The sequence below is a fragment of the Solea solea genome, chromosome 20, assembly GCF_958295425.1.
Source record: "Solea solea chromosome 20, fSolSol10.1, whole genome shotgun sequence".
Classification (NCBI taxonomy): Eukaryota; Metazoa; Chordata; class Actinopteri; order Pleuronectiformes; family Soleidae; genus Solea; species Solea solea.
Genome location: NC_081153.1, coordinates 6940555 through 7012643, shown reverse-complemented (window position 1 = coordinate 7012643; position 72089 = coordinate 6940555). Strand labels below are relative to the sequence as shown.

Sequence of the window (72089 nt, the reverse complement as noted above, 5' to 3'; positions counted from 1 at the left end):
TGTCAAAAAAAGATTTGAACACACAAACCATGATGATCTGGATACATTACAGACTAAAATAATTTCAATATTAGGCACATTACAGAATTAAACAATATCACCTAGGGCCTCAACTAACAATTATTTGCATAATTGATTAATCTGTCGTTATTTTTCTCAATTAATCAAGTGCTTGTTTGGTCAGGAAATGTTCAAAAAATGTTCAGCGTTCCTCAACCTGGAAATGATGATGTTCTCAAATGTCTTGTCCACAAACCAAAATGATTCACTTTGAATGATTTATTTGAAACATGGAGCAAAGAAACTTAATCGATCACTAACTATTTTGATAATATAATCAGAAAATAATGGCCAGTTGCAGCTCTACTACTTAAGTATGGTAGAAATGTCTGATTTAAAATTCAACTTTGAACAACATTGCTGAACACGGTGGACTGCTTAAATACATTTGTACAGGTGTAAATACAAACTAGAGGACTTAGTATTAACTGTCATTTAACGTAAACGGAGTTTAACGTATTTTAACTCTTTAAAAAAGCCTGCTGAACTCGAGTATTTGTTATTGATTCGCTGTGAGGCTAGAATCCAAAACGAAGGCATTCATTATGACCTGTTTCTATATAAAAAATACATACACACACACACGTAAATATGATTAATAGTAAAGAGCAGTTCAATTAAAAATATCAACGTTTTCAAAACAGGCCTCTCATCAACCGGCGCCGCCTTGCTAACGTTGTTAGCCGTGAGCTAAGATTACATGTGACCGAGATACTACGCGATTAAATGTTGTCGCGGGTTTAAGAGAACGGTTTCGTGTATAAACCGTCGTTATCTGACACCACGTTAAGGAAAAAGCTGGAAACTAATGATAAAAAACATTGCTTTTCAGGAAAATTTACCTTCAAGTTTTCACACACTCCTCACGCTTTTGTCGATGTCTTTTTTCTTTTCTTTTTTTTAAGGCAGAGGAAACTCCAAAGCGCATACAAGCTGACAGTGGAGCGAACAGCGCCCCCCGCCGAACTGGAGGACTGCAGCCAGTGGTAAATCGTATTCATTTAGTTTTTTCTGAGATATTAGTTTTCTACAGGTGAAAAACTGAAAACTGATTTTACATTAAATGTACTTGTGCAATAATCTTAGGACACTTATGTTAAGTATTTTTTTTTAAATGATATTATTTATTTTATCTTTATACATTATACATTTTATTTTACTACTTTTTTACATGTTCTCATAATCCTGAGGCTATATGTTATTTCCTTTGAACAAATTACTGTTCATCATAAATAGAATTAAAAAATGTGTGTATACATTTAGGTAATTTACTCCACAAATGAACAACCTACAAGTCACTATATACAAATGAGGGATATTTGAGTTGAGGATATTTCATTTTACACATTTATATTTATGTTTTTTAAAATATTTTCATGACCTTACTTTACTTGTCTTTATACTTTTAGGTGAAACAAAACAAAAACAAGAATCCTAAAAAGTAAGAATAATCTATCGTCAGAACACTTAAACTATTGTCTGCTGAGGTTTACATGTGAATTTATAAAGCTGTACATCTTTTTAATGCAAAGAGAACAAACACAAAGTGAACACAGTTTCATCACTTTATTACATTAAATGAGTCCATAATCGTACACACGCACACACAGAGCAGAGACAGACAGGTTTGTGTTCCTTTCTCTCTCTTTTCTCCATTAACTGACACATGAGTTCACCGAGGTCAACAGCATCAGAGTACAAAAAAGAATTCAAATAAAAATGACATAAAGAGGTGCAGCGATGACGTCCTTCAGTTACACAATAACGTGAACGTACAAATGAGCTCACGGAGGATTTAAAAACAAAGTCCAATTTATGACACTTGAAACATGAAACACACACACACATTCACACACACACACCTGCGTTCACAGTGCATTTGATTCTGCATGTCACAAACATTACATGACTGACATCACTCAGGTCAAAGGTCACGCTCAATCTGAGGACACCAGTGACCTCTGCAGCTGAGTGACAATGACAACAGCAACAACAACAAAGATTTTTGTTTCTAAAACAACTACCTGCTGCTGTGATTCATGTGAACACACACACATACACCTGCAGCTTTGGCCTTGAACTTCAAGTCTCACATGCACCACCTAGAGGCAGAAAAGAGCTACTACTCATAGAAACAGGGGAAGTGAAATGATCTTTAAAAAAGTATAAAGGTACAAGGGAAAAGAGAAATAAATATTCTGCTAAACGTCTTTGATCCTAATCATGTTTTAAATACCTAATGTTACAAGATGCCAGATTCAAACACAGTTTTGTGGATGAATCCATAAATTCTTAAACTTCATAAAAACTTAAAATACACAGTGATTTGACTGTTTTGTGTGGTTAATTGTGTTATCTAGCCAATTGTAATGTGTCTATTTGTATTCATGTGATTCATTGTGTGACATTGCCAGTGGAGCTGCTTTGGCAAAATGACTCCAGAGAAATCTTTTAGATATTTGTTAGTTAATACAGGTTTAAGATTTTAAGTCTGCCCAACAGTCTCTATTTTAAAGTTCAGATTACTCTTCTTATGATTCTCTCTTCTGATAACTGTGAGAGGATGGAGGAAAGTGTTTTTAAGCCAAAGAAAACAGCAGGAAATTACAAATGATGCAGGTTTGTGTGTGTGTGTCTCATACGGGCCGAACAGCTCTCTCTAGTGGAGAAGTTTAATTTAAGTGTGACTGCAGACCCAACTTGGATTAAATTTAAACATTGGGGGTTTTCAAGGGAGGAAAAAAAGAGAGATAACAAAACTTCTCTGTTGTTGTTGTTCCTTCATATGTCAGTTTGTGCTCAGATTAACAGCAGATGTAAACAGATGGATTAAAGGCCAGATCAAAACCCAATAGGCTGCAGTGACACGCCTTAATCTTTCAGATTTATATGGACTGTATTGGATTATATATATTTACAACATTCACTCAACAGTCAGGAGGTTGTGACAGCATGAGGAGCTGAGGAATGACAAAGGAGAAAGAGAGAGAAAGATCATCAATAAGCATTTTGTTTACCACACTTCTTTTTACCCACTCCCTCCCCTTTGCAGTATTTACATTTCTGATCGTGAAAAAAGAAACTTATTTACAAAAATGCACAAAAATTATTGACGGCTTTGTAGAGAAAATGAGGAAAATAAGATATAAACAACTCTGTAATAAAAAGTAAAAAGAGGAAAATTAAACATTAGTGTTATTTTACATTTGCGATGAGATGCAGGAGTTAAGTCAAAGAGAGAGGATTTTTTTTTTTAACCCCACCACACTTTTTCATAGCCAAAGAAAGTCTGACGGCTCTAAATGTGTGGCGCCCTCTGCAGTGTCATCCCAACGAGGCGGTTGGTCTTTGTACATTGAGAGGAGAGAACGTGTGGGGAGATGTTTGTGAGTTTGAAACCCAGAAGCAGCTGTGAGGAAAAGGAAAGAAAAGAGCTCTCCAAACATTCTCCTCATGATAAATTCAAAAAAAAGTCTGGTGGAGATACATTTTTAACACTTTTTAAGTGTGGTCTGTTTACTTGTTTAATAACACTCTGTATTAACTGCTCTATTAGTTAAACAGCGGCTGTTTCAGAGAGCAGCTGTAGATATTTTCTCACTTTCTCTATCCAACTGTTCCAAATAAATTAATCCCAGTGGGGCTGATACAAGTTATTTTTAACAAATCTCCCTTGAATTTCTTCTTAAAAAAAATGTTAGTGGTAATTATTGTTTCTACATAGCTTCTTTTGTACTGCGACATCATTTCAACATCATCGTTATTCAAACGTTTTCATTAAAGTACGACCATAAAAGCACTCGTAAGTTTCTCTGCTGCGTTTAATGAACACGAGAGGCCGACTGTCATTTTCACTTCTATACACCACGAAGCGTCTTCACACTAAAGGGGGATTCCACCAAAAGTGAGTTTTTTTTGTCGTCGGATGGTATTTGTATTTTCAACTTTTGAACACATTTATAAACACATTTTAAGATTAAAAACAAAAGATTAAAACTAGGAAATCATTTCCTGTATTCTGTAAGTAAAAAGGAAAATTGATACTTTATTTTTAAAAGTTTACATTAAATCTTAAAACACAAAACTGCAGCCACTTTTAGTGGAAAGCTCCTCTGAGACATGTGTAAGATCACAGTCAAACCTTAACTTTCTAACACAGAGACACATATGAAACCAGCGAAGGTCATTTTCTGTACGAGTAGAATTAAGGAACAATAATAAAACAGAGCTTTTTTTTCTTTTTGGATGATTAAAAGTTTGGAAGTTTAATGTTACATGTCTTTCAGCAGTTAAATTGCACAAAAACTCTTTCTTTCTTCAGGAGGCATCAGCGCGATGTGATGTCATCTAATAGCTTCAGTTTTCATGTCCTATTTAAAATTACATGGAGCCTGCATGGTTGTATTTTTTATTGCTGCAATATCATCGATATCTAAAAAAAAAAAGAATCCACTGAAAACAACAAATGATTTTGGCTGTTCAGAGAACAAACAGCGGCGTTTTTGTTGACCTCACTTATTTGACCACTGACACTTACAGCTCAAATGATATTGTCTATTATCGACCAACACCTGTGCCTTAATCTACAGATAATAATAATAATAATAATAACCTTTAAAAAGACTCACCAATATAGTCTCACCAATTTGATTTGACTCGTTAAGTGTAAATGCAGTGAAAATTAAAAATTCCTGTGATTGTTGGGTACATTTTACATCTGTGGACGTCCGAGTCTCCTCTTAAATCACAAAAAGAACAAAAGACTAAAAAACAAAAAGAACTTGTTGGATTCAGACAAAAACAGACACAGCAGTTGATTTCTAGTCCTGTTTAAAAAAACCCACAGCTACTGAACATGATTCACGTCAAATACAAGTGACCTCCAAACAATGCTAAATGCTACCTGGTGCTGCCATTTAAGCCTGTAAATGAGATTTAATGTGAACTATATATATATATATATATATATATATATAGTGAATAATGTGGCTGGAAAATGTTACAAATTCATCTGTTCTCCTGTCCTGAGATAAATAAAAAGTTCTTTACCCTGGTGACCTGCTTGAGGCTAAAGTTAGTCTTGGTCAGGGGGGGCAGTGCGCAGTTTAATAAACAGATTTAAAAACATGAAGGACAAAAAAAACCCAAAAACTGTGGTATGATCACATGATGCTTTCAAATAAATAAACATAAAGAAAAAAAAAAAAAGAAGAAGAAAATAACAAAAAGTTGATTAAAATAAAGGTTGTATAACAGAGGACCAGCCCCCACTATTGAACCTTCACATACCACCTGAGCAGCAGCAAGATGACGACTCTGTGTGTGTGTGTGTGCGTGTGTGTGAGTGTGTGAGTGTGTGTGTGTAACAATCTCCTGCTGTAGTTTCAACCCCGGCAGCTAAAGAACTAAAAGTTTTTTTTCAGTGTACGAACTGAACAAAATGGATAATTTAAGAGGAGCGAGAGGAAGAGAGAGAGCAAGCAGCACAGAGGAAAGCTGTAAAGAGAGGGAGAGAAATGTGTGTGTGTGTGTGTGTGTGAGAGAAAGAGACAGTAAAGGGTGAGGCTGGCAGACAGGGAGGTGAGGCGCTGCTTCAAATGCTGTTAAGTGATCCTGGTACTGAACTGTGCTGAGACGACTCTGAACCGGTGCCATCTGAGGGAGAAGAGGAGAGAAATGCAGAGAAACGTGTGAATTTATGCAAAACAGAAGATGTGACCTGAAACAAGGTTCAAACTAATGTGTTCCAAAAACGACGACTTTAGTCTCTTTCACACCTGAAGGCCTGTACATAATAACATAATCGCCCTTGTTCTTGGAGTTCATCAGGGCAGAACTTTTTTTCCTACTACTATTGTGTGATTGGCCAGAAATTTGAAGTGGGCGTGCTTTATGGCAGAAATGTGGTCATTCCCTATGAGGAATTCTGCAGAGGAGTTCCTCGTGAAGTATGCAATGTCCTGACCAGAATTAACTCCAGAAAAATAACACATTTATCTGTTCTTGTGGAGTATGTAAAGGCCTTAAAGCAGGGGCGTCAAACTCAAATGACCTGGGGGCCAATGAGCATCTAGTCTGGTCAAGCGGGAGCCGACAGAGAAGAAAAGTGGGAAAAAACAACTATTAAGTAGCCAGTGGGCAATATAAGATACTGCAAAGTAAAAGTGCTTGTTTTGATATAAAATGATTCACAATAAAGACATATTTAGGATCCACAAAAACGGAGAATGAAATAGAAAATTTAGCAAATAATGACGAGGATAACTGTGATTAAAACAGCTTAAATATAGTAATTTCAGGTTGAGTGTAATACATTTAATAAAGCAATGATTACAACCGAATGCCTTATTACTGTTATAAAAATATTGCTGGCAAATACATTTAGTCAAATACATGTGGCCCCCGGGCCGCCAGTCTGACACCCCTGCCTTAAAGGGTGGTTTCACCCATTTTCTTTTTCCATTTGGTAAAATGAAGAATAAACTTAAAATCATTATGACACTGCTGTGTTTGTTTAATTCACATTCTATGACAGAGTCCAATTATTTAGTTGATTGTTTTCAGATCTTTTACTCATAAAATTTGACAGAAACACAGTAAAGAGCAGTGTAGGGCTTTTATTCTCTTTGAATGAAGTGTCTTTGACATCAACCTCTTTGTCAATTTGATTTATTTTTTTCAATCCCAACTTCCTCTGTTGTTGTGGGAATGAGACTTTCATCTCAGATTCACTGTATGATGATCGAATAACACATTTATCTCCAGAAATTAGTAAAAAAAACAACTTTATATTTCTGGGTGTTTTTTTCCCACACCTGTGTGTGAATTTTCACATCACAAATCTGTAAAAAAACAACACCCTGGAGCTCAGTGATGACTCCACTTATCTAAATCCATGGTTCTCAAACTGTGTGTACCACCAGTGTTACGCAAGCTTCCTCTGGTGGTACTTGCCTCCTGTGGAAAGTCCATAGCTGACTATGCTCGACCTATTTACACCACTGTATTTTAACGTTGGTGATAATGGTTACTGAGAGAGAGCTCAATATTTTCTCAGGTGGTAACTTATGGTGGTAAAAATTTGAGAACCACCGGCACTCTAAATGATGAAATAATATCTGCCCAAGCTAGACAAAGCAAGATTCACTACAAATACACATGGTTATTTACACCCGAACGGCCTGAAGATGACTGTGTGTCATAGTGTTATCTAAAATAATGTGCATCTCTGCCAAAAATAAAGCAGGAGAAGAAACTAGCGCATTTAATTCGAGGTTTTGATAAAAATCCACACGTATAACAGAGTCACTTGTCCTGAGAGTTAATGCTGAATAACACATTACCAGTTTTGTTTTCTGAACCAGTGGAAATGAGGTATTGAGACATATTTAAATGAAAATAAACTGTATAAAAGTGTATCAACATACACTAATAAAACAATTAAAATCACTGTATTTCAACTAAAAATAATGCTAATTATGACCAATAAAACTAATCAAAATGCTGCAAAAAGGAAACAAAAGAGCATGAGCACTCTCCTCCAGATGAACTTGTGACCTTCTACTGTTTATATGAAAGTGCTGGTCATGCTCTTATCCTACAGCAGCAGTGGACCGACACAATGTAGCGGAAACTCTGCAGATAAACATGAGTGAACACATCAACCTATGTCGTCTTATTTGCATTTGATGGAAGTCAACAAGGTGTCACGTACGTCCACAACGTGTGCATTACAGAGCTGATAGTCTTCATAATTGTGTTCATTTACTTATTTTTAAAAACAAAAACGCAGCAGCATCGACGAAGCCCGAGAGTCTGAGAGTAGATGTGAAAAACGCTGTGTCTGCAGAACAGACTGTATCATAAATATTAAATATCACCATTCAAGAATAGAAAGAAAGATTATGTGTCCAAGCGTTTGCTTGTAACAGCACAAAGAAAACACTTACAGTATTTCTACTGGGCAGGAAATGTAAGCTGTAAATTAGTTTGTTAATAGAATTTAAAAGAGTATTATGCCCCGACTCATTTTTATGACTGTGTCTCATGCATAGCATATTTCCTGTCAAAGCAAGTATGATTAATTTAATTTCTACCTTATCAAAAACTTCTGAGACCTTCACCTCAGACGTCTGGCGTTTTTTTTTTTGCTTTTTGCACCAAACTTCTTTTGTCAGTTCACACAAAACCATTGATATTAAGAGAATAGAATAATAAAAAATAAAAAGTTTCGCACCGTGGGCGGAAGCAGCTGTATGAGAGCGAGCGTGAGGAGGAATGAGAGTTGAGTTCAGCTGGGGTTGGATTGACAGCTCTGCGGAGGATAAGAGAGGAGTTTTTATTTAATGGTGAGTCACGTAACGAGAGGATTGTGTCATTGAACAAAGAACAGTGTGTGTGTGTGTGTGTTTGTGCGTTAAGTCGACTGCACCTCCTCAAGGGTCACAGCTTGACCCTGGACCAAACAAGAAACATTGTGTTTTTAGCTGAGCAGATGGTGCCGACTTTAACACAGTGGAACAGTTATTTAACCAAAAGATAGAAATCTGAAAACAAGATGAAGCAATTAACACAGCAGATCAACTGTGTCATCCCTGAATTGTGACTGAATTCAATTCTGGATGATGATCTTTATCCGCGTTCTCGTACCTGTGGTGCTGAAGTTGAAGAGCATCGGCAGTTCTCGGCCGCTGGGCAGTCGCGTGTTGGGCTGACGCAGCTCGTCAAAGAAGGCGTGTGAACAGGCCTCTAGTGGAGAGAAACGCGAGGCCGGCGTGTACTCCAGCAGACGAGAACAGAGCGCGATCGCCTCTGGAGGAGTGCGAGGTTTAAACACCTGAAGGGACGGAAACTGCTTTAGTACAAATCCAACTATACACTTGATAGCTTTTATATGAACTACTCAGTAAATTATTATTACATTCTAAAAATTGCATCAGGTTTTGTGTGATATGAAGCAACCAAGGAAGAATATTTGTCAAAAAAAGTGGCAGATTTGCATTTGTAGAATCTCAAAAACAAAGAAAAACACAAACTCACTATTAAAGTAACTTCTTTAAATAGTGGTGGACATAAAAACTCAGTGTTGTGTAGCTCCAGAGGTAAAAAATATCCATTCTATTCTCAATGCTCAGGAGCTACTTTTCTTGGTTTTACGTGTAGGTGTCCGAATGAATCGACTTTTAGTAGGTTGTTTTAGAACTTCAGGTTTTAACATTTATGTGGGCAACAACAACAACTCCTCTACAGGTTTAGTTTCCGTTATTCAAAAATATGACATGTGTCATGAACTGTGTTTTTTCCCTCCTACACTTTCAAGATTAGTTTTGTTTTGGAACACATTAAATCACATAGATCAGTGCAGTGGGGGCAGAGATTCTGTTTTTGAATGCTTTAGAACAACGTAAATGAAGGTTATATTTGATCTACTTTTGTTTATAAAATATCAGAAAGTATAAACACAAGGTAGACCAGTGGTTCCCAAAGACTGGGCAGGCAGGAGATTTATTTCGGGTCCCCAAACATATTAGCAGATTTTTCCCAACCTTTTAGTTCAGACTTATGAGCATTTGTTTCATTTATCTCTTCGAAGTGATTTAAAATGAAGGTGTTACTGAAATGAGTCGCTACATTCGGCACAAATTTGCTCTTGTAAGGAGTTACATAGTGATCTGGGTCAGGATAGTTTGCCATCATTAAAAACGTAGGTATCCAAAATGTCAGTATGAACAGTATAAACAGAAAGTTTGGGGAAAAACTGATCCAGACAATAATTGGAAATTAACTTGTGATGAAAAGGAATGAACACAAAGAAAATAGGGTACATCTCAAAGTCAAAGGATCCTTCCTAAGAAGGGCGGATCCTTCCATGTAGGGTCCTACAGAGATACTAAAGCATGGGATCATGTAAATAGAAGAGGGTATTAATTGATCAATTGAAGGCCAATTGCTCTTGAAACATCAGCTTGGTAGAAATTATAGGTGGACATTGATGCCATGCGGTGTGCAGTGTTTTCTTTATTTTATAGTAGCCTTTGTTGATGCTAACTAGCGACGTCAGCTAATAAATCTCAGCTTAAGTTAGCTGTTTTAAGCAGAGTCTGGCATGTTCGCATTTTTCTATAATTCAATAGCAAAATGTGAACAGTTATGACATTATACATTTACAGTTATGACAAGACTTTGAAAATCCTGACAAAACGTGTGTGCTCAAGGATTGTGGGTACATCTCAACTTTGAGAAACACCAATCAAATCTGTTTCTGTTCCTCTGAACAGGTGTATATGTCCTCAGGTTTACCTTGGTCCATGGATGAGCTTTGATCTGAGGGAATTTGAATTCTGTGTAGTTTGGGTTCATCTCTCGGATCTGTTCCCGTGTTGGTGTTCCCAGCACCTGAAAAAAAGAAAGACAGAAAAAAGGCGTTGGGCATGAATCTGGAGACACAAACAATCTACACTCACACATCAGTCACTCACAACTCACCTTGATAATCTCTACAAGCTGGTCCACCCCACTGTCCCCAGGGAATATGGGCTGTCCGAGCAGCAGCTCAGCTAGAACGCAGCCCGCTGACCAGATGTCGATGTTTGCCGTGTAGTCTGTGGCACCAAAAATTAACTCTGGGGCGCGATAATACCGTGAGCAGATATACGACACGTTGGGTTCCCCACGGATCAGCTGCTTGGCGCTGGGGAAAAATACAATAAAGTAAAATAAAATACAAAAATACCTACATACATTTTTAAAGCTCTTGTTTATTTCAGTAAAATCCTCTAATTATCCGTGTGGAGGTGGAATCTCAATTACTCACCTGCCAAAGTCACACAGTTTAAGGATGGCAGTTTCTGGGTCGACGAGCAGGTTCTGGGGCTTGATGTCTCGGTGACACACACCCTGGGAATGGATATAAGCCAGACTGCGGAATAACTGGTACATGTACACCTGCGGAGGAAACGCAGCCAAATACAAAGATTACAGGACGACGACAACGTGATGACTCTTTGTGTTAATGTGGCAGATCTGAATTTGCGTATGTAACGACGTACTCGTGTGTGATGTTTAGAAACAACTCTATCCAAAACAAATGTATGTATTTGTATTTTGATGCCTAAAAAATCCACAAGTATTTGTAAATGGTTCAGTTCAACAAGTAAATAAATGTACCTTGTGAGTATTTACACTGTCCAAACCCTTTATTAGATAATTTAAGACTTTGAATGAGGCATGTTTATAATTTTCAGACAGACAGGTCTGAGTAAACTGTCGGTCTGCTGGTATTTTCACGTACAACCCTCTCTCGTGTTCACAGAGAACGGTCCAAAAAAAGCGAAAGTACCCAGAGAGAAGCAGTCTCTGGGACCAAAAGGCCTTGTCGATGTCAGAGGATAAGAACCAAACTGGTTTTAGATGACAAAAAGGCAACAATAACTTAAATAACCACTTGTTACGACCCAAGTGTGCCACTTTATGAGGTTTCTTATGTACCTAATCAAGTGGCCAGTGAGTGTATCCACCTCCCTTACGCCCTTATTCATAACAAACTAAGTCAAAAAACAAAACAAAAGAGTGAATTCATGCAGTGCGAGGTGAAAGTTACCTTCACATATATGATAGGAATGATGCTCTTGGCCTTGTTAAAATGCCTGGCAACCCTGTAGACCGTCTCAGGGACAAAGTCCAGCACCAGGTTGAGGTACACCTCATCTTTCTGCACAGCATTAAATAAAGAGGGACACACACACACACCACATATAAAATTATTTAAAACAAGGAACATGTACATATACCTAAACTGTTTCCAGTAATTTTACTTCTGCAATGTAATAGTTTGAGACATTTATAAATTTGTATTATATGTATACATTTTTTATAAAACTAAAAATGATTGCTTCCCTTTTTTCAGGTTGCGGTATTTCTATTTACACTGCATATGAGTAATATATACACTGTATATACACATTTCCTCTTTTTACTGTAATCTCCAGGCGACAGTGAAACCGTGAGATCAGCAAAAGTCCAAATGATCGGAAATTTCTATTATTACTACTTTGAGTGTGGATGTAGATTTTTCTTCCGTTAAATCTTTAATTTCTTAAAAACACAAAGAGTTGAAATACCTTCTCGCCGCTGGAGTAGAAGAAGTAACGTAATCGAACAATGTTGCAGTGGTCCAGCTTCCTCATGATCTGTAGTTCTCGATTCTGCAAGCGAGGAAAACAGTGTCAGTGACAGAAAATCTTTACATACACTACCTGCGCCACTTCATTCGCTACAAGAGCTCACCTTGAACCTCTTATCCTGCAGAACCTTCTTGATGGCCACCATCTCTTGGCTGTCGATGAGCCGAGCTTGGTAAACCACACCAAACGACCCATTACCAATCACCTGTGAGTTTCGTGAGAGAGAGGAGACTTTTTGTGAGAGGTTACAACTACTACAGACACTACTACATTTTATAATCCTTTTATTTTTTGTTTTTAAATCCCTTAATTGCCCCGCCCTGCCTCTGTGAGGTGTTACAGCCTCACATACCTTCCCACTCACTTAGGTCAGTTGACGTTCCCATGGTTTGTCCACAAAACAAGATTATTCAGTTGCAATAACTTCTTCGTTATATGGAGTGATCAGAAAATATTCACATTTAAAAAGCTTGTTTTACACCAACACTTTCATGGTGTGAATTGGTATACAGACTCTCAAATTTCCTTCCAGGGACAAATAACTTTGTAGTTTTTTTAAGCAAAAAATGCCAAACCATTTCAGAAACTGCAGCTTTTCCTTCCAGACGATTTTCTATTATTATTAATGATTATTTTAATATTTTCAAATAGATAGATAAAGTAACAACTGGACAGAAACAAATAATTACAATGGGAGTCTTACAAAGATGATCCACCGTGCTTCATCAGTCAAGACAAGTCAATTGACTGGAGTTAAAGCCAGTGAGTGTGATAAATATGTTTATTACACACACTCTTCCATCGCTCATCTCTTGTCAATTCATTCACGGTTAACTGACGCACCTTTCAGACCAGAGACGGACAAGATGGCTGACACAGAGAGCAGGATATAAAAAAATCTTTCTGGCAATGATCACCATCCTTATCAACTCCAGCCAAATACACTACAGTCATTTTGTGCAATGTCATGATAAAAGCCTTGGTTACACCAGTAGCTGAGGGTAATAACAACAATAAACAGTAGCACTTCTGCACTCACTGTTTTCACCAATTTTTATTTTGTTTTGATATTATCTTTATATTTCATTATTATGTCAGTCATCATCTACCGCTTTATCCTCTGCTAGAGGGTCGCGGGGGGTGCTGTGCCAATCTCAGCTACATCGGGCGATAGGCGGGGTACACCCTGGACAGTTCGCCAGTCCATCGCAGGGCCACACACAGATAGAGACAAACAACCATTCACTCTCACACTCACTCCTATGGTCAATTTAGAGTGTCCAATTTACCTATCCCCACATTGCATGTTTTTGGACTGTGGGAGGAAGCCGGAGAACCCGGAGAGAACCCACGCACACACAGGAAGAACATGCAAACTCCATGCAGAAAGGCCCTTGTTCCAACCGGGGCTCGAACCCGGGTCTTCTTGCTGCAAGGCGAGAGTGCTAACCACTACACCACTGTGTGGCCCTATTTCATTATTATGTTTTAAGCTATATAAATAAATTTTATTATTGTTATCATTATTATAATTATTATTGTTGTTGTTGCTATTGCTCACCTTGATGTCAGTGTACGAGACTTCCTGAGGGCGGTCCGGTCCCTGACCTGGCGTGGCCACAACCGTCGTCACCTTCCCGCTGTCTCCTAGGAAACAGGCAAGGAAAGGTTAAAATAGGGTCAAGGAAATAAAATTTTATTTACACTTGTTTTATAACCGGTTAACTGTAAAGTCCTGCAATGTATTAAAACTTGTTATAGTTATAGGAAGGGTAAAAATTTGCTGCGGCCCCACATGACATGACATGGATCATAACCACAATATTCCCTTGACCTTTAACCCTGGGAAACCTGCAGCACACACCTTCACATCTGAGCCGACACTCTGCTGGGCACTCAAATATCTAGGTTAATGACAGCCTAGCGAGCGGACATTAACTTTACAGAAGCTTCCGAGGAAGGAGAAGGAAACGACAAGGGTTCATATTTAATACACTGTGACTAATTAAACTGGGAATGGATCCTAAAATAGGCCGACTACTTTCTTTGTCCTGATAAACTGTTTTAAGTAATGACAGGCTTCCATGCACGTCTTTTTGTAATATCATCCAGCAGTAATATAATGCAGTGGTGAATATGCGCAAGTGAACTTTTATAAAGTTGTAAAAAGTGAAATTTTTGTGTTACATACACAAAATATGTGGTAAAAAAAACAAGGCTTTGGTGTAATAAAATAAATAAAATAAAAATAAGCTTTCATATACAAGACAGGAAAACAGTTGTTTGTTCAGTAGTAGAGCAGCAGCAATTATCCAATTAATAAATTAGCATAGAAGTCGACAGATATGGGTTATTTTCTGTGACTGATGATTTTTAGAAATCAGGGCAGCCTTTGGCCATAACTGACGCTGATTTTTTTCGGCCCGCATACTTAGCCCATTTTTTTTTTTCCTTCATCTGATAAAATATAACCATTTAATGATATCAAACACTTAAGTCACCAGCTATTGAACAACACTAATGGTGAGAGCTTAAAAGATTTTTTTCTGTGTTGTTTTAAGGTGATTACATGAAAAAGTTAGAAACAGAAGAATAAAAGAGTTGAAACATTTGATCCATATATATATACACATATAGATATATATATATATATATACACACACACACACACACACACACACACACACACACACACACATAGTATATACTTGTGGAATTTCACACTGACTCACGTTCTTAATTCCTTTGACTAGAATGGTTAATGATGGAAATTTAATTTTCCTTTGCTCATCTGCGGTGTTTAAATAATTATGGAGTTAGCCCTTCGTAGTTGTCATTGTGGTGTATCACTGTCACACATGATACACATACACACACACACACACACAAACACTGCTTTGTTTACCAGACGATAAAAAACAATGCACTTATTGATATAACCCTCTTACAGCAAGAACTACATGTCCTGGTGCCTGTGTGTGACCATATCAACACAAACACACACAGGTCTGTGCAGCCATTCTTCTTAGGACACTGCATTGACAAAACAAAAGTGTTATCACTAAACTTAACCATGACAAGGTTATGCTTAATCCTAACCTTAACCTACCCACTATTCCGATCTCCTCAGAAATGAGGTTCTGTTTCATTGGGACTAAATTATCAACGAGGACAACTGCTCCTGACAAGGTCAGTGTTTTAGCCAGAAAAGAGGCCCTGAAGAGGTAACAAATACAAGCACACAAACACACACAGCTGATACAGTCTCTCTTACAGCTAAAACAATGTAACATGTTGAGTGACTCAACTTACTCAACTGTGACAACACAAAAGTTCTTAGTGCTAGTTTTGTTTAGCTAAGAAATTACAAAAAAATTAACTGTTGTTTTCAACATTTTTTTCGATTAAAATCATGTTGTAGGAGAGGAGGGGGGAACTAAAGCTGTCACAGAGTCGAGACCTGTCGGAGATCAATAATCTACCTTTGTAAAAATGAGGCCCCACTCCAGGCTCAGATAGAGTTTCTGATTTATCATCCCTTCATCGTGTCTGACCTCATATCGGCGCTGCTTTCTGCTTCCTGTCATTTACCTCACATTCACACCAGGAAACTCAAGTCTCCAGGAGGAAATCATGACAATATTCAAACCTTATCACACCAAAATCTTTTTTTTGGTTCTTACACTCAAAAAGGTGCAGATATCCAGTCTAGTTATTAAATCTATATTTGAAAACATTTAAAGGCATGCACGCTATTCTGTTTAACCAGCAGATTTTTATGTTAATGTTTCATTTTCATACACACAAACACACTGAACTGAAATGAACTCCACATTCCTAAAGCCTTGAAGTTTCAAGAGAATGAAGTTTAATTTATCTAATTAATATGCAGTTTAATGCTGCAAGATCTTACCAAATTTAAGCAGGTCATGTACTCTGCAGGGAGAACTGCTGGTGCAAGAGTGAGGTTTCAAACAAGGATCTATTGTCTCAAAGTTGTTGGGACGATTTACCATTTACCATAGAAACACAGTCAACAACACGATGTTTATTTCCCACGAGACCATAATTGAGTTATGTTTTTTTTATATGTAACGCATGTAATGTTTTCATGCTTTCAGAAAATGTGCACAAAAACACAAATAAAAAAAACACCTTTTTCTTACCAAAATGCCAGGTGGATTTAAAGCTAATTTCTGCAGTTATTGTGACAATTGCAATGATTTTGGTAAGGACACTAAGGGGTGTCTGTAGATCCACTTCCCTTTAGAAGCAATATTGTAAAATTATACAGAAACTCCATAAGCTCCCTGATTCACTCAGGTCATGATATCTTTAAAGTGATGAGGTGATACTTTAAATGCTGATTTGAAGTAAACGGGACTGGCAGCAAGTACATTGTGGCACAATAAAATGCAAAGGGAAAATATTTAACTGTAAAATGAGCAAAACTGCTGCCACAGAGGAATTTTCCATTTTCATTTTCCTTCTTTCGCTGACAAGAATGTAACAGAGTATGCGAGTTCATTCATAGGACATTCACATCAGCTGCTTTAAATACAGGCAAGTGTCAGATACTTATTATATCTGCCCATTGTGACCTACTTACTCCTAAATCCACCAACAACTCTAACCGATAAGGGTGGCTTTTGTGTAGTTTTACACACAGAAAAGGTATATATTAAAGGAAAGATAATGTTTGATCTTTATAAATCACTTTAAACTACAGGATACAACATTACTGAGCAGAAACTGAACTTTGGACGAATTCAAACCCTTCAGAAAAGTGGTTGGCATGGCAATGGCAGCACATCACCCTTAATCTTTCATCACCATTGTTTTATTTTACCACTATTTCCCAATGACCTTTCAGATCACAAATATTAGCCTAAATAGGTCAGACCTGCCTCTTGAAACAGCCTTGAAGCCTTCCAAACTTGACAGTGTATCCATCAATCAAGCAAAAGAGAATCTGTAACAGCTAAAAGGTGACATATGAGCTCAACAGACCCTCAGGCAGTGAGTGTTAACTGGCTGCTACTACTGTTGCTGCTGCTGAGGGAGTCAACGAAAATACGGGTCATTCTGGTTTGAACTGGAGATAACCCTGCATTCAGACTCCAGTATTAAAGCCACGCACCACCGCCGCCTGCTCGTGGATGATAAGGTTTGGATTATCGCACATGCATAGAGATAGAGAAAGGGAAACTTCTGTCATTTAGAGATGGGATGACGGTAACAATATTATCAAGCATCACAATAAAAAGCACCCACAAAAAGTTGATCATGATAACTGTTAACATAACAACCATCAATATTGCCTAGCTCTCCAAAGTACAGACATAGTGAGGATTTTTGTGCTGTGATAATGAGCCAGACTTTTTGCAGGCATTCCAGGACGTCATGTTGTATAGCTATTTATTTAGGCTTCTTGTTTTGCACTGAAACAAATTACAGGTTTCCATCAGTTCATCAGGTCAATATTTGCTATTTTTGGCCAAACTGGACTTTTTCATATCCAATATACTAGTCCAATTAAGTTTTATTTTAAATCTCTTTAACGACTAAACTGTCAACAACACATTTGTGCTAATGTATTGTCACCTAACCACAATGAACTTTTTAAAAAACAACTCCAACTGTATTTCCAACTGCAAAAAGTATTTATGTATTCTTTGGGTTTTTTCCTTTCCCTTATATCTGATCTGCAATGTGTATCAGTATCAGACAAATACTGATTCTGAGTATCTCTAATCATTAACGGCAATGTTTTGGTTGTGATGTCCATGACGGGAAATTTCCATGTCCTCACACACCTACATGTTTTGGTCCCATGCTTACTGGATTTTCAGACAGAGGCGTGATCTTCTGGAAGGGACATGTAATTGGAAGAGTTGCCAGTTCAAATCTTGGGACAGGCTGCCGAGCAAGGCACCCCAATCCCTACTGCTCCTTGAATGCAGATGTGTGCTGCTCTAGCACTGGGGTTAATATGTAATAAGGCTTGATTAAAGTGACATGTACAAATCACTAATATACGAAATTCTAATTGGAATTTAAATTATTTGCATTCCAGCAGACCGAGCATCAAATCGCTTGTTTCCTCGGCCACCTGCTGCTGAGCCTTTGCCCCACAGGTGACCTTGGTGACAAGGCAACTTTTCCATTTTGACCCGTCTCTCCAGGACATGCCTGACGGATGACTGACGATTACACACTCCCAACGACAAACACAACAGAGGAAAAGCGAATGATGCAGCAGAAGTTTAGACGTTTCAGTGTTGTTTATGCTTGAACAACGACAGAGCCCATTAAACAGCTCACTAACATTGACCACACTGTCATGAGACAAACTGATACGCTTATTTCATGAACTATATTATTCAGACTTTGGATGAAAATGACTGATTTTTCAGGGGGTTAAATGGAAGACGGGTGAGCTAGTTAGCCACCATTGTGGTTATATACATCCTTCAGTAGAACGGGAATCTGATTACATGCAAAACAAGTGGCTGACGTTAGCGTGTTAGCTAGTTAGCATGCTAGCAAGTTGGTTAGCTTCAACACGGGAGCAAAAACGTCTTTCCGCTGGGTAATGACACAAACACGAACAGGCATATTTAGAAATATTAGCACTTTGATGGTCAGAAAGACTCGAATGGAGAACATGTAGCTGGTAAAAAAAATAAAATAAACTTACTGCCAAGCTTGAGGTTCGAACATCCCGACGAGCTGGTGCCGGAGGCCTGAGGGACCCCGGACTTTCCTGTGCTGCTCCCCACGGCAGCGGCTGATCCGGAGGACGCAGCAGCAGCAGCAGCAGCAGCGGCGGCTCCTAGAACACCTGGCGGCTCAGCAAACGAGCTGGTCCTTGGCCGCCCGCTGCCGCTCATATCTCTGTGCAGGGGTCAGGGTTGTTTGTTTATCACTATATTCAACCAACCGACTATTAATTATGGATACCAAGACAGCGACTAGTCACGGGAAAGCACACCGACAAACACCGATCGCGTTGCCGCCGGCTGTCTGGGCTGATAGCTGTTGCTAGACACCTAGAAACAGACCGCTCGCAATGCCACCTGGGAAATGAAGTTCAATGTAGCTGTTGCTCAGATTTGCTACTTTGACGTTCATAAATCAAAACAACTACACATTTAAAATTACTTCACAGTGGATGTAGGCCACAGAAAGAACATAATTATGTCAATCAATGAAACAGCATAAAAAGGTTTAAAAATACAAAATCAACATTATATTACAGGTTATTGCAGAACTTGGTAACCTTATTTTTTTTTAACATTCTGTTTACCTATAGGTGCTTGTAAAATAAAAAATAAATCAGATAAATTCACCAGTGTCACCAAACAAGAAAATGAGAATGTCTTTTATCTTTTCATCTTGGGATTTTTATTACTTTTATTACATCAACTGGTGCAAATGTCCTGTTGTATCCGCACTAATTATTAATTTCCATCATCATAATCATCATATTTCCCCTTTTCTTTCACTTACTCTTTGAGCACACTTTTAAGGGCCTTTGCCAAGCAGGAAAACTCACCAAACTCAATCAGGACCTGCGGAACTTGCAATCTCACCGAGTTCTATGGTGATTCATTTGGAGAATTTGTAGGAATTACAGTTAAAAAAACATATTTTCACTTTTTATGTTCGCACTAGCCATGCAGCAGGCGCCACCATCACCTTCCTTTGATCTGTATGTGGGTTACCATGGCAACCATAGTATGCTAGTGGCCAAAAGTTGGTTAGTTGCAGATTTGTTTTTTTAACAGAAGAATATTTTTGGTTTATTTTTAATAAGGCTGTTTTTACAGTGCGATTATGAAGAATTAGGAATGGAATTAGTTGGGAATGCCAAGTCAGCATTTTAAATAATTCTTTCCCACTTTCTTTATTTTTATTATTATATTATTGTTTTCCGCAGGTGTTTGGCCATCTCCAACATTTTGTAGCTAATTTTAACAGTTCATACATGAGAATGTTTGAATTCAGGACGTTCTCATGAATATTTTGATTTTTACTTTTTAAGATATAAAATTAATTCAGCATTTTTTTCTCCTATTGGAAATCAATTGAATGAACAGATCATAGGGCAGAGTTATGGAAGGCGAGAGTGGCCAGGGATGCTGGTATATTATTTCATAAAAAAACCCAAAACAATATATAAAACACTGGAGACATTCAAGACTATGAAATAAACAAACTTGACATCAGGTATTGTGTTAGATCTTTAATATTTTTCAATATTTAGTTTTTTTTGTCATTGTTGTTTAGAAATATTGCACATGGTCAACATGCCTGCTTATGAGATAACACTCACCTCGCTCATCCTAAAATTTCCTTCTCCAAAGTAAGGACAGTTTATGTTTAAGCACAATCATACAGTGTACACACATACGTGTGTGTGTGTGTGTGTGTGTATGCACATAAGTCTGTGTATATGGGTGTGTGCGCGTGTGTGCATGTGATTGCACATGCATGCAGAGGGACACTTTTACAGCCCTGACCCCATGTGAATCCATAAGTCTTACACTACATCATTAACCTGTGTGATTTATACATTTAATATGTATGCACATCTATCTATCTATATATATATGTATATATATATATATATATATATATATATATAGATGGATATATATGTCATTTATATATATCCTGGATCCAGTGAGTTTGATAACAGTCATGATGACGGACAAAATAGTCGTGGTGACTATAAAAATACTGTCTCTAGAGTAGAATATAGACTGTGGAATACAATGAAAAATATACTATTGATAACGTTGCTGCTGTGAGGTGAAAGGAAAACAAAGAGGTTGGTGTGTGTTCACGTGCTACCTGCATGTGCCAAAAACATACACACTCACACACAAACACAGACCTAAATGCACATTTATATAGAAATACCTGTATATATTTATATATTTCTTTTTCACACATCCAACTGTATACAGAGAAATAAAAGAGATACCCATCATCATCATCATCATCGTCATAATAATAATAATGATCATTATATCTACCCCGACTCTTCACCGAGGAAGCAAAGAGCCAAAAAGTGCTATTTAAAAAGTTTTCTTTCACTTTTAGTAAGTTATACTCTACTATATCTCTTCAACGATAATTGTGTGATTCATTTTTTTTTCTTTTGTTTCGATTTATACCATAGTTAAAGATAGTATAACAACAGCTCTTTCATGTCACTGACTCCATTTAATATCTATGGCACAGAGGCCCCCCCCCCCCAAAAAAGCAGAATATCCCACCAGTTTCCAAAAAAAATGAAAAAAAAATAAAAATAAACGTCCTATTGCACCATTTGATGGGAAAGGATAAAGTGTCAAGAGGAGAGGGCAGAGGGAGGGCTTCAGAGAGACTGCCCTCCAGTGCTGGTCTAGGATCTGCTTTCCCTGAACTAACCCTAACCAGAACCATCCTGAGCTACATAGCGCTTGACCCGGGACCAGTGCTTAAGGGCACTTTCTAACAACACTTTGAGGGAGATGGGTGAGGAGGAAAAAGCAAGGGAAGGAAAGAGGTTTTTTTTGTGTGTTTTTTCTTTTTTTGATAACATACGGAACAAGGTTATTATTTTTTTTTCTACTAAAACAATCTCTAAAAACAATACTTTCCTGATTTAACTTACGGCCGTCCCCGGACGAGAAGGGCCGCACATATTGTGCAAACACCTGATTTCAACGTTTTACAAAACGACAAACAACGCCCCCCCCAGAACCCCCTCCCCACACACACACACACACACACACTTCCTCCTCTGGTGAGAAACAGTGGGGGGAGGTGGACCATTCAAAGTGAGGGAAGGAGGTCACAGACTGATTTTTGTCCCCTTCTTTTTTTTTTTTTTTGTATTTTTTAAACGATTATTATCTTTTTTTTTATGCTGGAGAAGAAACACAATAGAGCCACAAGAGAGGAAAAACAGGCCACGGTAAAACTGGTTATTTCCACGGCAACGATAACAAGAGAAAGCAACATAATATTATCCATGGGGAGTTTGAGAGCAGTTTGGTTAAAATTCTTCTTCTTTCCTCTGTTGTTAATCTTTGTCTCATTGTTGTTGACGATGATTATCTGCCTTCCTGTTTGTTGGAATACGAATCATCCGTGCATTGAACGTCGTCCAGTTTCTTCTTCTTCTTCTGCATTCTTTTCTCTGTGGGACTCTGTCGGGAGCCAGTCAGTGTCGAACTTAAACGTTGATTCTTCAAAAAGCCTCACAACCACTAGTCTCTTTACATAATCTCTTTACGGTGCCTGGTCACACAGGTTTGTGGGGAGAGGACGACTCTTCCTCTTCCTCCTCCTCCTCCTCTCCCCAACAGATATACAGACATTTATAATCAGCTCCTGCAAACGAGGACTCAGTCTTTCAACATGGCAACAACTGAAGGTGCAAAGATTGGTCACACTACGTCACAGCTCCTGTCGTCTCTTCGGGAGCAAACAGATTTCATGCTTTCAGTTTCTCTTCTCACTACAATCACTAAAAACTGTGCAGGCCAATGGCTTGGTCAGACCAGGGGGTGAAGGTGTGTGTGTGTGTGTGTACGAGCACCTACACTGCACTGCTCTGTGTGTGTGTTCTGTTCATATATGTGTATGTGTGTGTGCTGTCTGTCTTGCAGCATTGAGGGGCTGTGGAATAGCAGTGGAGGTCGTTGGGGTTGTGTATGCATCCCGACCACTGTGCTGAGGAGTGGAAGGAGCGAGAAGGAGGTCGAGTCAATGGCATCTGAGGGCTGGTTGGCTGGCAACAGCAAACTGCATCTGCACAATAATAAGTGACAAAGTGCCTTTGTGTGTCGATGATCCTGGGGATCGTCCACCAAGAGTAACAGTCTGATTTGGTAAGGGTGTGTGTGTGTGTGTGTGTGTGTGTGTGTGTGTGTGTGTGTTTGTGTGTGCGTGCTGGAGATTATCATGGTTTGTGTGTGTGCACCAGGGAGTTTGTGTGTCAAACTACAAACTAATGTACAAATGTGCTGAGAGCAGACCTGGGCTATTTGAGAGAAAAGAAAGGGGGGGCAAAACGAGGATATGACAAGAAGAACTTGACTCATCAGGACATTTACGTGATTTTGCCCAGTTTTGAGGCGTTGTTTTTTTTTTTGTCTGATTTGTCAAATCACCGCACCTCGAGTCACTTGAATGTTTAATGTTTGTGACGATATTCAAATATGTTTCTGCCCAGGTCTGGTGGAGATTAGTAGAAGAGGTCGTGCTGGAGTCAGTCATCCTTCAAACTGCTTCAACACATACAGGAACATTCTGAGGGAATGACACACTCCTCTTTCTCTCTGGGTCTTCTTGTCTTTGATATTTCGACTGCATCATCCTCTCCAGCTTTATGATCCTTCGCTTTTTGGCTCCTCCGGGCTCCGGCTTCTGTCTCCGTGTTGCTCCGCCCCTCCATCCTCCTTGGCTGATTGATTGAAAGAGGAGCTGAGGGACGAGGCGGCGTTCGCCGCTTCAGCCGAGACTCCGAGCTCAAGGGTTCCGGGCGTCGCCGTCTGCATGATCTTCTGACGCACCTCGCGGATCTTCAGCTGCAGACACATTTTGGTGGGGAACGTGTCGGAGTAGCGAGCCTGAAAGGCAGCGGTGGCCTGAGCTGCAGAGGGAAAAAGAGGGAGAGTGAGAGAGAGAGAGAGAGAGAGAGAGAGAGAGAGAGGAGGAAGAAAAGAGGGAAGAGGAATTAAAACAGAGCAACCATTAAATATTTAATCCTGGGATCTTCCTTTTTAGATTAGCATTCTTTAAATCCATTGTTTTATTTCTTACACTCTTTTATCATATAATAATTTATTTTATTGTCAATTTATTTACCACTTCACTTTGCACAAAAGGTGCTGTATAAATAAAGCTTGAAGTAATTGATGATACATTTTTGTTTTAGGGCTAAAACAATTACTCGCTTCATCGATTATTAATCAATAACTAAATTAATCGTTGAATAGTTTGAGTATTTATTAAAGAATTAAAACAAGTTTTAAGATTTTTCATCTTGTCAAAATGTGGATATTTTCTGGTTTGCTCCACACAACAAAGAAATCATTCAAACTGAATCATTTCAATTATGGACAATTTGAGAACATCATCATTTCCAGGTTTGGGAAACAGTGATCAACATTTTTCAACATTTTCTGACATTTTCCAGACCAAGCAATTACTCGATTAAACGAGGAGAATAATCGTTAGTTGCAGCCCTGTTATGTTAATTTGTTTTGTTGAAGCTGCTAAGTTCTTATCAAACACTGCATACAGATTACAGACATTCAATAATAATTGTGAATAAAGCACACAGCTGCAATTGACTTCACTGACGTTTTCAAACCTGTTTTTAAAGCATAACCACTCTTTTTGTGAGTAAATGTAAATAATTTTGGCTGTAATGAGGGAACAGACTTCCAAGTCAAATATTTAATCTCATCTTTTTATGTTCTGTTTACAGGTGATTTACCTGATGGAAAGAAGCCATGTTCCTGAAACAACTGCATGACCAGAGCCCGCCGCTGATCCAGAGTTCTGCGCAGAGACGAGTAAGGAACCCTGTCCAAGTCTCCTAAAAGATCCTCCCCCTCCGTGCCTGGTTGAACAAAATAAATTGGTTGTTATACTGTGTGGAGCAGATCTGCAGCTGCGTGTACATGATCACTCATGTGTTTACCTGCTCTGTCAAAGGTAAAGATGTCTCCCTCACACTTGGCGGCGCTCTTGGGGGTGTTGGGCTCCGAGCTGCAGCTGGACAGACGTCGAGTCTTCCTCCTCGGGGAGCTGGGGTCGTCTGCCGTCAGCTCCAGCTCTGGACGCAGGAAATGTAAACCATGAGTGAAGAAAATATTGAGGGACAGAGGGATGACAGAGTGTAGAGAGGAAGGAGGTGATGATTAAACATTAGGGATGATTTGAACAGAAAATTGGGGGTGTAACGATGAAGGAAATGTAAGTGAATGAAGAGAAGGGAATTGGAAGAGGGTTCATAAAAAACGATGAAGAATGGAAGAAATTTAGGTAAAATGCAATACAGAAAAAGACAAACACATTTAAAAAACAATGCTTTGTTTTGAATGTAATTTATTTACTGTATTGGGGATTTAGTTTAGTTTGGAACAAATTAAAAAAAGTTGCATGTAACGTTTTTTTTATATTAACAAATGAATGTTGCATGGAAAACATTATCAAATAAATTCACACACACAACTCTCTGTGTTTCTCAGTATAGCAATGTTTCGATCTGATGTCACCTGGCAACATTCCCATGCTGCTTCACATTCAACATTGAGACAGTAAAGTGAGACGACTGCAAACAGGCAAAATAGTTTTAGAAGATTTAAGAAGTGAATTCTACTACTAAATAAATCTGGTCTTTGGTAGTTTGACATGAATGCTGGTGTTTACACACAAACAATCACTCACTCAGGTCTGATAGTACTTTGTTGTGAACGCATCTCACTCAAACAGTGTCTTACTGTGTTTGTAATATGAGCAGACAAAGTCAGAACCCACATCTCTGGACATTTTACTGTGTCCATGTCTGTAAATGGCATCAGTGTGTTCCCTTGTCTCTACTCACCGGTGGAGTTGCGTCTCTTCTTGCGGTAGCTTCCCAGGATGGCTCTGGGCGAGGTGGCCAGACTCTGCAGAGTGGGCGAGGGAAGAACCTCCTCTGGATTAAACTCTGGAAGTTCAGCTAAGCGCTCCTCGAAGTACGTCTCTGACAAGACCCTGCACGGATAAAAACCACACAGCGGCAGCCACATCAGTCCACTAATGTGGTGGTGAAATTACCAGGGGACGTCCTCTGAATGTGTTTGCATTAATCATGCTGTAGAGCTGCCTTTTCTTTCTCTGTGGCTTCCCCACCACACTCCCACCGTCTAAGTAAAGAAGATAAAGGTTGAGCTTTCTGCCCACTCACACTCGGTAAACGAGTTTCCGCCACGATTTATACAAACTAAACATGAACCTGGATCCCACTACAAGGGAAAATCCGGGTCAAAATAAAGTCAACAAACTATGAGTCCTGTCCAGGGCTGTAGCTCATCTTCAAGCTGTTTTGACGCCACAAATACAGAAGACAGAGTTGTTGTTGTATGAGCTCTCTCAGCAGGAGAAAACATAAACTGTTAAAACAGAGAGAACAATGACCACAAAGACAGAAGGACCTGGCAAACTTGCTTTGTTTTGCTTTGGCACCGATTCCGTGAGAGACTGGTTGCACAAAATGGTTCAGGAAGAGTGATGAGAACTGATTTATTGTTTTTTATTGATTCCTTTGACAAAGAGCAGAGGCCAATGTAACATTTTTATTTCTGAGCCACGGACACAGTTTAGAATGAGGAAGAAAAATGCATGTATGTGAGTTGGGGGGGGGGGGGAATTGCTGTTTTCATTCAGGTTTTCTTCAGTCAGTTAAAAATACAGTAAGCTGTGAGCTCACTCTGGCTTTTACGCTCTGTAAAGTCCATGTTTGCTGTCTGTCCGTGTCTGGAGTGTGGCTGTGATTCAAACTAAGGCACTTAATCTTTTAAGAATCACCAGCTTTCTCCCAAGATTGCCAAAAAGCAATAGCCTGGATCTAACCATTTGTTCCTGGTCTGTAAGTTGCTGTTGCAGATTTTTGTTTTCCTCTATTTTAGGAGTTTTGAAGTTGAAGTTAATTTGGCTGGACATGGTGTTTTTCTTCTCTATTTACTTATTTTGAATAAGCTTTATTGAATGTTTATGTTTAGGGTTGATTAATATCCAAACCATATATATCTATAAATGCAGGGGACTTCTGTCTTTTCTATAATTTCACCTAAATGTTACTCACTGGACATTAAAATAAAAGCTTGTCCGACATTAAAAGTTGATAAAGGGCTAAGTTATAACAAACAGGTCTGATTTGAGTTTCCTCTTCACTTACTTGTCATGGGAGTCTGGAGTCTTTTTGAGCGGTGGGGGACGAAACTTGGCCTTCTTCGAGGAAGAGGGGGGATCTCTCTCTGCACTGGGAGGAGGAGGAGGGGGGTCCAAACCTGAGGGTAGTGTAGGAGGAGAACAAGGTCCAGCCTGGGAAGAGAGAGAGTGTGAGTGTTGTGACGAAATTAAACAAGTCTCATCTCATTTCTTAGGAGCAGGTTGATAACATGTCTACTTTCCTGATATTTAACCCAAGATTAAAGAAAAGTTTCTGAACAGATTCAATATTTCTCACCTCTTTGCTGCTGCTGCTACTGTGGTCCTCTCTGTCCATCTCTCTGCCTTTCTTCTTTTCACCCATCTCCTTCATCCCTCTCTCACGCTCTGCATTCACTTCACTTGGTTTCTCTTTGCCGTAGCCGTCTCTCATATTTTCCTCCTTGATGTATAGCCCAATGACGTCCTCCTCTTTTTTCACTAGCACACATGAAAGTGGTGTCAGGTTTGATATAAGACTGAGAGATTTATTACAACCAAAAAATGAAAAGAAATTATGTAGTACCCTGGTACAGAGAATGGAGGCAATGCAGAAGTGCCTGAAACATGTATTCTCTTGAATGGCCACCAGGGGGCAACTTCACTAGTTTGTATGCAAGTCTATGAGAAAATTGACCTTCTTCTTCTCCTTTGAGTTCTAACGTCAGGAAACATTTTCCTGATAAGTTTAGGGTCTCACTCACTAGTTCCACGTCTTCCTCAATACAGAATACTTTTGTAAAAAAGTATGATGCTACTTAAAGCGTTACAAGAACGAAAAGAAGAAAAACATAGTCCTCTCACCATCAGTAGATTAATCCATCTCTAATTCCCCCGTATTATCCAAATATGTTCTCTTTTGTTTACAAAAAACAAGTTGGCATTGGCCAAAAATTCTACCTGACACTAAATGGTGACATCATCATCATGAACCATTAGAAATCCTGAGCTCTGACATTTCAAAACAAACCAGGTAAAACTACACTTACCTGTAACAACGTTGTTCATACGTGTGGCCCCCAAAGTCTCCTGCCCTCCGTCCTCATCCGTTTCAGCATCCACCTGATTCTCCCTCTTCACCTCCACCTTTGGCTTCACGTCCACTGCCATGCTGGGCTGAAATGTAGCCATCGCTGAGCTCTGCACCTCCGTCGCTAACGGAGAAGACGGGTTGGTGACATCCTGGGCTGAAGCTGGAGCTCCGACTGCGGGTGGTACTGTGGTAATGGAGACCATGCCAGAGGCGAGTGCAACAGTCGGTGCTGGGTAAATGGCAGTTAGTACCTGGTGAAGAAGATAGTTAAGTGTTCAGAAGGTGAAGCTGGTGGGCAACAACTGTGGCATGAAATTACTAAACAAGGGCTTGGGTTTGAAATGTCACCTGGTCAGTAATAAAATAAGTTTTCTCTGGGGATAGGAACTTTTTGCTACTTGTCACTTTATCAATCGTGCCTGAGCAGCAGCCAGTGTTTACTGAAATTGGATGTGCGTGCCTGTGCACACTTTCTGTAACATTTAAATTCTTGTCAGACTAAATATGGATCGTGTTTCTGAATCAACCCAGCAACAACCTGGGAGCCAAGATTTAAAGATGCAGCACAGAGGCCAGGAAAAGCTGCCAATATACACATTTGTTTGTTTACACTAATCTCCCTAATGTCTCAAAGCTAATGTAGTGATGACTTATCAATACCAGAATGATCAACCCGCCACCTTTAATCCTTCAGCCTCCAGAGCTGCGTCTGCTCCTGCCTTTTCAGAGCGAATACACTCGATTTTTCTGAGTGAGCACTTTTCACTGGAATAAACTTTAGAGGAGGTTTAATTAATTCATACACTGCTGGTAAAACACAGACATGAGGTAATTAAATCTGCAATATCTGATATCTGTGCTTCAAAAAAGGCATCAAAACTGAAAAGTAAAAGCAAACTTCATGTCTACAGTTGGTTCTTTCTCAGCAAATTGAAAGACATGTTTATTAATTTTCTAATTTCCTTATGACAACTTAACCCCGTTTACCTGACGGCCAGCGGTTGCTGCGGTCTGGCCAGGGGAAATCTGTGATTGACAGCTCAGCGGTGGAGCCGGAGCGAGCAGTGGTGACTGACCAACGATCGGCTGGACCAGAGTTTGCCCGCCTGGGGCGATGGCAGTGAAGCCCAGAGTTGCTGGGAGATACGCAGGGCCCTGTGTGGGTGTGGCCTGTTTTGGCGTTGCTGTGGTTACCCCAGGGCCGGACTGGACGTATGTGATCCTGAAGAAGAAAAGGGTTAAATATCAGAAAGGTGAGAGTGAGAGAATATGTTGCCGTCTTTTAGGTGTTTTGCCTCTGTCAGTGACCTGGTGGGTGGGGAGGTCAGAAGAACGGTCTGTGGGGGCACGGCTCCCGGAGCCACCATCGTTGCCAGGGAAACAGGAAAGGGGCTACCCGGATGCACTGTTGCTGTGCTGCTGGAGTGAACATTGGTCTGGACCACAGGCATGGGAGCGATCTGGATGATCTGTGGGGACTTTAACAAACGTTTTTTGTACCTTCAAACTTCAAATAGACAGAGACAAACCTTAAAATGTCTGATGTTGCAATAACAGTTGGAAGAGATGTGATAAATGTTGACGTTGAGAACTTTTAAGCCTTTCTTATTGACAGTAGAAAGACATGAAATAAGGCAAATTCTGGATGTGAAAGGATAAAATTGTCATGGTTAATGACAATCAAATCCCAAGTTGTCAGATTTTCAGTTTCTTCTGGTTTCTCAAATTTTCTACAACAAATACAGTAAAGCGGAAAAACTGAATATATTTGGTTTTTAGACCACTGTATCATAATGTGACCTGATTTTATTGTAATTCAAATGTTTTAATAAATTTTCTTTCTAAATTTGTATGATTGCTTGTTTTTATTTTAATGCATAAAGTACCTGTGGTTGCATCTTGTTGCATGAAATATAATGCCATACAATTACAGATTATTATGAGATTATTATGATACAGATTCATCTTTAGTGAAAATAATTGTTAGTAGCCTCCCCAATATTAGTTTCCAGTGTTTGAGGGAAGTTTTCTGATACGACCTCACCACAGTAAAACATGACCTCCGTCTTATCTTGACACTCCGTCGACACTTTTAGCGTCTATTAGCTTTCGAGTCAACACCCGTACCTTGTTTCCTGTTGTGGGGCCGTTCTGCACAGGAAGAGGCGGGGCCACGAGGGAGATGGAAGGATGAGGAGAAGTAGACCCTGTTCTTACTGTTGCCATGGGAACCAACATCTTGCTCTGCAAGACCGGCGACTGGGTTTGGACTAATGAGTGAGAAGAAGAAAAACAGACGCAGAGAATTACACCACTCAGCATGACGAAGAGATGAGGAGAAGTGGAGAGGGGAGAGTGAGGAGAAGTGGAGAGGGGAGAGAGAGAGAGAGAGAGAGAGAGAGAGAGAGGACTGCATAAAAGTACATTTCTGCTGCTTATGAACGTGAAGTGAAAATTCAGTTGCTTCTGACTCTTAAGAGCAAAGAGTGATTAAAATCACGGGTGGGCGGCAGGCGCTCGTACTCATATCAGTAGTTTCTCCTGTCAGTCATTTACTTCAGGTTTACGTAAGCAAATCAAATCTATTTTCAGAGCTTCCTGTGGAGATAATTAACAACAAGAATGTGATGGGAACTACAGCAAAAAGAAAAATCTAAACTAATCTCTGATGTTGGGTGGACATGTGAAAACACTTTTGTGGTTTTTGTGTTGGCCAATGATTGCTGTCTAGCTCACCTCTGGTCCCGGGGCTGACTCTGATTCCCGCCCCCGAGTGCACGCCATTAGCCAGGGCGGCATTGTTGGGCAGGGAGAGGATTTGCTGGTGGGTGAGTAGAGGGGAGGAGGGGCTCTCGGTGGGCAGGATGTACTGAACCTGCGTTAGTGGCTTGGAGCTGGAGGGGTGGAGCTGGGGCTGGAGGACGGGGAGGGGGATCTGTGTGTGCGGCTGAGTGGGTTGTGGGTTGAGGACCTGCACAGGGTGGGCAGGAGGAAAGGACCCTCCCAGAACTAGGTTAGTGACCAGGCTGCTACCACCCACAGGAGTTACACTGACTGGACCAGGAGAGGAGGACGAGGACAGGTACCCACCCCCTACAGCGATTGGCAGGAGAGTGGCTTTCTTGTCCTGGGGTATTGCGCTGAGGGTGACGGCTCCCTCCACTGGCTTGCTGGCGATGGGGATAGGTGTGCTGGCGATGGGTCGTACCACATTGGTCACCATTGTGGGAGCCATGCGGATAGTGCTGTGGACCTGGGTCAGACTCTGCTGGTCTAAAGTGATGGGAGCTGCAGCGCTAGATGTCAATGAGGAGACTCCCTGTCCTCCACAACCTCCCTCTCCTCTACCTGCGGCTGTCTCTTCTCTCTTGGGTCCTCCCTCTCTCCCCTCCTCTCCTCCATCTGTGCCTCTCTTTCTTTCAGAACCATCTTCAGCACCTCCTCCACCTCCTGCTGTGCTGTTTCCTTGAGATGAGGTGGAGTCGGAGTGAGGGATGGAGGGAGAAGAGGAGGAGAGGGAGGGCCGGGACACTGGCTGTAAGCCATGCTAGAGGGAAGAGGGAGATGAAGAGAGGAACGAGATCAAAGCCGGAAAAGTTTTTAATGCAAAGTTCTCTTTTTCAACTTCAAGTAACTCTGGAAAACGTATCGGTTTTAATTCTATATATACCCTGCTTTACATAAAGAAACACACTGAACAAAGTTAAGTTAATCAATATTCTACAGAAGCATATTTCTGCCATGCTGCAAAAAGAAAAAAGAAAAGACTATCACATAATTTTTTGAAATGTTTCATGTTATAACACAATCATTTATTGTGTTATATCATCATCATCATCAAATCATTTTCATGTTATTATGACACACACCCTTATCACATTAAGACACTATGAATGCTTTAATTACAAAAATAAACATTTTATATTGTACCATGGCAAGTTATCCCTTTATAATTTAAAATGATTCAGGAAATAACATGATGAATTATCTCATTATGACACTGAGAGTCCTATGAAATCGCAGCATAGCTGTAATTTCCTTAATTTATCTATTCGCTACACACCAATTTGTCATTTTAACACAAGTTCCATTAAGCTGAACAATAACTTACCACATAAGGTGAAATGCTTCACATTATACGCTTAAAACTTGACATGTTATCACATTATAGTGAGATAATTTATAGATTCTTGTTATAACATGATGAGGTCGTATGTCATAATAACATATCTTGATATAACAAGACTCTTTTCACATTATTAGGTCCCTTTTATTTTTCTGTAAATACCCTAATTTTTACATCATAAGAGATACTAAATCACCTCCAGTTTTTTTGATATACAAAGGGGAGAGGGTGATATATGGCTATTATTTTTTTAAATTTTCCATTTCAACAACATCAGAAAACTCCAGAGAAGCTTCTAAATGATGCTCACCTGTCCATCTGGTTCGTCCTCATCACTGTCTGTCACTCTCTCTTTACACTTGAGGTCGATGGAGCCTTCAGGACATGAATCTTCTGAGGATGACAAATTTAAAGTTAATGTTTTGAATTTTATTTATTTAAACAAGTTTGAAGACTATCTAGAATATCAAACTGCAGGTGTCACTATCAAATAATGTGTACTGTTTCACTTGAAGCAATGATTCATCTATGGCTGAAACTGTTTCTTATTTTAGCCGTCAGGTGTTTCGTTAACACTCTCACTCTGACTGGGGAAGGCTGAGTGTCCTTACTTTGTAGGAAGTGGTCGCTCAGTAGTCATGAGAAAGTCTTTTTGACCAGTAAAACCCTTTGCGGAGCATCAAACTCACCCATGACATCATCGTCCCCCTCTTCTTCGCAGATGACCATGTGCTCTTCATCACTGGTCATGTCCTCACTGGCCCCACCCTGGTACAGAGACTGGGGCGGGGCCCGGCTGCGAAACAAATTTGCCCCCTCCTCCTGATGGGGTGGAAAAAAGCAGATTAACATTTTTTTTATATATGATCACAATTAAAGCTGGAGTCTGTGAGTGTGGGAAAGCTAGCAAAAGCAGGCTTCACTTCCACACTAGTTGTTTAAATTTCAAAATGTTTTCAGATATAAACTACCCAGAGCATGAGCGCTAGTGAAAGTAATGCAGGGCTCACATTGTGTTGAGCTGACGGGAGCAGGTAAATCTGGTAAATCATTTCTGCAGGATCTACCAGCATCCTGGTAGATCACATGAAGCATGTTGACCTTAAAGGAGCAGCTTCAAGACACATTCAAGAAATCTCTTAAGATGATACATTTAGATACACCACAAATTAGGAGTAGGAAGATTTGTTTTTATAAATGCAATCATTGATAAAACATTTGCTTTGTATCTTTTTTATATGTTATGGATCATCACAGTAACTAATTGCCTGTGCAGACTAAAATGCTGGATTTTCTAAATAAAATGGAGGACATCCTGAGCATATATTATAAGTTTGTAAGCAAAAATGGAGTTGTATGGATAAAGCCTTTGACAAACTCCAAACCTGTCCTCATAGTGTGGTTCTGCCCCAAAAGACTAGCAGTCACCTGTGGCAGAACTATAGACACGAAACAGTAGAAACAGCAGACAAGGTGTGTTTATTACAGTATTGTGAGGGCAATAAGATAATAAGACAACAAATACGAGACGGGAATTTTTAGTCTTTGTCAATGACTTTCATCTATCTATTGCAATATCAGAGATTATTTATGGACCCATCTTATTTTGTAATATTACCTTTTTAAAATCAATCACAACTTTTGATAATTGTTCTGTTTTTAATCAATGTCTGTTCTATGCCAATTTTTTTTTAATTCATGTTGGAAGCATTTTTTGCAATATCTAATGCTCCATCATGTTCCACAGAGAATACTGAACCTGGATTAAACCACAAATCACCAAATCATTCAGATCTATTACAGACCAAAGCTTTGATATTTTCAGAAATATATCCTGGGAGCTGATGCAGGGAAAACACTTTGTTTCGAACACGGATTATCAACGCAAAACTGAAAAGTAAAACTACTGAGGGACAACACATCAGACGGAAGTAACACAGCTATTATCAAAGCATTCCTACTCTACGTACACAGCTTTGCCGGCGGCATCTGACGAATGCCTTCAAACAAAAGAGCTCACATGCCGACCTCCTCCTTTGTGATTAGGAACATAGCAGCAAACACCTCAGTTTCAATCCTTCAAAGGCTCTGCAGAAGTAGAAAGTGAAACCTTTGAAGTTTGAGGCTGAGCTCCCCCAGAGGTTCCAATGTGTTTTCACAGCAACAATCTAGGCCTCACACAAAGAACCAAGTGAGTCCATTTGAAATGTTTTTTGAACACTCAATGCTCTCAGCTGTGAAGTTCAACCAAAAACGCTCTGCAGTGTGAAGGACAGGCGTCAGCTGTGTAGACTCACATCGACCCAGGGGCATAGAGACTCGTATACTCGCAAACACTGAGTCTTGTATTATTATTTCTAAGAATTACTTCAGCCTGTTGCTTCTAATGTCTGCATTTTTTTTCCCCTTGGCTGCACTTTCAGAAATCCTAAAATGAAAGCACAACGTAACTTTCTAACTGTGAGGTCATGGTGATCCTGAGCTAATACACATTGATGGAATTAAACTGATACATGAGGCTGTTTTTCTGACAGATCTCACTTTTTGTTAAACCACAAGTTAGCGAGGAGCCTCCTCCAAATTCTTGTAATCTCTTGAGTCTGTTTACTGCCTCGTAGCTACAGATTAACAACCTCATACCTTTTCCAAGTCTCTCTCCCTCTGCCTCTGCTCGAGGGTGTGTACAGCACTCTGGGAATAGGCTCTGGGACGTGATAGATGCCCCGCAAACTGTCCCCCACGACGCTCAGAACCCCCCGGCCAGCCCGGGCCTCCCTCCTTCTCCTCCACCGTCTGGGACTCTGTCAGGGGATCTGCAGAAGAAAGGAGAAAAAATTCAGAGATTAAAAAAACACTGCAAAAAACACCTGTAAAACAAAAAGGCATCAATAAAATGGCTGCTACAGATTCTACAATACGTAATGTAAGAACTATACTTTATTGAGTCGTAAAATGACTATATCAGAGATCAAGAAAACAATGGTAGCGCCAGTATATACATAATTTCAAATTATGGACCATACGCTCAAAAAAAAGCTTGTGTTTTTGTCCTGTTGCACTAATAGCCACTATATAAACAAAGAACATATGCAGTTTACCAGGTGAGCCCAACCAGGAAGTAAAAATAATCGCAAAAAGAATCCTGTGTCTGGGGAGGAGGTCAATACTGTGTAATATTTTGAAGAGGCCAGAGTTTCACATATATCCTCTTTAAAAGTTTTTATTATTGCTCTTTTCTTTGAAATCACATCTGTACAAGCCTGATATAGGTTTTGCCTCTGAGATACTTTTAGTACATTTGTTCGGAAAGGCTAATGAAGGCTAATTATCTCAAACGTACCAATGCTCTCAGACATGCTCCTCTCACGCTGGTCCTTTGGGGTCCCACGACCCTCTGACAGCGACTTCCTGCGGTCTTTATTGCACCACTTCCAGTCTGGATGGGCTCTGAAGTGGGCCTCCTTCACCTGCAGGAGGAGGAGGAGGAGGAGGAGGAGCACACAAGGTCATTTCTATTTTCTGTTTATTCAGTTTGACCTGCTTCAGCTCTGTGTTGCACCTGCAACTACTGCTGCTGTTAAATTAAACTGTTCACTACAGAGAAGTAAAACCCTGACAAAGCAATAGTAGCAAGTGTAGGAATGAAATAAAAACCGCTAAAGAAGTGTGTCTCTACCTGGAAGGCCAGATCGTGGTACTGCTGCTTCTCGTTGGGCCCCAGCGCGTACCACCACTCCCCGAGGATCTTGCTGACTGTGCGGTTGTCCTGGTTGGGATGTCGCTGGTGCACCAGGGCACGATGACGTTTACTGAAGATCATGAAGGCATTCATGGGGCGGCGAATGTGGTCCTTTTCCCTCTGGTTGGCGTTTGGAAGAGAAATAAATGTTATACTTTCGCTCTGTTTTGTGTATTATTTAGCATTTTCCTCTTAATGACGGCCTGTCTGCGCGGTGGACTGACCTTCCTGTCTCCGTCCTTGGGCAGGGCACTGAGGGACTGTGTGCGTCTCTTGATGGGGCCAGTGGAGGGCGCTGCTTCATTTGCCACACCCGGGGAGAAACTGCACTCACACAACAGAGTGCAAACAGAGAGAGAGCGAGAGAGTGAAACTGAGAATCCACAAGAGATGGAAAATGGAGGGAGATTCCTTTCTGAGGAAAGAAACAAGGCTTTGACTCGCAGAGGAATTTTGACCACAGTGGTGCTTCTCATTTGTAAGAATCAGAAAGAGTCAGCTTTTGTACAAACGATATAAACACACATTTGCTCTTCTCATGATTGATGTTGTAAATGTGGGTCACAATAGTTTGTCATCTTAAATAAACTCATGATTGGTCTCATGATTCTGTTTTTTGACCACAAAGAAGATGAAGAGTCACCTGACCTGAAGCTCCGCCCCAATCCCCTGCTCACCTGTTCCCTCACTTGCTCCCTTGCGTAAACATACTGTGTGTTTTCTACTTACTCTCCTGACAGATTACCTGTGTACAATATGTCCTAATGTTCCAGGTCCCACTTCTCTGCCTGTGACCTGATTTTTGTCCTGACTGTGTTCTGTGGACCTTGTGCCTCAGTCTGACCCTTTATACCTTGGATTATTCTTGTATACCTATTTTTTTGAGTAAAGGCTCTTTCACCTCTCTCTCCTGTGTCGATCTCTCAGGGTCCCTTCAAAAGAATCGGGACAAAAACACCCTCTGACACTAAGCGAATGTTCTGTATTTAAATAGCGCCTCTCGCTCACTCAGTGCTGCTTTACATCACAGTTTAACCATTCACCCATTCACTCAAGCACATTCATAAAGCATCATGCCCATTCACTCACTTCTGGATCAGTCGTCAGGAGCAAATTGAGGTTATGTGTCTTGCCCAGACACACACTGACATTTGGACGAGCAGAGCCAAAGATCAAATCCTCAACTTTTTGGTTGAAAGATGTCCTGCTCTACCACTGAGGCACCGTCGCCCAAAGTCTGACCCTTTAATTTTTGAAGTACCTTAAGATCGTTATCATCTGGGAATAATTATTAGATTATTGTAAGTATAAAGTCACTATTTCCAGATTTTAAGCTCCAGTGTGTAACTTTGTTTGGTTTTTGTCGTTATTCTGCCTCTGTTTGGTCTTCAAGAACAATAAACAATGTAGCATAATTTGTATTGTATTGTATTTGCCTCCTTCATCTGAAAAAAAGCTCTGTCAAAAAATACTATCAGAACGGACTGTAAAAGCATTTTATACACCAGCAGTGCAGGGGCAGGTGAGGGGCAAGTCATGTTTATCCCATTACAGCTGCTAAACAACTGCGTTAATTTTTCATGGACGCTTCTTTGTGTTTTCAGTCATACTCCAACCAAACAAGCTCAAATCTGCTGTTGAAGCCGTCTGTCTGAACATAAAACAAATAACTTCCTGCGTGCAGCACAAGATCTAAACACTCATTGTCATACTGTAGAACGCAGAGTCATTCAAAACACATTGAGTCAGTAGCAACTGGACTCAAAAAGTTTTTCTCATCCAAGAGGCTTCTTCCGTTCAGAGAGAGAACATTCAGACTTTTGTTTCTGTTTAAAAGATGAGTTTTTATGAGGTAAAGTCAGATGTGTGTAACCAAAAAGGAAGCAAAAAGAAAGGTAGACAAAGAATTGCCTGATAAGAGGGGGTACTAGTGTTCCACAAGTGCACCAATGAGTTGATGGAGATAATAAGCAAATATTGTTTTTTTAAAATCCTTCAGTCTCTGCACGTAGACGTGGGCACAGGCAGATAACAGCTGTGACCAGTGCAACATTAAGAGACTGCTGACTGACTGCATTTATTCCAGCAGCCTTTGTAAGCAGCAGCAGCACGGTGACCCTGAAACATTCAAAACCACACTACAAGCCAGACAGCCTCGCAGCCCGTCTGAGTCACTCTGAAAGAGCAACAATTGAGCCAGACGCACAGACACAACCCGAGACTGAGTGGAATGAACCAGCACAGACTGCTCAACACTCAGACACACACAGCTGGTAGAAAAACTTATTCTCTTCTTTTGAATCCTTTGTTGGCAGCAGTGGATATTAGTGTAGTGTCCTTGGGAGTTTTTAAAGCTGATGATTTAAAACACAGCAACAAACTGCGCCAAATAGATTCTACAGTTACTATCTGCTTTCTACTGTGTCATACCCAGAGTCACAGAGAGGAAACAAACACAGTGTAGGAAGAGAGTGCTCGGTATGACTTTACAGCTTTTTAAAAGTGGCACCAACACAAGTCACAGACAGTTAAGCACAAAACTTTGTTTTGTGGATTCTCCATATTTATGCAAATAGAATACAGTCTAGAGGCTTTTCAGAGGTTTCTTTGCCAAAAAAAAGTATTAAGCACTCATAACCATCTTTAGAGTTTACAGAAATAGTTTTTAAAAAAAAGAAAATATCCTGGTCTTCTGTGACACATAACATAAACTATTTGGCCACCTGTAAAATATTGAATTCAGGTGTTTCAATCAAGCTTTAGGTAACATCCTTATCTCAAATAAAGGAAAATCTTAACACTTCAGAACACCAAGACATTTTGGACAATGCTATGCTTCCAACTTTTCTATTCCAAGGGCCTTTTCTATTCCAACATGACTGTGTCCCAGCACACAAAGCAAGAACTATAAAGACATGGCTTGACTATGAGTTTGGAAGAACTCTACTGGCCCACACAGAGCCCTGACCTCAACCCCATCAAGCACCTTTGGGATGAACTGTAACAGAGATTGTGAGCCCGATCTTCTCATCCAACATCAGTATCTGACCTCATCAATGCTCTACAGAATGAATGGACACAAATTCACATAGAAACCAACTCCATATTTAAGTACTGTATAAGCAGTTGTCATTACAGTCCCTGTTGGTGTAAAGGTCAGGCATCCGAATACTTTTGGCCCCACCAGGTACTGGCATATATACCTAATAAAGTGGACAGGGAGTGAATGTGAACAAGAGGAAGATAATGAAATAATGAATATTTCAGGTCTTGTCAACAAGACCTGAAATATTTCTGTTTCCTGTGCCTGTGTGGAGATTTGGTCTGTGGTCAATGTGCTGCAGTGTCACACTGCACCTCAATATGAATTCAATCTTTTCACATTTTATTAAAATTTCCATCTGCAGCCACAGCTAGACATTGACAGCGCAAAGAGGAAGAAATGATGTCTTCCGCATACCAAAATGAAGTTTGCAGGAGAAATAAATCTCACATTCCCAAAATGTTTAGCTCAAAAAATGAGGTAAAAAAAATAGCTCTCTTCACTTACGGGTCATCTGTGTCACTCTCCGTCTCGCTGTCAGCGCCACCTCTGTCTGTAGAAGGATTGTCATTAGTCGAGGGAGGACATGAAGGCGATCCCCTCTCTAGGTCCTGTGGACCGCTGCGGCCTTCGCTCACCAGAGCAACGCCACAACGAGGCTCTAAAAAAAACAAACAAACAAACAGTCATTTAGATAAAAAAAGCTTTAAGAAATAAAGTAACAGATGCATCATGTGTGTGTAAACGACTGACTACGCTGCATTCAGCTGCCTGTGGGAGGTGTGATTAACTCTGAATACATTTATATGTAAGAAGAGGAAGAACATTTAATGCCCCATCAAATACTGTATAAAGAAAAAAGTTATTTCTTTATACAAGCATTTGGTAATTAAATGTCAGAAGGACAGGATTCAGTTGACATATGTTTGCTATTTTTTAGTTTGTTTTTATTTGTTGCAGGTTTCCTAATTACACAAATTAGCATCAGTCTTTTAACTTATACAAGGTTTAACATTATTAACTCAAATGGAAAATTGCTTAAAATTAGGGCCAAAAACAATATCAAAATACAATATTTTCAAATCAGTTGATATTTATAATGATAAATAAATGTCAGACAAATGGAAATTGATTTCCATTATAAATGATAAACAGTTAAACAGACACTTATGAACTAAAACATTCATAGAAATCATGTTATGTCTCAAAATGTGTTTGCGTCAAGCATAAAACTGACAAGCTTTGCTTAGAATAACAAACAAAACAAAAACAAAACTAATTAAATAAAGATTGTTTTATCTCTTATGCTCATAAATCCTAAAACAGATGATCATGTGACATGACTCTGGATGAAACACCGTAGTGACTCAGCCGGTTAATCAGTAATTTTAAGCCAACAATCCATAAAAACAAATAAACGTCACTGAAAGTCCTAAAATAAGTTATCTGTAAATCTCTCAAATGTGCTTTCAGATTACTGTCTGTTCACACTAGTTAAACTTTATCTATGAATACAGTTTAGCACTCGCGTCCACAAACAGTGTCATCAACAATGTTACTGGAACTATATTTAGTGTGAACACCAACTGTGCTGATTCGCAGTTCAGTCTCAACTGTTTTGGCAAACACTGACTTGGTTGTTGGTTTGCCCAAACAACATTTGTACACAAAGTGTTCTGGCAGCCGTAAGAAATTACAAAGTATGTATATCTGAGTGTAGGAAATAGTTTTATATACAGTTTGTAGAAGATGAGCAAAGAGGACAGTATTTTGCGTTTGCCTGCAAGACAAAAAGTTAGAGTCATGTCCAGAGTTAAAGGTATGGGGTCATTTTCATTACCTTTGTTCTGACTGACAAGCTGCTGGCCATCAGCAGGCTGGGCAGCCGCTCCTGATTGGCTGGGTTCCAGGAAAGGGACGAGTGAATGCCAAGGGAACACTGGCACTGACCGAGGCTCCACGTTGGTCCAAACTGTGGGAAAATGAAGGCAGAGGGAGAGAGAAAGACAGAAAGAGAGTGAAAGAGAGAGAGAAAAAGTGAAATGTCATCATGTTGATCCATCTCAGTATCATGGACTGTGGTGAAATCATGTGTGAGTAACCAAAGCATGAACACTACACTGACAGACTACGCCTTGTTAAGATCTGATATTAACTTTTCCTCTTCAGTGATCTGATCGTATGTGGACAGAGTGAAGTATGACTGTTCACATCTGGCATTGAAGTGGAACTTTGCAAGTCTGGTCGTTTTTTCTGCCTTTTTCTCTATGGAGCTCCCTCTACAGTTTACTATGAGACCACTGTAAACATCCATCCATTCAATGTCTCACTTCTCCTCTCTTGATCGTGTGCATTTGTTTTCAATGGAGCTGACGAACACAATCCAGCATCCATTTTTCTGTGTTTTTCAATTCTTGCCATTTAAAACAGTCCGATGTTTACTCATGTGTGGCCCACTGCTTGGTCAGACAGTAATTTCCCCTGACCAACTGTTTTCCCTGCTTCTTTTTCTGCAATGATTAACGTCTAAATAATTCTGTGATCTCATAGCCGGTACCTGGCTAGGATGTGTGTGTGTTTGGGTGTAGTGCCGTGAAGCAATTTGCATTTCTCGTAATACCTGAGACTTTGTGAGACTTCCTGGTTCTGAGAACTCCGGGTCGTTTTCCGCTACCAGACAGTATGGGAAGTGGAGCCAGCCCCAATCTGCCTGCAACTACCCATTTAACTATCGCAATGACTCCAAAGCTGTTAAATTAGGGTAAAAAAAAATCCTGTACAGTTCTGCTTCAAAATACATCGTAGATACATCTCCTATGATCTGTGATCTGATCTGGCTTCTCCCAACCTTTACTCAAATGCACTTAGATGTTATGAATATTTTTACCATCAGAAAAAATAAATCATATGGCAACTATTTTGTTGGTGGCTATATACAAAGTAAATTATGAGCACTGATTAGTGTAAAAAAAACAACTCAGAAACTGGTATGGGTTTCTAATTCATACTGAGGACAGACTGCTCATGCAGCTCAGGAATGTGGACACGTGTCCTCAAAGCACCTCCGAATGCAGTTTTTTGTGATCCTATTTCATATCTGAGGACCAATTGAGAGCTATTAGACCTGCACAAGCTGCGTGTGATGAGATCACTCAGTATGGATAATTTATGTATTCTGTCACCTTTTCTGACCCCAGCTCTCCAACAAATACACACACACAGGGAAATTATCCCTCAGGATAATTGTACTTCAGGGGGTCATGTTGTGTGCAATGTGTTGAGGGAACCTGTCCAGAAACTGACTCTGACTCTGAACTGGGAACTTTGTCAAAACTATAGAAAGCATTCAGAGAGCACAAACCTCCAACAAGGCCACTTAGTTTCCCTCAGAGTAAAAACAATCCCCTATCCAGCAAGGTTTGATTAGAAGCAAGGAAACACTTTAAGCAAACAAAAAATATTGATTTAATCATTCAAAATTGTCGCTCCAAAACTCAGTAGCCAATCAGCAAGCAGCTTCCTAATGGTCAGAATCACCCAGAGAGCGCAATGAACAAGTTTGGAGCGAATTTCAGATCATTGCAAACAAAAAGTGTATTTTCAAACAAATAATATACAATAATTATCACTATTATTATTATTATTATTATTATTATTATTATTAATATTAGGATTTTATTTGCAAGTGTTGCTTGCTTCGTGAAAGGTGTTGTTTGAAAATATTGACACAAATCTAATTCCATGGATCTAATTCAAAATCGAATAATTTCCCCCAGAAAGTTTCATCCAAATCAGTTATTTCTTTTTGAGAGTTGCTGCTCAGAGACAACTGCGGCCAAAAACAGAACCTCCATGGCAGAGGTAAAAAAAAAAACCTAAAGCGAGACCACAGAGAGCATGTAATCTCAATCCTCGTACTGGTGAGTATATAGTTACATTATATGAGTCTAAATGATGTGTAAAATCAACAAACACGGTGACGTTGTCTCTCATGCAGCAGTGTCGATCAACCCGTCTCTCATGTTGGTCAAGATAGAAATGACTCAACCACAATCAAATGAAATGACATGAAACCTCACACACACACATCAGTGTTGTTGAGTGAATCCCAGTGACTTTAGTCATCGTTGGCTCAGGTTCACCTCAGAACAACTCTAAAAATAACTTGTACGTCAACATCTCATTCAGCATCAGCGACTCATTTCTTTAAGACCTTATGACAAAAAAAATATAGCTGCAACAGGAACGACCTACAGTAATATCAGTCGTCAGGATTGACAAAAAAAACCTAGCTGACTGAGTCTCATTGACACTAACATTTTGGGATGGAGGCTCTCTGTCCTAAGCTCCTCCCACCAGATTAACACAGACAGACAGACACACATGTTTTATACATAGTAGTTGAGCTGGTTTACAGAAGGAAAATCACAAGTTTAAATAATCAAATTAATGATGGCTGAGTTCCATTCAGCCTGAAAAGAGCCGCTGTTAAAGCTGTTACATTATTTGTATGCTGCGTCTTTCATCTGAAAACCGGCTCTGTCAAGCAGTACGACAACACCCGACTGAGGTGTATACACCAGCAGCACAGGGGTGGGTCAAGAACTGTTTATCCAGTCAAACTGTAGAATTCCCATTTGAAACTTTTTCTTGGGCGCTTTGTTGTATTTTCAATCACACTGTTTTCAACCTGTTTTCAGACGTCTCGCTTTACTAGCGCAATGTTGCTGTTTCCTTTGTCTGTCTTGACAAAAAAAAATACACAAATCACTTCCTGTGTGCACTGCAGGACATCACAAAATCATACACTCGCTATACTGAGAAACACAGAGGGAGTCGTATGGAGCTTAAAGACTTTAGCAACAATGTGTGAATTTATTTGACAATAGTTTAAATCTAACGGATTTGTTAATATGTAACACGTGGGCTTTTCTTGCTAAAACATCACAAAATGGCTGCATTTCAAACGGAATGTATGAGCGCAGCTGCTTAGTAGAACAGCCAATAGGAGGCACCGTCTCTTTGTCTAATCTGCACTGTGATTGATAAGCCTCATGGGTCGTATTTTCCCGATGCTGAAAACTTGAGTCTATAGGAGAAGCAGAAGTCTAGTTCCCACTCAGTTTACTTTATTTATATTATGATTGAAGCTTTTAATAACATTTCTGGTCAATAATGTATTCATTTAAAAAGTCCAGATATTACTGTTGTTTCATTTTACTACAGTGAAGTTCTTGATGGTTTTGTGGTGCTTCCCTTCTGTTTCTAGTTGTGGTATAATTATTATAATACTTAAGATTCGAGCTTCAACAGCAGTTTAAACAGTTTCATGACTGCACTATTTCATATACAGGACATATATAAGTGTTGTAGCCCAGTGGAAATAAACAGAACCCGCCAAGCTGCTGTCCAGTTTCTGTTTCCATGGATAATTTTATAATAAAGTATTAACATGGTCTATATATAGTCAATCGTTCGCCATCTACGGCTCATTTAAAATGGAGATGCACCACAGTCGTTGCTGGTTTGCTGGTTAGTTACACACGCTGAGTAGTTTACTCTTTTTTTAAATGATGATTCTGGTGTCACATGACTATTATCACTGCACTGTGACCTTTGCTCACTTTGTGCTGCTGTGTGCATGAGGAAATTCAGCTGAGGAAGTGAGGATTGTACACATCTTTTACACACCAGGCAGGCATTTGCGTTGTGGACGTGGTCACACGCGGACGGGAATAGTACTGATGACATGTATTATTAACAAACACTTTGTATACAGTCATGGTCTTATTTCTCAATTCAAATTTAGTTTTAGTATGAAGGAATTCAATGTATTGTTTTGTATTTACACATATAAAACAATTAACAGTGTGATTATTTATTCCATAATGAATTAAATTGTGTAAATGTATTGACATTTGAAAAATTAGGCGATTCTTAATTACCTCACACATAGTTTGAGATTTCTTACATGTGTATCCACACATTATTCAATAAAAAATGTATGTAAGACCAAAAAATAATACAACTAAAAGACTAAAGCAAAAGAAAAATGCAGCCAATGAAACTTTGGTGACTAAATGTGACAGTAGCGAAACAGGAAGTGTGTTTTAACCCTGTGGTGTATTATTATAACAGTGAAGAGACATGAGAGACAGAATGTGTCCCACTGAAAGTGCAAAGTCAACACTCTTCACTGTTCCCACCCACTGTTGTGCTCAAACACGACCTAATTACCGTCTGAGCTGCTTAACCACCCCACTCAGTCGCTGTCACACATGAAGGGAGTTAAATTAAGAGCAAATCATTCAAAATAAACCGGTAGCAGGTGAGAGTCTGGTGATGTAGTTTTATTTTATTTTTTCTGGAATAGACTTGTTTGATATATTTATCCAGAGATTGACAAAAACAGAGCAACAATCCTTCTGAAACACCCCAAAAGCCTCACTGTAGCATCAGGCGTCAAATTCTATTCAGGTACTTTGCTAAAAACTGACACCTGAAATGTGCCTGAAAGTTAAAGCTACATTTTTTTGTGGAAATCTGTGATAAATAGCTCTGTATTAACAGCTATCGCAGATCTACAACAGAGTTTCTCAAACTTAAACTTAAATGTAGCATAACATTTATTTAAACAGATACCAGACAACACAATAAAGGTGTTTTGTTACTGTTACCAGAGATGGATCATAAACAATTTGCTGAAAAATTGTTGCTCAAACAATCACAATATTGATTGAAGTAATAGTGACTACCATTTTGGCCATAACCGAGAAGCTTTTCAAATAAAACCATCAATATGTGAATTTTTTAGCCCTTACATGCAATACAACTGTTGTCCACCAGTGGATTGTGACACACACTTTGGAAAGCACCTATTAATAGCAGTGTTTCCCAACCTTTCTGTATGGGGAACCATTTTTTAAAGATTACAAATTATCACGACACAAAGCACAACAACAAATGTGACAAGAGCAAATTTGTGCTTGACATAGAGTAATTTACAGTCATATGTTTAACACCTACAGTAATGTTGTTTTGAATTGATATTCCAGGAGCTATTCAGTAAATTAATTACAACTTCACTTGATGCACGTGGTTCAAATAAAACATATACACATACATTTTAACATTTATGTGTGTAAATTCTATTGTGTGCCACCACGAACTGAGGGAAGTTAAAAATAGGTTGATGTACTAAAGTACATCAATGATGTACTCTACATCTTTGTTTTGGGATTTTTTTAATGGGATTCACCAACAGTGACAAATAAAAATCTGGCCCCAGCCTCATCCTTTGAGGTGTTAAATAATTAAGTGACTGGAGTGTGTTCAAAGTGACTTCCTGAAGAGGTGAGACATGAAATTCCCGTGAAGAACACACACACACACACACACACACACAGTGGTGGGTTGTGAAAAATGTCACACACAGGAAGACGTGCATGTGTCTCTACTGGTTTTACACAAAGTGCTGTAAGTGATGATTTGCAGTGATAAAGAAAAAACCTGATTGTGTGAACATCTGTTTTGACACTTCGACTTGGGGAAATTCTGTAGATATTCACTGATATATATAACACTGTGCATTAATAGCACTGGATGTTTCTCTAAATCAGTGCTTCTCAAACTGTTTATACCAAGTACAACTGAGAAATTATTGAGCTTTGAAGTAACACAAATTTAGCAAATTTATTCCCAAAAAGATAATTTGCTGTCTCATCATCATCCTCTTCCTCACATATACTTCATACACTGGTATAATGAAATTAGATTACGATGGAGCGAGAGATACAGTGACTGTAATTATTTAATTTATAATTTTTTTGTTCATAGTTTTATTTTCTATGCACAAATTCCTCAGCTCCACACCGATCACATACCCTGGTATATACAGTAGAATAGTATTTCAGATTTTCCTCCAAGTAACACCAGAGGAATCTTGCATCCCACTTGTGGTACGCTTACCATAGTTTGAGAAACATGGCTCTCAATAATTCCTCCTGTGTTTTGAGAAAGCAATATTAAAGTGCATTAGCTGCATTCAAATACGGGACATGTAAGCTCTTATCTTTCCAAAACGACAGCAGTAATGAATTTTCTGATGCTAACGCAGCTGCACTTGAGCTGGACTATATTTATCTCAGCCATGAGGCCTCCACACACAGACACACACACACTCACACACTGCCTTCGCCCTGTGTTTGTTTCCGGACCCCGCTGAGGCTCTGGGTGTTTTTTAAAATGTATATGGCAGAGGAAATGCTACGCAGGTGCAGGTGGTTGTTAGCAAGGGAGGCGAGGGAGAAATAAAAAGGCATGCGTCGGTAATAAGCTCAGGCCTCAGCACTTTACTGCACTAAATCCACTGCTGGAAACGGTGTATCCATGACAACACACACAGGCGATACGATTACTCCTTTTACTGCTGAGAGTGATGAAACATGTTCACATCATCCTGGACGTGCACTCGATGCCCTGTCTGAGGCTGTTGATTGTCTGGAAGTGTGCATGTGTGTGTGTGCGTGTGTGCACTCTGCACTCCAACTCGCTCCTCTTTACACGTCTGGACATGTCAGAACTCCCACTCATCTAAAGTTTCAATAACGCCTTCTTTTTTTTTGTTTCTATCTCTGTCGCTATATCACATATGATCTCTCTCTCTCTCTCTCACACACACACACGCTGGTTTCCATGACTTCAGAGGACATTTCATTTAGATTTATACGTACATTCATTTCCTGGAGACTTTCTCTCACCTTAACTATAACTGGCCTAATCCTAACCCTGACCTTAACCATAACCCGCATCCTCACCTCAGCCTAACTTTATAAGAAATGTTTTCACTTTAAAATGTTAGAACTTACATTACGGGGACTTTATTTCTGTCCCCATAATGTGACCGTGTAAACAGATTTAGGTCCCTACAACACAAGGAATACCAGGTACGCACACACGCACACACACACACACACACACACACACACACACACACTGTGTTGACTGCCATTCATTTGAACAGCCTACTCAAAGTATTATTCCGAATCTTAGCCATAACTAGTTCATTCCTACCCCTAACCTTAACCATAACCTCAATTATAATCTTATCCCTAAACTTAACTGGTTAGTCAAAAATGAGTTTCTGCCTCACTGGGACCAGGTTTTTGGTCTCCATGAGGATTACTGGCTGAAAAGGTAACAAGGTCACAAATACAAGTACACACACACACACACACACTCGTACACACATTTACAAAAATAACAGTGACACCCTGCTGCATGCACACACTCACACACTCAGGAACTACACACACACACACACACACACACTGAGTCACAGATTACTCACAGTGAGCAGCAGGCCTTTTTTTTTTGATTTTCACACTTTTCGTTACCATTTTTAGAAAGTTAAAAAATCACCAGCAAATTGATTATTACGTATTGATGATGATTAAAGGCCCAGATTAGAATTGAAAATGCAAAGTTCTTCTTCTCATGTTGTATAAATGTGTCCCTTACATTAAATTAAATGACAAACACGTGTATGATTATTATTTTGATACATTATATATACGTCTAATATGTACAATATCCTGTTGTACTATAGGAAACTGATGTTTGAATTACCATAATCCCTCTGCACTAACACAGCTTCACGGCCGTTCATTCCACTTTCAGTTTTCTGATTTAGAAAGAGGAAACCTTCCTTATTCATACATTCAAACAAGCATCATTTCTGAGTTATGCCATAAGTAATATCGCAAGGTTGGCATGGAAACAAGCACACAGTATACGATGAACCCAAACACCTCTAAGTCTCAGTGGCCGGGTTTCTTACACCAGACACTGTGCACACACAAAGCCGACAAATTGTTTTCACAACAGATTTTCTTTTGCCTGAAGAGATGCTTTAAAAACAGGTGCACGAAATTGCTGTTAAAGGCAGCATCACCACTTTTGTCCTCCATAAAGCAACCGTGTGCTTCGTCTGACATTTACAGCACAGCTTGTGATTATGGGAGTCAATGATAACCAGGAGGAATTTAAACATATACATGCAGGCTCTGAAGTCGACTGTAGCTTCACAGGGGCAAAAATTACCCCGTGAATGCTGATAAACTGCCAACAATGTGATCTGCTGCTTGTTTAGCTGTGGCAGTTTCTTTTTCAGTCAGGATAATTTGCATGAGTGCAATTGGTTTTTGACTTCTGTCCACAGAGGTTGTGTTTAAGAGAAACGTTGCAATTGTTTGCTGAGTGCTACTGGCAAAAAGAACATACCATTTCTCACACATTTGCTTTGTACTTAGGACTAGAAAGTTTTAGAACACCCTCCCATTAATCCTGCATAAATGCAGTGGGTTCACTTTTATTTTTTTAATGCCCCTTTATAGTTTTTATGTTACTATTCTGTAATGTATTACCTGTTTTACCTTGTCTTAATTGCTTATTATGTGAAGCATTCCTTGAATGTCTTGAAAGACACTTTCAAGAAAGATTCTTATTCTTCTTATTATTAAAGTGTAAATGAACCCCAATGCCTGATTTTGAAAACACGTGGGCTGAGACCTGAGTGACGAAGATGAGCAGTGAGGGGGCAGTAGTGAAATCTGACACTGAGTTGCAGCTGTCTAATGAGATGAAAAGCGACAGAACAACAGCTACGGTGTTTAAAAAAGGGGGAGGAGTCTGCGACAACGAGCCTCGCGCTGATTAGACAAGAGAGGGATGAAAGAGTGTAACAGTGATGCAAGCATGGACCATGGCAAAATCTGAATGCAGTAACTTTTCTTAAGCTTGAAACAAACAACAGCAAAACGAACATGAGTCTGTATTTATCTTTAGGTAGGGACTGCAGATGTAACCTAGCCCAAGGCTAACTCTGGTGTAATGCATCAAATGGTGATATTTATGTTTTTAATTTCACATGGTCCCTTTCAAATAAAATCAAATCAAAAAATCAAGCAGCAAAATTGTGATGACTCTCCTGTAACCTGAGTGAGATAGTGACAGTGAGATGTGCTCTGCCTATAACAGACTTTGTGTCTGACAGGAACAAAGGTCAATGCCACAGTGACACAATGATCTCCCACTCCCTCTCCCCGTGCTTCCTCACCAGTTCCTGGGCGACCCATGATGATTTGCTTGCGTGGAGCAGGGTGAGCCGACTCAGCTGGCAGTATGAGCGGCAGCAGGGCGGTGGGTGTGGGGTGACAGGCGACCGGCTGTGGCAGCGCTCCCCCAGAGGTGTCCTGGGGTCCCTCAGGTTTCCTCTCCCTCTCTCTGCCTCCAGAACCAGAGGAGGAAAGGACTAAGCCAGATGAGGTGGCCATGGAACCTAGGGTGGAGGGGCTGGACAGGGAAGGGTGGCCCACTGTGGCTGGAGTCAGGGACTGCGAGGAGATGTTACACATTACACAAGCTATTATCAAACAGCAAATTAGCATATTAATGTCAGCAAAAGAAATGTATTTCTTACAAATAAATATCCTTACATTCTGACAACATCAAAAAGTACAGTGTGAAATATTAAGCTTTACAACATGTCAACAAAACAAAGTAATGGTGAGTTTCGTACCGAGCTGGAGGTGACCAGGACGAGTGTGGTTGCCCCGTTAATGGGGACGGGAGCCTGCAGGCCTGGTGGAGCTGCGTGCTGAGGCTGGCTGTGTTCCCTCGACCTGCTTCTCTCTCTCCTCCCTAATGGGCCATCAGAGAACTTGGCCAAGGGAACATCTGGGTTGCGGACAATGACTGGGGAATCACGGAGGGGAACAATGCGGCGTGGTGAGGGTTCCTGAGGCAGTGGGGAGGGAGGAGTGGGAGAGACCAACATGGGTGGAGGTGTAGAGGCAGCAGAGGATGGTGGCCTGCTGGTGGCACTACGGGATCGTGGGAAGGACAGTGAGGAGGGAGTAGTTGGCTGACTCTGGGGGGACAGGACTCTGAAGGCAGCAGGGCTGTGGCCCAGGGGCGGTTCTCCCACCACACCTCCAGCTACACCCACTAGCTGTTGTTGCTCAGGTTTGGTTTGGTAGTCCTGGACTGTAGGCAGTGGAGGTGGTGGGTGTGTGTCGAGCTTTCTCTTGCTGGGGCTCATGGGGACTGTAAAAGTGAGGTTGGTCTGAAAAGTGGGGACAATCCCTGAAAGGTGGCGCTCTCGCTCAGCACCTGGTGTACCCATCTTTGTGCCGCTAAGCTGGCGATGGCGACGTGGAGTAAGTGAGGGAGGATTTATGGGGCTGAAATTGGCAGGGCGGAAGGTAAAGTGCGGAGAAGGTGAGGGCGATGGTGTAGGGGAAAAGGGTGACTGGTTTGAGATGGGGGAGTATGAAGGTGTGACTGAGCGGGAGCCTCCCAGGGAAACCAGCATGGTGGCTGCCTCACACTCGTCAAAGTCAAAACGAGAGAGGTCATGGGGGAGCAAAGATGGAAGAACTAGGCGGGGGCGTGAGTCTCCTCCCCGACTGCTGGCCTCGCTGCTTTCCCGTGAAGTCTCATCCCAGTCAAAATCTGAACTCGCTCTTCCGCCACTCAGTCGGAGGTCAGACGGCGTTAGAGTCCCTGTGCTGCTGGCTCCACCTCGATCCCGACTTCCTCCACTGGCTTCCATCTCCTTGGTCCTCATTGACAGGTGTCTGGAACAGTATCCTCGGCGCTGAGACTCTTTAGAACAGCCCTCCCGTGAGCAAAGTCTCCTCCACTGCTTACCATTGAACTTCTTGCGAATACCTGTTGGCGTGCAAACCACATCTCCCTTCTTGTACTTTTGCTGGGCTGCTGTCAGTGGGGTGCGGGAACGTGAGGAGGAAGAGGAGGTCGAACCTGATCCGGATCCCCCACCACCTGCTCCTCCATTGTTAGAACCTCCTCCTGATGCCTTCTCAGCTCTGGAGGAGGATGTATTGGAGGAGGACATGGGAGGGAGAGGCGGGAGCTGGGGGGTCGTGATGACAACACCAGCTGCTGCAGCTGCTGCAGTTGCTGGGTCAAGCCCTAACAGCACAGGGGAAGGAGGGGGATGGGGGTTCAAGGCCAGCTGGGTAGAGGGAATCCCGATACCCCGCACTACAGACAGGTGGGGATTGAGGTAGCCAGGCGGGGGCTTAGAAACAATGTGGCGGTGTTGAGGAACTGCGACTGGTTTGGCCCCAGGTATGAGTGCCCCCATTGGGACCATGTTGAAGTGTGACACCTCCATGTCTTCTTCAGGAGTAAGTGGCATGTAAGGGTGATGCTGCTGCTGCTGTTGGTGATGCTGTTGTTTTATACTGTTCTCCCTTTCTCGCTCTCGTTCCCTCTCTCTTTCCTGTTTTCTGTGGAGGTCTCGCTCCCTCTCCAAATCTTTCTCAATTTCCCACTCCCGGCCAGGTACCAGGCTGAGGACTGATACAGGAGTTACAGGGGAGGTAATACTGTGAGCTGATGTGGATGAAACGGGGACCATGCCTGGGTAAGGCATCCCTCTCCCCAACACTGGCCCCACTCCTGGGGTCATCCCTCGGCTCAAACGACACACTTCCTGCTCCACATCCACCTCCTCCCTGTCCTCCCGCTCCCTTTCTTTTTCTCTGACTCTCTCCTCCACCTCTCGTCCTCCTCCAGATGGCAGACCCAGGTCCCATGGTGGCACCAGAAGGCGGAGTGTTTGTCGGGAGACCCACACTGCCTGGGTACCGCCGACTGTCCCTCTGCCATCTTCTTCCTCGTCCACAGAGAGTGGTCTTTCCTCAGACAGCAGGACACGGTAACGGTTGGCCACTGCAGGGTGTGTGTCTACCTGGGTCACAACACCTTCTCGGTACAACTGCCACTGACCTTCACAGCCTTCCTCATTGCCAAAAGGTACGCAGGCATGGGTGCCAATAGGTATAGGATGCACACCAGGTGGCGGGGCATCAAGGATAATGTCCACCACTCCTGGTGGGCTATTGTGTCGATATGGATAGCGACACAGCATCTTCTCTCCGTTCAGTTGCACCTCCAGGCTTCCAAATTCACCGCTAACCTTACGGACAACCCCAGCTCGGAATACCAAGCCTGAAATCCCCCCTTCATTCCTCCTTTCACCTCCTTCTTCATCACCTCTTCTCCTGAGTTGGCGGGCAAGGACGCGTTGATTTTTCAGCCCTTTAGCCAAGGCGTCTGACAGAGCATCAGGGAGACTGGATGGTGCATGCGCAGACATCTGTGTGATGGCATGTGTGTCACCGGCCACCTCCAGGTCTGCTGAGTGCTCGCTGGCAGTGTCTGTTGAGGAACAGCGGGGCAGAGGAGGGGACACTCTCTCTTCTCTCACTCCCTCACCTCCTGCAGATCTCTCTCTCTCCACTCCCAGTGACAGAGTGGGGGGTCCTGGGGAGCTGTTATGAGTCTCCTCTCTGCCAGTTGTTCTGCTGTGGAAGTCATCCATCAGGGTTCTACTCTGACCACCGCCATCATGTTGCGAGTTGCCAATGTAACCAACTAAGCTGTTTGACCCGTGGTTGAAAACCCCAGCGCTCAAAGTAAGAGGAGGGGGTGTGCTGCAGGCAGAGTTGCTATGGTTTCCAGCAGAAGTAGACAAGCAGTGTTCAGAGGTGTACTTCTTCTTGGGAACACGGGCCTTGAAGGTGGCCGTTTTGCGGCTGGAGGCGGGGTTTGGGCTGTTGTTGGCACTTGGTGTACTACTGTTACTGCAGCTGCTACCACTGCTGTCACTGTGGCTGCCAACACTCACAGCGGACCTCCCTGATCGATCATCTAAGGGTGTCAACAATTTCTCAGAATCCATCACAAGCGAGGCTGTTGTCTCTAACAGCCGCTCTCTGTGGAGACCCTCCCTCTCTGCAGCATCCCGTCCTCTGATTGGGTCGACCTGGTAGGACTCTGAGTGTGAATTAGGAGAAAAAGAGGATGGAGTTGTATTTTGTGGGGATCTGCTTCTGTCTCTGCTCTCATCAGAGTCTCTCTTCTCACCTCCTTCTGGGGCATCACCTGCTCCACGACGCTTCCCTCCTTTGGCCCGGGTCGAGGGAGGAGAGCATCTTCCCTGCTTTTTAATCGGCTTCATCTTTTCATCTAGCCTGCGTTTGCCCAAACAAGTCGTTTTATTTATTTATTTCAAAGATTCTCCTTGGCGATCCTCTCTTTGCTCTGCTCAGTTTTTTCTTCCTCCCCCTCCTTTTCCTCTCTTTTGATTATCCTCTGCCAAGGCCCCTCTCTCTCATCCTGTCTTGTCTTTGTCGCGAGCGACTTCGGCACTTGTCCACTTTATTCCAGAGACTCTGAAAGAAAGGGGGAACAGGGTGTGTGGGTTACTCGCAAGGAAATCACACACAAACATGCTACAAGTCTCCTCAGGTGGCTACAAACTGCAGGACTTTGAGAGGGAAAAGTGATTAACATTCACAAAGAAATCTGAAATAGAAGCAAAGCACAGAGGGATCTTGCGCTAAGAAACAGACCACCGTTAATTTCAAGAGACGTATTTCAAGAGACGACCCCGCTAAATGATGCACCATCATACCGGAGTAGTAAATATGACTCATTAACAAATTCATTACACTATAATTCATTACATAACAGGCTCTACTCACATTTCACAAGGCCTGCATCCATACCAGGTACATAATGAAAACAGAGGTCTTTATTGTAGGGTAAACACAACGCAGCCTATCAACACTGTATGGAAATAGTGAGGAGCACTTTGCAATTTGCCCAGGCAAGCCTTTCTGCATGCACTTCACTCTCCCTCCCTCCCTCTCTCTCTTACTCACACACACACACACACAAATACGCTACTCCTAGGCTGGGGCAGTAGAGGCGGGGGAATTCCTTCTTCACTCACATAGTGTAACCCTCCCTTTCTCGCTCTCTCTTGCTCTCTCTGTCGCGACCTTTATCTATGTATTTCAAAGCAGAGTCAATCCGCCCCTACAAACTCCATTTCCTGTGGAAGACCATTACCTAACTTCCCGTTACTTTATTCCTCCCTCTCCTTCTCTCTCTCTCATTGCTAGTATTACACGTTCACGCTTCTCCTCTGCCTGGCAGCGTCCTCTCCGCTCTTCTCTTTCATATTGATTTCTACCTCTCGTCTCTCCTTTTCTCGTATCTCCTTCCTCGATTCTCCTTTTCTGCTGCAGTCATCCTGAAAAGCAGAGTTGTTTCTGGACAATTGTTATTCCACACCAGAGTCATTCAGTTTCCCTCTGGGTCATTCAGAATATTTCCTATTCCATACTCATTCACGGTTCTGCCTTTGAGTTTAGAAACTCAAACAGACTGAGTTTTTTCGGACTTGATGAGCGGCGGACTGTTGTAATTTAACTAGTTTGTTTACTGTGTGGCTCATACACATTGGGACTTGCCTCGGGTCTTGGCTGCTGTGTGCTCAGCCTCATTTCTTCCAATACATGAGTCTCCACAGGGCTACAAGCACCAGAGAGATGTTAACAACAAGTGTAGAGGAGGGAGAATCGACACATCCCCTACATGCTCTGACATTCCTGTTGAAAATCTTACTGCAACTGGAGCATTCCCTGTCAAACTCTTCAGGATGGATGTCTATCAACGGCATGTCTACTTACTTGTCAGTGGCTGTCTGCTGATGCACATGTCTGGCTGTCCATCCCCATTTCTACATTCATCCTCACACCAGTCTCTTTCTCTTTTGTCTGTCTCTTTTCTCTTTTACTTCCTGTTTGGTCCGTGAAGAAAGCTTCCATTCATTCAGCTCTTTTTAAATATCTGCCACATCATATCAGCACGAAAGAAATCCATTTCAGAGATGAGTGTTGTGTGTCTCAATGCCATACAGACACATGCAGCAACAACATCTACATGAAGATAGTCGATCAGTGTCATCACAGTGTCCTGTAAATCCCTTTTTAGCCCAGACAGCCATAGAAGCAGCCACCATAAAATAATTTGGCAGTCGGCCTTACTTGGTCACAAAAGAGGTATGTTACGTGTGTTTACTCAGTAGTGCACTGTGTACAACAGCTGGTGTCAGAGTCATGAGCCCAATGATAACAGCTTAAAGACAAACTCACACTCACCACTGTGAAATATGGATCAGGAAAGCCTGTATGGGAGCTATAGTGGCCCACGTTTCATGTTCACTGATCAAAGCACAGCTCTCAGCAGGTACATAAGTAATGAGTTCAGTCATATTTCAACTACAGAAGTGTTTTGACCTCCTTGAGTTTACAATGACATGCATACACAGTAAATCGTGGCTGTGGTGTAGCACCAGGCTGATATAAAACATGGGTGACAAAAAAGTGAATCCCTGCCTTAGTAGTTGCATACTTTACTATACGTGATAAATTTACTAGGTTTAAGTCCCATTTGAATCATTTTATCAACCACAACAACAACTTGAGCAGCAACTCATTATATTAAGTTTGAAGTGAATTACTTGATGGTTTTTAGTCAAGTCTTTGTTAAATGTCATTATGATGGTAAAAATGAGAGTGTAGTGGTCTAAAAAAAGACACCATCCTTGTTTGTATTGATTCCCCCGTAAGTCTTGATTTCACAATCTTTTTCTCTTTGCCAACAGCATCTAGACACAGCCACCTAGTTTTTCACATCCAAGACTATTGAGTGAAAATTATTTACTAGTTAATTTCATAATCAATTCATCTGGCGATTATTTTCTCAATTAATTGAGTATTTGTTTGGTCCATAAAATGTCAGAATATGTTGAAAAATGTTGATGATGTTCTCAGGTGCCCACAAACCAAAATTTGTAACGATCTCTTTGTCAAATGGAGCAGAGAAACTAGAAAATATTTACACGTAAGAAGCTGAAAAATCAGACAGCCTGATTTAATTATTAAAAAAACAACGAACAATTGATTATCAAAATAGTTGACGATTAACAATCGAAAAATAGTTGCAGCCCCACCAGGTATTGTTTATTACTATCTCATCGTAATAACACAACAATGGCTCTGAGATAATGTACCTGTGTCCTTATTGCTGTCTTACTACTGCAAAATAATTTTTTATCACAGTGACCTTGGACCTTTAAGCACTAAACATATTGTAGAGCAGTGCAAGAAAAAAATATTTCTACAATAACAGGTGGGAGGCAATGACACTTAACAGTGCATTGAGTATCACCACTGATAGATTCTGCCTGCCATTCACACTATCTTGGTGTTTAAGAGCACCAAAAACAATGCGACTAATGACACAGTTACCCACATTAACTACCTATCCAGTAACACAGTTCCACCTCTTGTTGTTGTTACTGGTCTGAAACTAAGCTGACAACTGCAAAGGAAAGAATCATAACTGTACTAGAATTGTCATGTGATATTTGTTTTTAGATGTGTTATGGATTATAAATCATTGTAAAAAAGGTTGTGGTTTTCTAGGTTCCTCTTGAAACCAAATAGGAAGTAAAATTATATTGTAGAACCACCAGGGGGTGACTCCCATGGTTGCACAAAGAAGTCAACACTTGATTTATAACATAATTAAACATTTTCTTGAGGAGTTAATGGTCTCAATTACTTGTTCTTCAATAGCACATGCAGTCAATTATGTAAATTATGTTCCCATTTAGAGGACAAATGAAAATGAATTACAGCACATCTGAGCAGTGTGACTGACAGCAGATACTGTCCAATAGAAGCCTGAGTGCAGGTGATGCCTCTGCATCCCTCCGTTGTCTACCACTTTATCCTCCACATGAGGGTCGTGGGGCTTCTGGTGAAAGGAGGGGTACACACTGGACAGGACGCCAGTCCATCATAGGGCTAACATAAAAGTATTCACTCAATTAAGAGTGACCTTGTGGGAGGAAACTGGAGAAACCGGAGAGCACAACATGCAAACTACACACAGAAAGGCCCGGACCAGGACATGAAACAGCAACCTCCTTGCTGTGAGCCAACGTGTGTGACCACAAGGCCCCAGTATGCCTCTCCTTGCAGGACAAATCACAAAACCTAAAGGCTTCAAAAGTGTTCAGATCCCTGTGGGTGACATTGCTGCTGGTTTCCACTTGATATGAATGCAGATTAGGCCTGAAACGCTCATCTGGAAGCAGATCGTTTTTATCCTAATGTGCTATTTTTAAATGAAAATATAGTAGTGTAGTAGTGTAACATAGAGATGGCCCCTAGATCCCCTTTGTTGTGCCCCCCAAACATGTTACAGCCTTGTCATTAGCAGATCAGCACAGAGCGTTATTATCATACACACCAGAGTATAATTACACCACACATGAAGTGACATAATCATAATCCAGAGTTGATAACAGCTGTTAACTTTATCTAGACAAGGTCCAAAGCACGAAATGCAAACTACGGGAGGTAATGTCGTCACCTGTGCTAGTACCGTGTGAGTGTCAAGCCCTCGTAGTACCGCGATTACTACCACTTTACTACACAACACAGCAGCAGCAGGAGCAGCAGGCCGTGGCGTGCACTGACCAGGCCTCAAATACACACACCAGGCCTCTGAGTCTGTGTTTACGTGTGTGTCACCGGGAAATAACCGGTTTAACGGCCACACTGATCCGTAATACCACGGTAATACCACACATATACCCTTCCTGTGGCGCATGACAGGGTGAAATAACCCCCCCAATAAGATAAACGCGTTAACTTTGTCAATCCACACTCACTCTCTCACACACACACACACACACAACAGTGGCTTGTTTGGGCCCATCAGAAAGTGACAGTCAACTTTGAGCTGAGCCTCGTCGCTGTTTTGTGTCGTTATACATTAAAATAAAAGTGCCATGAGGAGGTTTTAAGAGAAGGCCTTAAATTCACACAGCCACGTTGATTGAAAAAAAGAAGTGAAAGAAGGAGAAGAAGAGGAGGAGGAGTGAGGGGAGAGTTTTTTTTCCACAATAACAGTTGTCATAGGAAGTCCAGCAGTAGTTATGGCGTTCAATTTATTTCTAGTGGAAAAGTTTCACGCTCACTATGTCTCGCCGCACCGCTCCCTTGTTTTTTTCTCTTTTCTTTTTTTTTTACGCAGATGACACCCAACCCGCTCCCCGCTCCCTCCGCGGAGGAGAAAATAACGCTCCCGGGGGCTAACAACAACTGCTAACACCGTAAACTACGTTAGCTTTGACGGCACAAAACAAGCACAACAAGCCGAGAGACACGGACTGCAGTGCTGCGGGAGGGAGGAAGATTTGCGGGCAGCTTTATGGTACTCACCGGAGCTTTGGTTCAGTAGCAGCAGCAGCAGCAGCAGTACCGGGTGTGTTCGCTCCTCCGCCGAGTCCGCCGGGTCAAATAGGGCCTGCTGCTGCTTCAACACTTCCAGCGTACGCCGTTCATGTTTCTCCAACTTAAAAACGGAGGAGAGGGGAAAAAACTACTGCCCTATATATTCTACTCTACAGTCGCAAAATGGTGAATGAAGCCCCCGAAAGCCTTGACAACCAGGCCGCGCGGCCAATCGTGGAGCACGAACGCGTACAGTAGCCTATGAGGAGGCGAGCACGGAGAGAGGGGGCGGAGCCGCGCGTCAAAGTCAGATTGACGGACAGCATGCGGCAGCCAATCAGAGTGTGGGAAAACAGAAAACAGCTGTTGAGGAGAGAGAGGCTGCGGCGGCCAATGAAGCTTCACTGTGTGAGAATGACTGCGACTTAAAGACAAGCTCAAAGTGTAGGATACCAGTAAAACCTCCCTCTTCTTCTTGTTCTTCTTGTTCTCATCCCTTCTTCATTTGTCTGCAAATATTTGTGTGAGAGTCTGGGAACAGTATGGATAAACACAATTCATGTAACGATTATCCTGACCACAATAATTGTGATTCTCAATAGTATTGCAATACAATAAATATAATAAAAATAAATCTATAAATCATATACATATATTGTTCATTTATACACTAGCTTTACTTATTATAATAATAATATAAATAAAATATAATAGCATAAACAGATCAACAACTGATGTGAGGGTTTCTTGTCAGAAATTGAATAAAGTATTCTCAGAGTTTGTTTGTATAAGTGTATAATAACTTTGTTGCCTTTTATATATACTTTAGGCAAGGGCCTTGCTTAAGAGTGTCCCCACTTCGTCACAATCTGAAGTCACACTAGTAAATGTCACTATTTCTAACACACTGGATCATTAACATACAGCGTATTTACATATTTTCAACTGTAGGACACCAATAAAACCTCCCTTTTCTTCTTCTTCTTTTTTCTCATCCCTTCATTTGTCTGCAAATATTTGTCTGAGAGTCTGGGAACAGTTTGGATGATACCACAGTTCCTGTAACAATTATCCTGACCAAAGAATTTGTGATTCTCAACGGTACTGAAAAAAATGTAAAACAAATAAATTGATACATTTAAAAAAATCTATATTTATATGTATTTTTATTCATGCACTACATTTACTTTGTGCCTATCTGTAAAATAGAATAACATAACATATGTAAGTGATGTTATTAACGTTAACAAACAAGAAATTTAAAGGTCCAGTGTGTAAAATTTAGGACAGTTTATTAACAGAAATTGAATACACTACACACACAGTATGTCTGTATATAACTGTGTATAGTAACTTTGATAATAATAATAATAATGATAACTTTAAAATAATCTTCTTTGCTTTTATTTTAGGCAAGGCCCTTGCCTGAAGGATTCCCCATTTGGTTACAATCTGAAGTCTCACCACTAGATGTCCCTATTTCTAACACATTGGCCCATTAATATACAGCATATATGCACATTTTTAGATTCATCAGATTCTACCTTTACCTGGTTTGTATCTGTAATGTTTCAAAAAATGTGCATGCACACTAAACTTGTTCTTCAATATACACGCAAATGTTTTAGAAATTTCAGAGTAAACATTTTAAATTATGTAACAATTTTTTAACTTTATATTCAGGTAAGTTCCAAAAACGTGACTAAGGGTATATATATTTTTCAACCCTGATCTGAGTCTGACTTGCATTTCCAGCACAGGGTGTGTTAAGGCTGGATGGCGATAGATGTGTTAGCTAAGATAATATTCCAACGTGACACACTGTAACTCTAACCTAATAAATTTCAACAAAGACACAGATCACCTCTGTGTCAATCTGTATTTTGCAATTCTCCATTGACCAATCAAATGACTGCAGTGAGTCTAGCTCCACCCTTTAAGTGCAGGACCACTATGCTAGCTACGTAAACAGAAGGACACCAAAAAGTGGGATGCACATGTCGGTTATTTTAGTAGCCATCGCAAATTTTCAAGAATCGAAACTAATAATTTCATAACTTACCAAACCGTACAGCTTGGTGGAAACGAGCCTTTAATGACATCTAGTGGTGAGACTGCAGATTGCAACACACAGAGGGCGTTACCCATACATGTCAGGGAAATATGGTAGACTTAAACCTCAAAATAATGGACTTTTTGGCGATATCCGATAAACCGATATATTAGGATCGCTTTGGCGATCACTTATAACAATATATAATAAAACCAATATATTTGTTTTTCCCTGCACCAAACTGCAGAGGTCATTTGGTCTCCTCTGTAGTGAAATTAACATAATAATTTCAGCCGTAGAGGGCGCCGCCATAGATGTCAAAGAAGTAGTGGCCAATTAAGCCTTCTGTTTTAGTCATTAGTCATGACGTTATCCGCCAATATCGACCCATACCAATATTATACTAGTTCATGAAGTCTCTAACAACTTTCTCCACTCTTTGACCTTCTCATTTCCTTCTTCTACTTCTTCATTGGTTTATGCAATGGGGTTATGTGGGAGGAGCCATTCTCTGTTTGCATAGTAAGTATGACTGCAACAATTAGATTAATCAGAATTATAAGCAATTATATAAACCTATCAATGGGTAGTAAACTCCTCTAAAATGTTACACACAGGATGTTTAAATTTAATCATTATAAATCATGAATGCCTGGAAACATGAAGGCTCCCCCTTGTGGCACTAGGACTGTATGTTGGCGAGCTACAGTAGACATGTGTAGACACTAAAGTGACTCATGTGAAATGATACAAAATGTATCTCCATTCACAATGACCCTGATGATAAAGATTCACCACAATCAGCTTATTATGAGTGCTTTTTTTATTGTGTCGTGCATCAATATTATTATTATCCAATATTATTATTATTATTGTTATATATTATCCAAACTAGAGCAGACAGAGAAAGGGGGCAAGCATGAGACAGGGTATGTGATGTGTGTGTTTTCAAAACAGGTTAGACTTCCTTTACAGAACTCTAAACACCTGACATGACAATATCAAATTTAATGGAGATCAAGACCAAAATGTGTCATGTTAAAAACCAGCTCAGGGACTTCCTAAGTGCTTTTTATGCACATGCACATGTATGTGATCTATACTGTGTTCCATGTGAGCCACAGGTTTGAGGGAAGTTTGAAAAGAATCCACAGAAAGCACCCACAAAGTCCCACATTAACATACTCTTGCTCTCTCTTTCTCTCTCAGCCCACAGATAGTCAGAGTTTCTCTAAACTGCACAGCATCCCTTAGTCCCGCCCCCACAGCCAATCAGAGCTGCCACAAGAGGCTGTACGTCACCAGAGCAGTGCGTGATTGGCCAAGAGGCTCGGGGTCTGCAGGCCAATGACCGAGTGCTGTGGTGAGGTCATCATGCTTGTTGCCATCAGCTCGGCCAAACAGGAAGAGCAAAAACCCTCAGTGTGTAACTTAGTTCAAACATGGGATTATGGTTCCTGAGAGAGTGACCTATATTCACTGTGGGACTCTCCCTGTATGCACTCACTCACACACACACGCTCTCTCACACATACACACACACATACACAGGAGGTGAGGAGGGAGGTGTGCATGTGTACGAGGAGAGCAGGTACAGGCTGTATCTCACAAGAGAGAACACAAGACATCATGCAAACAAGCTAAAAAAAAATTCACGAGTGCAAGCAAACACAGACACACAGACACACACACACAACATGGTGGCTGCGATTTCATAACACATTACTGCTGTGTGGATTTCTGCATATCAATGCGACACGCTGTTTCTATAGCTTACAGGCACAGATGGTGAGTTTGGTCAATGATGATGATGATGATGATGATGACGATACGGGAGCGAGATAGATGCAGCACTGCAGTCTGCCTGGCACACACACGCACATGCACACACACACATAAAACCACAACCACACACACAAACCACAACTATACACACAAGTGGGTGCATGCACATAAGCAAGCACCTACACGCACACACACATAGATGGCATGGCGGAGTTATAACATTACTGGGCGTTACATAAGATGTACGTGTACTGGAGCGCACACACACACACACACACACGCGTACATACACACACAGACACGTGCACGCGCGCGCGCACACACACACACACACACACACACACACACACACACACACACACACACACACTCTGGTTTCCATGACTTCAGAGGACACTGCACTGACTTACATTCATTTCCTGGAGACTTACTCTAACCTTAACCATAATTACTACTGGTGTAATCCTAACCCTGATCCTAACCTTAACCTCAGCCTAACATTAAAACATGTCTTCACTTTAAAATATAGTAATGTACATTATGGGGGACTTGATTTTGTCCCCATATGGAAGAAAAGTCCCCATAATGTGGCTGTGTAAACAGATTTAGGTCCACACAACATAAGGAATACCCAGACCTGTGTAAGCCCTTTAAGCATGCAAACACTCACTGTTGCACTGTTGCACATCACACTTCAACACATTTTGAATAGCATCCTTAGTGAGGACACTCATAGACATAATGCCCCTTACCCTAGCCTTAATTATGTCACCCTAACCCTTAACCTAATCCTATTTCTAACCCAAACGCTAAAACCAAGTCTCAATCTATAACCTAGTGTGACAGAATGTGGATACCAGTCAAAATGTCCTCATTTCCTATGGTTTATGTTTATTGTACTCATACATTTCTCAGAAAACACTAACCCCAAAAACATGTCTTAAAATGACTTCATCATTTCAAAATGTCCTCATAACGGTGGGTTGGAGACACAGTTGGAGACACAGCCAACCCCTAACAACCCCTAACTTTAACCATAACCAGCTAATGCCAATTCAAAATGAGAGTGACATCATGAATAGCTGCCACTTGGCCTCCACTGGAAGAATATGTCCACTTTTCATACAAGGTCAATGGTTCTGTCCAGGTCCTAAAGACACACACACATACCCAAAATGCAGCGTTAATGCATTTTAAGGCCATAATATGTGCAACATTTGACTCAAAAATCAGTGAAAATGCATCACATGCAAGTCAAAGTCCATTCTGCAGACACGGAGACAGAGCTTCAGTGTGTCCCTCACTGATCGCTCATTCACCACAGACAAGACGAGTGTGGATTCAGAAAATGTCGGGTGAGTGCAGCCGCCACGTAACTTTGAGTGGCAGCTGGTTTCTCAAAGGCTCTGTCGAGACACATTAGAGACTGAAAACTGAGACTCAACTCTGACAACGGCTTCAGAGACGAGGCTGGGAATGAAAGTGTGAGGGGGAGCTCGACGGTGAAAGGTAGAAGTGAGACAGTGAGGAGAAATATGAAAGCTGTTTTGTGAGGAGGATCTGAATCATGGGAGCAGACACGGTGAGGCAAAAAGAGACAGAGAGGGTCAGCGAGGTCGTCTCACTAAAAAGAAAGGGAGTCTTTAGCTGCAGAACTGGAGCTGCTGCTAAATGAGAAGCATATATCCACAGCGGTATCAGCTCCTCTGAGCTCTCTCTTTCTAAGAATGAGACGCCGAGCTGCCACTAAGCCACACAATCCCAGTCACTTTACACTAAACGCATTATGACCACTTAACTGCTAAACAGCTCCAGGGAGCCTGCACTGAGCATGACCCAACACTCTGACACTCTCCAATTCAAGTATGTGTTTGTGGACATGTCTGTAGTAGACCGTGAGGACCATTCTTGACTGGTCCTCATAACTTGGGGGTTAAGACTTGGTTGAGGATTAGGTAAAATGTTAGTGTAGTGAAGTCACATTATGGGGACAAAAGTCATGTCCATATAAGGTGAAGAAATGTTGTGTGGTTAGGATGAAGTTAGTGTAAGGTTCAGGTTAAGGTTAGAATTAGTAGTAGTCGTGGTTACGAACAGAGTAAACTGAATGAAACTGAATGTAAGTCAATGTAACCCAGCTTGTGTGTGTGTGTGTGTGTGTTCTTGTATTTTTTTCTGGCGTAAACACTGAACCATAACTTCCTCCTACTGATTTCTCAGGAACTGGTTAAGTTTAGAGCTAAGATGTGAATTGTGGTTAGGTTAAGGTTAGTGTTACTCATTAACTCCAGTGTCCTAAGAAGAGTAGCTGAGCAAACATACAGTATGTGTGCGTTCCTGTATTTGTTACCTCTTTTTGGCATAAACACTGACCTTGTCAAGACCAGTAGTCCTCATGAAGACCAAAACCTGGTCCTCATGAGGAACTGGTTATGCTAAGGTTATAAGATTTGAATTGTAGTTAGGTTAAGGTTAAAGGAAGGTGTTAACTAATGAGGATAACGCTTTGTTTAGGCTTAACTCTATCTCTGCTCTTCTCCACCTCACTTTGAAGGTTGAGTAGATGAACAGAGCAGCTGCTGATAAGGAAACTAGTCGGCATAGAACACAACCTAGTCAGTTCTGACCAGAACTTATCGACATTTTTGTTTATATTACAACTTAATATATGGATTTTTTTCCTTCTTTCGATAAAGAGCACAAAAAGGCATGTTTTAATTTGAAATTTCTCTAACTGAGCAGTGGTGGAAGAAGTGCAAAAGTGCAGAAACACACAGAACATATATTTGGTTTTAAAACATCAAAGGTCTGAATACTCTTTAGTTCCAGAAACACTCTCCCTTTTTTTAAAGGTGCTCACTCCTCACTTCTTCTGCTGCAGTTACTACTATTGCACAGTAGATGGCACTGTCCTGTTTGTGGAGAGTGCACTGACCTAAAAGTAAGACATGCAGATACGTCTCTGTCTTTGTTTGTCTCAGTTTGTTTTATTTGTTTATCTGTTGATCGATTTGTTTGGTTCTGGGATTCACGCGCCAGTCTGACCTCATCTCACTCTGACCTTCTCGTGTTTGAAGGCCTGTGTGACCTGACCGTGCCCTTCAGCCTGAACCCACGAGCAGCAGCAGCAGCAGCGGATCCACGCTGGATCGTCAGGTTTAGGGGAAAACACGTCAGCTGAGAGCGTGTTCTCTTCTCACTTCTTCTCACACAAATAATCAGTCCTCATTACTGAGAAGAGGACGCTGCTGCTGCTGAGTCATGGGGACAATCTGGTTCCTGAAATACACTCACACTCACAGATCTGCTGCTGCTCTACTGTCACAGTGTAATCCTCCACACGCACTCATCACCTGCCTGATCCACTACTAACACAATACTAATACTACTCATCACCAGTGAGACAGTGAGATAAACCATCATTTTAATGTCATTAATGGGTCCATGACACTAAATTATCAACTGTCGATCTTAACATATTGTTATTGTAACTGCAATCCTTTTCTTTGTACGACTATTGTGAATGGGAGGAACTAAATTAATAAGCAGGTCAATAATTTAATAAAGAAAATTAAACATGTTTGATTATTTATTAGATATTAGATGCCTTTCAAAGTGTGGGCTATGATCCCCCGGTGGATCTTGGAGAAATTGCAGGTGGACTTTTTTTCTTTTTTTTAAAAGACGAGTGCTTTTTTGATCAGCTTATGTCAATGTTGTACTAACGGTGATAGGTTTGTATGTCTATGTATGTTTGTGTGTGTGATTCTGAACTATTTCCTGTAACAGTTTTTATGGATGATGCTGATTTTAAACCCATAGAGCAAATTCTCCTTAATTTTTTAATGGAACATATGTTTTTTTGTAAATATGTACAAATGCATAGATACTCAGTAATAGCAGTAAAGCACCAAAACTGATTGATTACAACTTAGTTGGCAGTAAATCTGTTTCTGTTAAATATACAAAATGTGAGTGTGGGCACTGAACGTTTTGCAACATTTTAGGGTTAAATATGGGAAAAACACTGACCTCCATAAATCTATATTTTAATTTTATTTACAGATCATTATTATTATCATATATATTCAATAGATTTTTCTCAAACGTGACCATATTTTACATTAACTTAATTCAAATCAACATGTTTCTGTTTTCAATTCGAACAATCTGTGCCTTCTTAGTTCCTCAGAATTCTAGTGTAAAAGTGCGACGGTTAAATAATGTGTCATTAATGACGTGCGTCTCACCAGGTTGTAAATGTTGGAGGTCCAGACCTTTATAGTGTGACACGCTGGTGAAAGTGAGGGCGGAGTGAGTGAGTCCCAGCAGGATTCCTGCCACAGCGCATGATAATTAGCTTCCGCTGTGATCTGTTCTCTGTCTGCGGCGCTCTCTGGACTCTGACCTCTGACCTCGTCCCTTAGCCAGACCACAATCCCTCCCCGCTGGAAACCAAACAGCCAAACAGTCCCGTCAATCACACTCCTTTTAATGAGGCTCGTCTCCTACTGAGAGCAGCGGCCGATGAATGCTTGAAGAAACAGAGAGTAGAGGAGGAGGAGGAGGAGGAGGAGGAGGAGATGGAGAGGAGGATGAGAGGGAGAGACAAATGATGCAATGATTAACAGATAATTTTAACTAAAAACACTGTCAATGAACAATGACAGTGTAGAAGAGGAGAACGTGGGAGGAATTACTTGTTGAGATCTAACAACGTTAGATACTGAGAGAGAGGGGGTTCTGCAGCAAACGTCACATATTAATGAAATCTGAACAGAGGAATACTAGTTACTAACGATTGTTTTCATGATCAATTAATCTGTCGAGTACTTGTTTGGTCCATATAATGTTGATCACTGTTTACCAAACCTGGACATTCTCAAATGTCTTGTTTTGTCCACAAATTTCTTTGTTAAATGGAGCAAAAAAAGGACAATAGTTGGCGATTAATTTAGTAATCAATTCATAATTGATTAATCGTTGCAGCCCGACATACTAGTGTACAATATCAGGAATGTTACAAACAATAAAACACAATCTGTTTCTAAAACATAATGTTTTTTTAATGTACAAAATATCTGTAACTAAATCCTTATATTACTCATATCTTTGAGAGGTAATATATCTAATTGAATTTTTAAGATAAAGTAGTTTTAACAAAGTTTTGTATTTGTTTTGTATATATTTTTTTTGATTAAACTGATTTTAAGTATTAAGCTCATTAGTATTTCCTGAATTGTTAAATCTAACATGATATATTAAATTATGTTCTATATTCAGAAGAGCACGTTTTTGCGTGAATAAGATAACTATGCTACATTTTGCTGAACAGGGCTTTTACTACCATATATTTCAGTGTTTTTCACAGTTTTGTAGTCTGTTCCTGCTTTTTCTTTACGTATACCAAGGAGGAAAACTATGTTTTTAAACAAATTAACACATTTCCAGATATATATTTAATAACCTATACATTTATTTATAATTATGTTATATAAAATTACTTAATACTTACAATAATCAGTTTAAACACTGCTTTTTGTTGAGATTTTATGTTAGTATTTATGCTAAGATAAACTAGCTAAGATGAAGCTAATGCAGCTAATATGGACATTTTTACTAAACAAAAACATTCAGAATTAAAAAAATATTAGTCAAACGACACTATATACAGTGTTATATTGTCTCTAAATACATTATGAAAATAGCGTTTCCCTCTAAGAAAAATAAAGGTCAACTAAACTTGCTATAGTATCTGCTTTAAGGTAATTACACATTTAAACAATGATTAAAAAGCCCAAACATTTATTTTTTGTGTCAGTACCTTTCGTTATGAAGCCATTTTTCCTCTGAACATGATTTAAAGCAGGTAACTGGAACAGTGTAGATAAATGTCCTTTTATAATCTTTTTAATCTTCAGGTAGAAACTTTCTTGACAAGTCTCGCGATAGATTGGAGGAGAGCAGTTTCCGGAAGTAGTACTTCTGGAGTTACAGTACTAAAAGTTGACAGCAGATGGCAGCAGAGTCTGCGGGTAGAGATTTTTAACGGTTATACAGTGAAATCCAAACTCTTCGGGCTGTGAGTTTTTTTTAATACGTTTCACATTTAAACTCCGATTTAATTTTAAGTATTTTAGATGAAAACCGGTCATTCCACGTGCATGTGACTTTTCTATAAAAAAAGGAGGAAGTATAAGGAGGAATTGGGTAAAAAGTTCAAGTACGACACTAAAAGTAAGTCTCACAGATGATGTTATAATTCGCTGTGACATTAGTTTAACACTGACTTCTCTTTACTGTGTCAAACACATCATGTGTGTTTGTGGACAAATCAACTTGTGATGTTTTGGTTTAAGCCTGCAGCATTTTTTTGGCAAATTATTCATCAGTTGAACAAAAATTCAGTGGACTGAGCATCTCAGATGAATATTTCTAGTTTGTGTGATATTAAAGTGAATATATTTGGATTTTTGTGCTGTTTAAAGTAGAAAATAAGGCAAAAGATCAACAAATTTGAGGTCAGTTGACCAATATTTCGTTTTGGTTTTTTACATAAAGCGTGAAGTAATTAATTACTTCACATTTAAAAAAAGAATGACTACCAAGTCTACGTCACTGACGGTGTGTTTTTGTGCCCCAGGAAATGAAATATGCAATAAAGAAAATACATGCAGATAAGTCTTAAAACGTATTGGTACATCTACATAAAACCATTATCAACAAATGATGATTTTCTGATCAAAATAAATACGTTTACTGAGCAAGGAATCATCAAAAAATAAGGTTTGAGTGACACAGCAACATTTACCAAGTTCCTAAGTACACAAATGTGCAATTTTTTAATAAATGGACATTAATAAATGATTACAAGATGGCAAATATTGACACGATTAGTCAGTTTTCCTCTAGTAAATGCATAAAGATGTTAAGTCTGCATTGACATTAATGACGTTTTAGGAAAGATTTCTTTTGGAGAACATATTGAAAGAAATGTTAAAAGGCCTGTCTTATAGATGTACTGACTGATCAGTCATTTGTATTCTCGTTTGAACAGAAACTAATGAAGAAAAACAGAAGCTGACGTCCATTTTTAACCTTTTTTAATGAACCCTGATTATTGTTTAATTACAAATGAAGATGAACAAATAAGAAGAAAAAACAGAACAGGTGGATCCTCCCGTGATTAAAAAAGAAGAAAAGTCTCTGTCTCTTCTCTGGAGTGACACTTCACCGCTGAGGTGGACGTGAGAGGACAGACAAAGACGAGCAGAGAGGATGAGGAGGTTCATTCAAATAATACAATGGTTAAACAGTACAATGCTCTTTTTGTTTATTACAGAATACTCCAAAATGGAAAAAAAATATATATACACACACAACATCAAAAAACAAAAAAAAGGAAAGTAAGTCTCTTCCCCCCTCCCGGTCTGTATATCATGGGGGAAAATGTGAAAAGAGGGGACACCCCTCTTCTCCATGGTAACATGATTATAAAATCAATGTGAGTAAAAAGAAAAATAGAAAAGACTGCACTGAAAATTTAAAGTTATAGTTCATATGGAGACGAGTGCAAAACTGGAACAAAAAAACAACTCCAAACCAGGAATTCATGGAGAAAAAAGAGAGAGGAAGAGAGAGAGAGGGTACAAAATAATCAAAAAAAATAGTCATGTTAATAATAATATACTGTAATAATTACAAGAGTAACAGTAAATACGTCTGAAAACATACAGAAGAAAAAATGATAACAACAGCAACGTAATGAAATCGAGGGGGTGCAAATATCGACCTGGTCGGGAAACACTTTCTTCTTCTTCTCTCGCGTTTGTTAGTTTTTTTGTTTGTTTTTAAAGATACGAGAGGCAGAAACAGCAGCTCTCTTTTCGTCTCTTCAACCCGATTTGAAGTTTGAGTTTCTGGGGAAGAACGTTAACGTGTCAAAAGACAGAAGAGGAAGTTTGTCTCTGCCCGAGGAAGAAAAACGATCATGGACAAATGACGAAAGCGTCCTTTTGAAGACGTGGACGTGAGACTGGAGCTGCTCGTTCACCAGGACAGGAACTACATTTTGATGCCGTCTCATATTTTAAAGCTAGAACTGGACCTAAAACTTGTATATAAATCAAATCAAATGTCAGAAACGTGACAATTAAGACATTTAAACCAAATTGTTCAGCCCTGTTGTTCACAATGGATGAGAAACGTGAGGATGGTGTGTGTGTGTGTGTGTGTCAAGGGGGTTTTCTTTGTCCATTCTCATACTCACACACACACACACACACACACAGAGCAAAGCAGGTGAGTCAGATTATGGGAAGTCCCTCTTTCTTCACTCCACTGAGGTTTTGTGATGTCATTTCCCGTGTGTGTGCGTGCATAAATGTGTGTATGATTAGAGAGACTATTGTCCCGCTTCCCCTAATTTTTTGGCCACATTTAAAAAAAGGTCCAGTGTGTAAAAGGTGAATACATTACTACCCACAAGTATGTTTGTATAGGTTTTTAACAGCAAGGGCTGCAGTGATTGTTCTATAAATCGAATATTAATCGTTTACTAAATGAATCGACTATTTAAATTAACGATTAATCAGTTTGAGGTTTTTGCAGCTTCTTAAATGTGAATATTCTCTGGTTTCTTTGCTCCGTGTAACAAAGAAAGTCATTAAAACTTCATCATTTTGGTTTTTGGACAAAACCCCCGCCCCCATCATTTTCAGATTTGGCAATTTCTTTTTTTTTAAATCATTTTTGGACCAAATGTTTTGACTAGACAAGTACTCGATTAATCGATTATGAAGATAATTGTTATATAGAGCCTTAATAATAACCTTAAAATTAAAAAAAAAGTTTAGTTCCTGTAGCATTAGAACTTTGTGACAGCCGCCATCTTG

The 72089-nt window shown here is 40.4% G+C and overlaps 4 protein-coding genes across 6 annotated transcripts in view; all 4 read right to left on the bottom strand.

The window, feature by feature from the left end:
* The window catches only part of zgc:91910 (Zinc finger protein 706-like), a 3951-nt gene extending 2948 nt beyond the window's left edge, over positions 1-1003 (bottom strand). Inside the window, exon 1 of the mRNA XM_058618415.1 lies at positions 903-1003. The gene's annotated coding sequence lies outside the window, so the exon portion shown is untranslated. The remainder of the gene's footprint in view (positions 1-902) is intronic.
* Positions 1004-3863: 2860 nt separating this feature from the next.
* Positions 3864-19297, bottom strand: gsk3aa (glycogen synthase kinase 3 alpha a). Its single transcript, XM_058619161.1, has 11 exons — positions 18943-19297; positions 13804-13889; positions 12346-12447; positions 12180-12263; positions 11660-11770; positions 10874-11004; positions 10546-10750; positions 10360-10455; positions 8710-8896; positions 8297-8374; positions 3864-5715 (listed from the first exon to the last, which is right to left on the bottom strand). The coding sequence occupies exons 1-11, from the start codon at positions 19133-19135 to the stop codon at positions 5654-5656; spliced, it is 1335 nt and encodes a 444-aa protein (XP_058475144.1). The 5' UTR covers positions 19136-19297; the 3' UTR covers positions 3864-5653.
* A 1178-nt stretch (positions 19298-20475) lies between these two features.
* cica (capicua transcriptional repressor a) lies at positions 20476-59568 on the bottom strand. Of its 2 annotated transcripts, none has more exons than XM_058618568.1 (22): positions 59346-59568; positions 50744-54431; positions 50282-50558; positions 41006-41137; positions 39673-39826; positions 36347-36446; positions 36060-36242; positions 35724-35850; positions 35024-35196; positions 33073-33205; positions 32694-32773; positions 30994-31804; positions 30385-30527; positions 29566-29735; positions 29245-29479; positions 28214-28508; positions 27484-27665; positions 27193-27338; positions 25858-26009; positions 24952-25086; positions 24745-24870; positions 20476-23895 (listed from the first exon to the last, which is right to left on the bottom strand). In XM_058618568.1, exons 2-22 carry the CDS (start codon positions 54215-54217, stop codon positions 23630-23632), a joined length of 7494 nt encoding a protein of 2497 aa, XP_058474551.1. In that variant the 5' UTR covers positions 54218-54431; positions 59346-59568; the 3' UTR covers positions 20476-23629. The 2 variants fall into 2 exon arrangements, with proteins under 2 accessions (XP_058474551.1, XP_058474550.1); XM_058618567.1 differs by having other exon boundaries at positions 32694-32776; positions 50744-54429.
* Positions 59569-70281: 10713 nt separating this feature from the next.
* erf (Ets2 repressor factor) overlaps positions 70282-72089 on the bottom strand; it is a 41451-nt gene continuing 39643 nt past the window's right edge. For both annotated transcript variants that reach the window (XM_058618829.1, XM_058618830.1), the window contains exon 5: positions 70282-72089. This exon is cut by the window's right edge and continues 4187 nt beyond it. The gene's annotated coding sequence lies outside the window, so the exon portion shown is untranslated.

Bases quoted from the DNA above. Each gene is read 5' to 3' on its own strand.
- gsk3aa (XM_058619161.1), bottom strand. From the start codon at position 19,135: ATGAGCGGCAGCGGGCGGCCAAGGACCAGCTCGTTTGCTGAGCCGCCA. The intron at 12,264-12,345 runs GTGAGCTCTTGT...CCTCGCTTGCAG, and splicing joins TGCAGGATAAGAGGTTCAAG to AATCGAGAACTACAGATCAT. The intron at 5,716-8,296 runs GTGCGAAACTTT...CTTCTCCCTCAG, and splicing joins TACAGCTGCTTCCGCCCACG to ATGGCACCGGTTCAGAGTCG.
- cica (XM_058618567.1), bottom strand. From the start codon at position 54,217: ATGAAGCCGATTAAAAAGCAGGGAAGATGCTCTCCTCCCTCGACCCGG. The intron at 35,197-35,723 runs GTACGTTTGAGA...TTTCTTCTGCAG, and splicing joins GAGCATGTCTGAGAGCATTG to ATCCCCTGACAGAGTCCCAG. The intron at 27,666-28,213 runs GTAAGTGTAGTT...CATGTGTGCTAG, and splicing joins TATGAACAACGTTGTTACAG to TGAAAAAAGAGGAGGACGTC.